The sequence below is a fragment of the Humulus lupulus genome, chromosome 9, assembly GCF_963169125.1.
Source record: "Humulus lupulus chromosome 9, drHumLupu1.1, whole genome shotgun sequence".
In the NCBI taxonomy this organism is placed as follows: Eukaryota; Viridiplantae; Streptophyta; class Magnoliopsida; order Rosales; family Cannabaceae; genus Humulus; species Humulus lupulus.
In genome coordinates this window covers 3,896,880-3,968,968 of record NC_084801.1, presented here as the reverse complement: position 1 = coordinate 3,968,968, position 72,089 = coordinate 3,896,880, and the positions used below count along the sequence as shown (strand labels likewise).

Below are 72,089 nucleotides of genomic sequence, written 5' to 3'. Positions count from 1 at the left end.
CAACTAGACCATTTGGACAACAATCATCAATCTCAATAACTGAAGAACAACGGAATATGGTACATTGGTACATTGTGAATAATTGTCCTGAGTTGGAGCCATATTTAAAGTAAGTTTTCTGTTGATCATCTTAAGTATGGCCAATATGTTTTGTTTTCTTTTACATATAAAAGTTCTTATTTGAGAGTACTTTTTTTGAAATCAGAGAACATAGATTGTTTTTACAATCCAAAGGCGTTTCAGATATTGATCAAGCACAAAAGCAAGAATTTCCATCTTGGTTTGAAGATAAAGTACGTTAATATATTTATAATTCTTTCATATGGGATATGGTTCTTTATCTCATTTTAACTATGAAAACTATATTCTCAGGTTAAAAGAATGAATGAAATATCATATTCTAAAGCCCAAGATGATTTGTATGCCATTGCAATTCAGCCTAATTTTTCGATTTGCACATATGCTGGTTGTATGGTTAATGGAGTTAGATATCACACAAAAACTCGAGATGAAAGACGCATTACTCAAAATTGTGGAATTCGAGTTGAGGCAGAATATGATGGGAACCTTTATGATTTTTATGGTGTCATCAATGAAATATGGGAAGTACATTATATCTATTTTAATAGGGTGATATTATTCAAATGTTCTTGGTATAACACCAATGAGAGTGACCATAGAATTTATACTGAGTATAACATTACTAGTATAAATGTTGCCTCACAATGGTTTGAAGATGAACCATTTGTCCTTGCAAACCAAGTTAATTCAGTATTCTATTTAGACGACGTAAAAAGAGGTGAAAATTGGAAAGTGGTGCAAAAGGTAAACCATCGTCATATTTGGGAAATACCATCAAAGCCACAAGATAGTAATTCTGATGATGTTGGACCCGTTACTACTAATCGTGAAGCATATCAAGAAGAATTCTCAAGCGACATTGATATTACATTTGATTCAACAAATGTTGATGATATTCTTATTCGGCAAGATATTGACGAAATTGAAATCGATGATATTGATTACAATGAATGTCAAAACGAATTAGACAATGAGGATATTGATGAAGAAGCATTACTTAGTGATTCAGAAGATGTAACCGATAGTGATGAAAGTGATTAAAAATCAATGGTGTGTAAGTATTTTTTTAATATATGAATTTAATATTGTTTATTATATGCAAATAATAATTTATTATTTCAGGTTTTTATTATGTCAAGCATGAAGTCTCTGGATCAACCAATGAATAGTAGAAGACTCTTTGGCTCTAAAAAGACACCCACTAATACTCCACCATTAATACAATCTCCACAACCTTTAACACATTCTATTGATTGTTCGTCAACAATACCATTACCTGATAAACCACAAAAATCTTCACAAGGTACAAAGTATTATTGTTTGTCTTATACCAATATAAATATATAATACAATTATATGAAAGTGTGATATAGTTCTTACTAATATTATACAATTTTTTTTATAGAATCAAAAAAGAGAACTCGTGGGCCTACTCGGGGAGATCGCACAAGTCGTGGGTTGAAGGATGGAGCACCTAAGATAAAAATTTCATATGAAGTGGGGGAGCTTCGAGTTTATGGCACAGATGCTGCTAAGTTCGCAAACACTGTTGGTGTAAATGTACGACATCATGCTCCGCTACAATACAGTGGTTGGAGTAAAATTCCACCTATGGAAAAGAAAGTTGTATATGCTCGTATACAGGTATGTTTATTTTAATATATTCACTTAATAACTTTTTTTATATAGATAATTTTCTTTATATCTATTCCCTAATTTTTGCAGGATGTATTCGACTTGGACTTTGGGAAACATCCATATCTTGAAATAATTTGTGATCATTACTGCTCAGAGCGATTTAAGGATTATCGCAATCGATGTCACAAGCATTTTAACAAAATGATCGAAGAAGGAAAAGATCCGCTACAACATCAACCTAAAAAATTGGTGATAAGAGATTCAGATTGGAAATGGATGTGCACCAATTGTTTCTCTAATGATGAGTGGAAGGTGTCATAATGTCTATCTAGTTCATATAAATTTTATTTTATTTTTATTTTTTAAGAAAATATTAATGTTAATTTATTTTTTTTTGCAGAAAAAGTCTATGGCAGGCTCACAAAATAGATCAAAAGTGTCTTATATGCATGCAGGTGGAAGTAAATCATTTACTCAATACTTACACGAGGAGGTAAATATTTTTTAGTGTTGCCAATATTAATTTACTATACTTAACTTTTAATTTTTTTTCTAATAATTATTACAGAAATCAAAACATACAATGGATATAGATGAAGGACAACCAGGTTCTATTAAAGCTGGAGAGATTGAAACATTTAAAAAAACCCACCAGACAAAAAATAACAAATGGATCCACAAAGAAGCAGAGCAAAAATATGTATGTATCATATTTCCTATAAGTTACCAATATTTTATCGACTATTTACATTTTATCTAAACATATAACATAGTTCTTTTATCTTTATAGAAAGAGATGATTGAGTTACGACAAGATCAACTTAATCAACTTGAAGATGGAACATTAATAATGGTGGACGAAGCTGCTATTTATAGACAGGTTCTAGGTGAAGATAAATATGGATGGTTAAGAGGTTTTGGACCTGTCCTTGGAAAAAAGTTATCAACCGAGTTATCATCTAAATCTAAAGAGCATGAAGATCGACGCTTTGAGAAATTAGAAAAAATCATCAAAGATTTTACCAGTGATAAAGATGACGTTATTGAAAAATATATTCAAGAAAAAGTGGACAAGCGGTTTGAATTATTACAAAGAAAACTCTTGGAAGAATGTGAATTGCAATCATCTTCAAATAAAGAGACAAATCAACAAATTGATTCAAATCCAGCACAACAATTGACGACACCACCATCAATGGTTTTATTAATTTTTAAATATATAATAATAATAATAGTACTATAATTTTTATATTTATTTGAATATTTTTTTTGTAGGACAAAAAGTATAGATTAAAATTGGAAGATGGTGATGTGGTTGCTATTGGTCAAATTGTAGCTGGCACAGAAGTACATGGAAGAAAATTGGCAAAAGACAATGTACGAGTACATGTACTTGAATGTTTTAATGAAAAAGCTCATCTCCCTATCTGCGTTCGTGATGATTTAATCTTTGTAAAAGATGCTGTCGAAAGTTTTGTTCCATGGCCGAAACACTTAATCATTTTTGCCGATTATGAGGTAATAAAAACATTATTTAGTTCAATTTTTTAGAATTATTGTTTTCTATTACTTATAAGTAATTATTGTTTAATGAATAATGTTTTTAGGTAGTCAACAATGTGGAAAAAAATGAACACTCATCTTCACACATGCCATCTAAAAAAGGTACAGCAAGTTCAAAGAATGTGCAAAAGTCTCCAATTAAGTTTGATATGCCGAAGAACATTCCCAAGAGCATAAAAGCTATATTGCTAAGTGTTCAATTCCGTGATCCTTTAAACAACATTTGTATTAAAATGGAGCGCAAAATTTTTGGCCATGATGAAGATTTGTATATTGCACCTGAAGATGTAATTCATTTCGGCACAATGGTGGAAATTGAAGCTCCCTGTATATCCTTTTATATTAGGTAAGAAAATTTTCTTATAGCTTTTACATCATGCTCTTGATAACATTATTTTAATTGGTAACATTATAATATTTAGGATCTTACATCAAATGCTGGAAAAGTCAAATCGAGGACAATATTTTCGTTTTTTCGATCCAACTTGGGCTTCTCCTGCGGGTTCCAATATACTAAAAAATGCAGAATTAGTAGCAGACCGATTAGTAGAATCAGAGACAATGCAACTTTCCTTGCTCCCTATTAATATAGGGTAAGATTAATTTAAATGACTATTTTTGCTATAAAATATATGTATACATATATATAATAATAATCTATTTATGTGATCAATAGCTATCATTGGGTGCTAGTAATAGCTGATCCATTGCATGATACATGCTTCTGGCTCGATCCAATTAGAAAACCTCCATGCAATGATGTTACAAACTTTATTATGATGTAAGTTAATAATATTATATATTCATTTTGTAAAACCATCAAATTAAATTTTATTTAGTAGTTTTGATGATAACTTATTTATTGTTTAGGGTTTTTTACTACTACAATGCTTCAAAAAATAGGATTCCAAGAGAAGGTGGTATTATATGGAAATCCATAGAGGTAAGTAGCTATATAGATACATCATAATATATAATAAGTTTCTAAGTTGTATTTTACAATTATTTTAAAAATTGAAGGGTTTTTACACGTCTATATAAATATGCAGTGTCCTAAACAACCATCGAATGTCGAATGCGGATATTATATAATGAGATACATGCGAGATTTCTGCATGGATCCGAGGCCTATCAATTGGTTAAATACTAATGTAAGATATATACATATATATCCTTATTTGAAATACATTATATTCAATATATTATTTAAATTCACTAATAATTATCATTGTTTTTTTTTTCTAGTGCAACCATAGAACGAAAAGTTACACAAAAGAAGAAATTGATCAAATTCGAGTGGAGTGGGCCGACACATTCATAGAATTGATTTAATATTTTACCAAACTTTTTTTAGAGTAACAAATGAGCTATAATGTAATTACCTAGTTTTTTTATTTATATTAATAATTTTTATTATTATGTAAAGCGTTGTACTCTTTTTCCTCTTCTGAGCTTTTTCCCCTAGGGTTTTGCTCAGTTGAGGTTTTAACGAGGCAATTGCTATAGGTTCCTATTTGAGAAGTTTGTAACTGTACTCTTCGCAAACCTTTTAATTTCAATGGCGTTAGACTCAAATGTGGGGTTTTTTTTTTGGTTTTAGTTGCCAACTTTTCATAGTGACACTTGCCTAATCTTACTCTTTCCAACTCATTTATTTTTCTTGGTATATTAAATTTGTCTTGATCAACTTAAATATGCGTAATCAAGTTTTTTTTCCTCAAATTCATAACACACACACACATATATATATATGAGAGAAGTTATAAGAGACAATAATTCAAATTATACTTTATTTGCTACAATTCAAATATTTAGTGTAAAAAAATTTAGAAAATATTAAGTATGTTTTACTATAAAAAATGAGTCGCAAACAAATATTATTTTGCTATTAAATATTGAAGTTAAAAGTTGGTGCTAAAAACATAGTTTCCAACTAAATAAAGTGGTAGCCAAACAAATTATTTTGCTACTAAAGACAAATGGAAGCTAAATATATAGTTAAAAAAATAATATTTTGCTACTAAATAAATATGATAACAAAATTGGTAGCTAAAAAAACAAATTTGCAACAAAAAAAAAATAGTAGCTAAAAATTGGTTGCTAAAAAACATAATTTTGCTACGAAAGAAAAATGGTAGCTAAATTGGTAGCAAAAAAATTAATATTTCGCTACCAAAAATTATTGGTTGCTAAAAGAGAAAACTAACTACTAAATATTTTGGTAGTAGAAATATTTGGTCTTATTTGTTTAGAATTTACTACTAAGACATTTAACTACTAAAATTTGGTAGCAAAATAATATTTTTTACTACCAATAATATTTGGTAGCTAATAACTTGGTAGCTAAAAATCAATTTTCTTGTAGTGTGTCTTGGGAACTTTGTTGAACTTAGAGGGAAAATCTAAAGACACTGACAAGGCAAGACTTGATCTAGCAGACATGAAAATTAGGGAAAAACTCCACCTCCGCAAAGAGGGAAACAAGTGGAAGAATGTAGAGTCCAAGAACTTTACTTAGCTAAGATAGATAATAGTATGATAGTATGTTTAGTATTATCATTGTTACTGTGGATTTTTGGTTCAGACCGGGAATTATTTGGACACTCATAGTAGTACTTATAGATTTTCTAAGTTTAATCTATAGTTTAAGAATATTAAGTTAACCTAAGGTTTGATTAATGTGACTGATATTAAGGATTATATATTTTATACTATAAGGTTTAGATATCAACCAATAGGATTTTAAGCACATGTTATGAATGGTGATTAAGGATTAAAGATTTTTGAGGATTAAATATAATAAGGAGTAAAGTTTGAATGTTATAGGGTCAGTCAGCAGCTTTGAGTACGTTGAGGGCTTAGTCAAGGCTGTTTACTCCATTCAAACTTAGCTAAAAATGTGTAATTTCGTGTTTAAATATTCAGCGTGTGCCGATATATCGCAGCTATAGGGGGCGATATGTCGCAGCACGTAGATACGGAAAACACGAAACGATGCACGGTCGCCTCGGGCATACTGGCCCAGGCGATATATCGCCTACAGGGGGCGATATATCGCCTCCACCAGCATGAATTCAAATACTTTTGAATTCCTTTCCCTTCAGCCATTCAAACTCCTTCAACAGTCCAGCATCTTCTGAACGAGTCTTCAGCCTCTGCTGAACGATTATTCAAATGATTTTCACCTAAAAAGCCATTATTTTTATTCAAGTAAAATCAAGATATTTTCATTCCCAAACTCTATAAATAGGACCTAGTACCCAGCCATTATTCACCATTTTCTCTAAGTTCAGAAGCTGCTAGTGTTAAGTGAGTGTGAGAGTGTAAACACTTGGTTGGGGAAAAAACTATAAGCTTAAACATCATAAGCTTATCAAACACTTTGGGAAGTGAGTTCTATAGTATTTCGGTGGAGGTTAGATTGATCTTGCAATCTTTGAGGTAAACCCAAAACTCTAGTTCCTTTCTGTATTTTATGTTATTTCCTTTCTCAAAACCTTCTACTCAGTCCCCTAACCTTATTCTTATTTTGGTTAGGGAATCCAAGCTCTTAAGCATATAAGTTGGTAAGTATGTTTTTATGGTTTAGTCTTTCCATCTCTTTCATTTCATCTCCTTTCTTTAGACTCACTCTTTCTTATGGTTTTAGGAGTGTTCCAAAAGTCCCAACTCAGTCCATAATCCTTGTAACTTTGGTAAGGAAAATAGGCTAGAATTAATATGTTATGTGCTTATGTTATCTATATGTTTATGTTATTAAAAGTGTTATGATATGTATATGTGTATGTAGGCTTGGGCATATGACCCATATGACTAACAAGACCCCAAATGGGTTATGGGCATATGACCTACTTAGCTAGTAGGACCCCATTAACCCCATGGGCATATGCTTGTTTAGTCTATGGGACCCCAAGTATAATGGCCATTATAATAAGTGTATTATGTGTTATGATATGTCTTTACGTTATTATGACATTATGTTTATGTTTATGACTATGTGTTAGATTTTCCTTGCTGGGCATTAGGCTCATTCCTTTCTGTTTATGTGCAGGAAATAAGCTTTAGAGGCGGAAAGATTCGTGACGCTTAGAGGATGTGTATCGATGGTGAATGGAGTCAAGGGGCCGAGCGTTATTCGATTCGAGGATGTAGTCTTGTTTATGTTTTTTATGGTTTTAAATGTATTTTCCGCATTTTCTATGTAACCCTTTTTAGTTTTTAAGTTATTTTTGTTTTAAAGACAATGGGTACCCATATCCTACTTATTTTATGAAAGTAACCTTTGTTTCCACAAGTTTCAATAAAATTATGGTATTTCCGCAAAAATGTAAGTGTTATGTATAGATTCGTTAATGGTCCAAATAGTCTAGATTAGTGGGTCGTTACAGTTGGTATCAGAGAAAACGGTTCCTTCGCATGAAGTTCTCCTCGATACACATGCTCAAAGCTCCGAATCGGACCGCCAAGTAAGTGTTTAAGTTACAAGTTACTTTGTCTATGTGTATAGCTAACGACTTTAGTGTTTATGTTTCAGTTAAGAATGAATGGAGCTTTAAGCAATGAGGATATCCGAGCCATTAAGGCTTTAAAAAGAATAAGGGAGCCAAGAAACACCGTAGGAGCACTAGAAAAGATCACTCGAAGATTGATCTTGTTCCACAAAGAGATAGGTCACCTTCAAGAGTCTAAGCAAATCATGATGAGAGCTGCAGAACAATATGTCCTAGTAATTAGGCTTTTAAAAGATTTTCCTTCAGCAATTTTAACTTTAGAAGAAATATGGGAGAATATAAATAATGATGATGACTTACAAGCAGCCCTAAGATATTATTCTCTCATACTTAAGTTCACCTATGATTTAGAGTTTCAATTCACTAATGAGCAACAACATAGGATCTTCTTAAATCTTCCCCGAGGAAATTTTGAGGCTCAAGACAATGATGATTATAAGGAGATAGATAATGATATGCTAGATGAAGGATCGGATGTAGAAGATCCCGATTTTTAGAATAGCTAGTTTTTCATTGTTTGTTTTGTTTATTTCTTTATTTATGATTGTAATAAGTGAAAATCTTTTTCCAAATTAATTTCATGTATGAGTTTGATTTTATTTTCGCAATCATAATAAGTAATAAATAAAATGAATAATGACCAAATTCAGTGAGGGTGGATACAAATCAATGAACCAAGTTTCCTTATTGAGAGTTAGGGGGCCTTAGTAGTGGGAACGATTTTACTGATCCCAGCCCTCCCTCAATATGGTTAACTTTGGAACAAAGATAAGTTTCGAGCCTGAGAATTAAGTCATATAGGATGATTAGAAACACACCTAGAAAATAAAGATGACTTGTTTTTCTAAGTATAGAAACCCACTCTAATAATAAATAAAGACCTATATAACTTTTCATAAGAAGTCATAATAAATAGGTCCGAGATATGTTTGTTTTAGAATAAGTTTTTGCCTTAGAGCCTATTAGGGTAAGTTCTAACAAGTTCTCGACTGTTAGAACTTTTGGTGAAGATGTCGCTCCGAAGATCTGCAACGCACCAACGGACACGCCTCCAACGCCGTCCCAGCAACAAATGAAGCCCCTCCAGTTCGCAGAAGGGGAGTGCATACTACTACTAGCCGCAACGCGCCGACACCACAAGCTGACAACACTGTGGAGATCGCCAGACTGCAACAACCAGTCGAGGAATTTTGCAGCAACAACGTCAATAGGCGCAGACTCAGCCTCAGCCTCCGCCGCAACCGCAGCCGCAGCTACAACAAATGGCCCTAGCACCCCAACAAGTTGGTTCATATGGGGGATGGCCAGTGACGAACTACGCACCACATCCAGTACCGAATATGGAGTCAGTGTATGAAAGGTTCCGCAAGCAGCACGCTCCAAACTTCGAAGGGACTATAGACCCCTTTGAGGCAGAAGAGTGGCTAAGGAATGTGAAGCCAATTCTTACGCGCATGAACCTCAGTAATACGGACCGCATATCCTGCGTCTCGTCATTACTAAGGAAGGATGCCAGAATATGGTGGGACTTAGTTCAGCAGACTAACGATGTCACCACCATAATATGGACAAGATTTGTGGAGCCGTTCCACAAGAAGTATTACACCTCGGCAGTCATCGCTAATGGTAGAAGAATATGCTCGTCAGTTCAACAGATTAGTCAAGTTTGCACCAGAGTTGGTCCCAACCGACTTTACGAGATTGACCAAGTTCGTCAGAGGAATTAGACCAAAGATGGAATTAGGGGTTAAGCTAGCAGACCTGGGAACTACAACAAAAAGGATTCAGAGGAATGCTAAGAGGGATTAAACGATGGTTCCAGACCAAAGTCTTTGCATTGACCCAAGGAGGAACCCATGCTAGTAACAAGCATTTATAGGTCAGATCCTATCCTCGATAGTATATGTTCTAGAATCACTTGATTGGTAGCTGTATACTCGTAGATCTCGTTAGGAATGATAGAAAAAGTAGACAAACCTAGTGAAAGATTTAGAACTAGGTTTGTGACCGAGTTGCCTTCGGGCAAAGTAGTTCTATCATCACGAATAGTACGAGGCGTACCGATCAAGATTGAGGACATAGAACTAGAAGGAGACCTGATAGAGCTAGTAATCAAGGACTTCGATGTAATATTAGGCATGGATCGGCTAGCACGGCATGGCGCAACGATCGACAGCAAACGCAAGAAGGTGATGTTCGAGACTCCTGACGGCCAGAGACGATGCTTCATGGGACAAGCTTCAGGACTACGCACACCGTTAGTGTCATCTCTCAAAGCTCAGAGAATGATGGAGAAAGGATGCCAAGCATTCTTAGCCAGCATCACGAATGTGGAGAAGGAGACATCACTCAAAGTTGGAGATGTTCGGGTTATACAAGAATTTCCAGAAGTTTTCCCCGATGACTTGCCAGGATTGCCGCCAAATCGAGAAATAGACTTCACGATAGAATTAGTACCCGGCACCGAGCCTATCTCTAAGGCACCATACCGGATGGCACCTACGGAACTCAAGGAGTTAAAGACACAGCTATAAGAACTCCTAGACTTGGGTTTCATTAGGCCAAGCCATTCACCATGGGGAGCTCCGGTACTATTCGTGAAGAAGAAGGACGGAAGTATGCGCATGTGCATAGACTACCGTGAGCTGAATAAAGTGAACAAATACCCGCTACTTCGGATTGATGATTTGTTTGATCAACTCCGAGGCGCGACTGTATTCAATTTACGGTCCGGGTATCATCAGCTCAAGGTAAAGGGAGAAGATATTCCTAAGACAACCTTTAGGACTCGTTATGGACGTTACGAGTTCTTGGTTATGTCTTTGGGTCTTACTAACGCACCAGCCGCGTTTATGGACTTAATGAATAGGGTCTTCAAAGACTATTTGGATAAATTCGTCGTTGTGTTCATCAACAATATCTTAGTATACTCCAAGGATGAAGTAGAGCACGAGGAACATTGAGGATGATTTTGACGCGATCGAACGAGCATCAACTTTGCGCCAAGTTCAAAGAAATGCGAATTTTGGCTTTCGCAAGTGGCGTTCCTCGGGCACATCATATCAAAAGACGGAGTTGCAGTAGATCCATCGAAGGTAGAGGCCATGAAGGATTGGCCTAGACCAAAGAACGCGTCAGAAGTAAGAAGCTTCTTAGGGCTAGCAGGTTACTATAGAAAGTTGTAGAGGGCTTTTTCTAAGATAGCCACTCCACTCACCAACCTGACCCGGAAGCAACAAAAGTTTAACTGGAACGATAAGTGTGAAGAAAGCTTCCAGTTGCTTAAAAGATAAGCCTTGCTCAACACTAGTACTTAGTGTACAGACACCCGACGATAAGTTCGTTGTCTAATGCGATGCATCAAAGCTAGGATTGGGAAGCGTGTTGATGCAAAAACGACAAAGTGATAGCCTACGCCTCACGTCAGTTGAAGGAGTATAAGCAACACTATCCACTTCACGATATGGAGTTGGCAGCGGTGGTCTTTGCGTTAAAAATCTGGCGCCATTATCTTTATGGAGAACGGTGCGAGATTTACACGGACCACAAAAGTTTAAAATACTTCTTTACGCAGAAGGAGCTCAACATGAGGCAGCGCAGGTGGTTAGAGTTAGTAAAGGATTACAACTGTGAAATCCTATACCACCCAGGGAAAGTGAATGTAGTTGCCGATGCACTCAGCCGGAAAAACTATGGGAATTTAGCAGCCTTATCCGGGATAGAAAAGCCACTATAGCAGGAGCTTATCAGTGCTGGAATAGAAATGGTTGTAGGCAAGCTGGCTAACTTGTCTATCCAATCAAATCTGCTAGAGGACATACGGATTGGTCAGAGACATGAGGAATCGCTAGCACCACATATGGAAGCAGTCAGAGAAGGCAAGAATACAGATTTCTCAATATCTAGCCAAGGTTTATTGAGATATAAGGATCGGGTATGCGTGCCAGACAATCAAAGTATTAAGAAGACAATCCTAGAAGAAGCGCATAATGCCCCGTACTCAGTTCATCCAGGGTCTACCAAGATGACTTATGACATCAAGGCAGTCTATTGGTGGCCAGGGATGAAGAAGGACATAGCTGAGTATGTATCTAAGTGTCTGGTATGCCAGCAAGTGAAAGCAAAGCATCAGCGGCCTGCAGGTTTATTGCAACCGCTTAGCATACCAGAATGGAAGTGGGACGATATAGCCATGAACTTCGTGACGGATCTGCCAAAGACGAACAAGCAGCATGATTCCGCTTGGATAGTAATAAATAGACTAACCAAGTAGGCTCATTTCCTGCCTGTTAAAACTTCATGCACGGCAGACCAATATGCAGACATCTACATCCAAGAGATTGTACGATTGCATGGAATCCCCAAGACGATAGTGTCAGATAGAGGATCAGTATTTACGTCAAGATTTTGGAGAAGCTTATAGCAAGCCATGGGTACTGAGTTAAGCCTTAGTACAGCTTTCCATCCTCAGACAGATGGGCAGCTGAGCGTACGATTCAGATCTTAGAGGATATGCTATGCGCGTGTATACTTGATTTTGGAGGATCGTGGAATAAGTACTTACCACTGATCGAGTTCTCGTACAACAACAGCTACCAGTCAACGATCGGAATGGCACCTTATGTGTTGCTATATGGAAGAAGGTACCGATCACCGTTGCACTGGGACGAGGTAGGAGAAAGGCAGCTTAAGGCTCGAAGCTGTTAGACAAGCTTAAGAAGCAGTAACGCTTATTAGACAGCGTATGCTGGCTGCTCAAAGCCGTCAGAAAAGCTATGCGGATACCAAGCGACGTGATGTGGAATTCCAAGTTGGAGATCAAGTCTTCTTGAAGATATCTCCTATGAAAGGTGTCAAGCAGTTCGGGAAGAAAGGCAAGCTTCATCCCCGATTCATAGGTCCTTTTAGATATTGGACAAAGTGGGAACAGTTGCGTATAGACTAGCCCTACCGCCAGCACTAGCCGATAGTCACAACGTCTTCCACATCTCAATGTTACGCAAATATGTGTCAGACCCATCTCACGTCCTCAAGTACGATACGATAGCGCTCCAGAAAGACTTAAGTTACGAGGAATGACCGATTAGCATCCTAGATAGATGGATGAAGTAGTTACGGTCTAAGAGCTTTCCTATAGTCAAAGTCCTATGGAGCAATAGTTCTAAATGCGAGGCAATGTGGGAGTTGGAGGAGGACATGCAAGGCCGGTATCCGGAGTTATGTGATAAGTAAATTTCGAGGACGAAATTCTTTTTAGTAGGGGAGAATTGTAGAGTCCAAGAACTTTACTTAGCTAAGATAGATAATAGTATGATAGTATGTTTAGTATTATCATTGTTACTGTGGATTTTTGGTTCAGACCGGGAATTATTTGGACACTCATAGTAGTACTTATAGATTTTCTAAGTTTAATCTATAGTTTAAGAATATTAAGTTAACCTAAGGTTTGATTAATGTGACTGATATTAAGGATTATATATTTTATACTATAAGGTTTAGATATCAACCAATAGGATTTTAAGCACATGTTATGAATGGTGATTAAGGATTAAAGATTTTTGAGGATTAAATATAATAAGGAGTAAAGTTTGAATGTTATAGGGTCAGTCAGCAGCTTTGAGTACGTTGAGGGCTTAGTCAAGGCTGTTTACTCCATTCAAACTTAGCTAAAAATGTGTAATTTCGTGTTTAAATATTCAGCGTGTGCCGATATATCGCAGCTATAGGGGGCGATATGTCGCAGCACGTAGATACGGAAAACACGAAACGATGCACGGTCGCCTCGGGCATACTGGCCCAGGCGATATATCGCCTACAGGGGGCGATATATCGCCTCCACCAGCATGAATTCAAATACTTTTGAATTCCTTTCCCTTCAGCCATTCAAACTCCTTCAACAGTCCAGCATCTTCTGAACGAGTCTTCAGCCTCTGCTGAACGATTATTCAAATGATTTTCACCTAAAAAGCCATTATTTTTATTCAAGTAAAATCAAGATATTTTCATTCCCAAACTCTATAAATAGGACCTAGTACCCAGCCATTATTCACCATTTTCTCTAAGTTCAGAAGCTGCTAGTGTTAAGTGAGTGTGAGAGTGTAAACACTTGGTTGGGGAAAAAACTATAAGCTTAAACATCATAAGCTTATCAAACACTTTGGGAAGTGAGTTCTATAGTATTTCGGTGGAGGTTAGATTGATCTTGCAATCTTTGAGGTAAACCCAAAACTCTAGTTCCTTTCTGTATTTTATGTTATTTCCTTTCTCAAAACCTTCTACTCAGTCCCCTAACCTTATTCTTATTTTGGTTAGGGAATCCAAGCTCTTAAGCATATAAGTTGGTAAGTATGTTTTTATGGTTTAGTCTTTCCATCTCTTTCATTTCATCTCCTTTCTTTAGACTCACTCTTTCTTATGGTTTTAGGAGTGTTCCAAAAGTCCCAACTCAGTCCATAATCCTTGTAACTTTGGTAAGGAAAATAGGCTAGAATTAATATGTTATGTGCTTATGTTATCTATATGTTTATGTTATTAAAAGTGTTATGATATGTATATGTGTATGTAGGCTTGGGCATATGACCCATATGACTAACAAGACCCCAAATGGGTTATGGGCATATGACCTACTTAGCTAGTAGGACCCCATTAACCCCATGGGCATATGCTTGTTTAGTCTATGGGACCCCAAGTATAATGGCCATTATAATAAGTGTATTATGTGTTATGATATGTCTTTACGTTATTATGACATTATGTTTATGTTTATGACTATGTGTTAGATTTTCCTTGCTGGGCATTAGGCTCATTCCTTTCTGTTTATGTGCAGGAAATAAGCTTTAGAGGCGGAAAGATTCGTGACGCTTAGAGGATGTGTATCGATGGTGAATGGAGTCAAGGGGCCGAGCGTTATTCGATTCGAGGATGTAGTCTTGTTTATGTTTTTTATGGTTTTAAATGTATTTTCCGCATTTTCTATGTAACCCTTTTTAGTTTTTAAGTTATTTTTGTTTTAAAGACAATGGGTACCCATATCCTACTTATTTTATGAAAGTAACCTTTGTTTCCACAAGTTTCAATAAAATTATGGTATTTCCGCAAAAATGTAAGTGTTATGTATAGATTCGTTAATGGTCCAAATAGTCTAGATTAGTGGGTCGTTACAAAGAAAGCGCACGCCAGTTACACCCTCAGTGTCCCGGAGCGTCGAGTTTTCTGTGAATTTGTGAAGTCAGTTGAATTCCCAGACGGTTTTGCTGCAAACCTTTCGAAGAATGTCAATGTCAATGATGGCAAGATAACTGGGTTGAAATCACACGATTGCCACGTGTTGTTTCAGCAGTTGTTGCCCGCCGCAATTAGGTCGTTTTTGGTTCCGGAAGTTCGGAAGCCAATTATTGAGTTGTGCGGTTTTTTTCAAAAAACTTTGTGCACGGACTTTGAATGTGAAAGACCTTGAGAAGATGGAGACAGACATTATCACCATTTTATGCAAGTTGAAAATGATATTTCCTCCAGCATTTTTCGACATTATGGTGCATTTGGTTTTGCATCTTCTGAAAGAGGCAATTCTTGGCGGTCCCGTGCACTTTAGGTGGATGTATCCCATTGAACATTCGATGGGAGTTTATAAACAGTATGTAAGAAATCGTCCACGTCCGGAAGGTTCAATCGCAGAAGCTTACGTGGTGAACGAGGCTTTAACCTTTTGCTCAATGTACCTGCGGGGGGTTGAGACTCGATTCAATCGACCTGAGAGGAAAGACGATCGCGTTGAATCCCAACCAAATCAGGAATATTCTATTTATAAGGCTGTTGGTCGTCCATTTGGTAAGAAATCAAGTATGCTCCTCAATCCGCAGTTAAAGCAAAAGGCTGAGTGGTATATCTTGAACAATTGTGCCGAAATTAAGGAGTACCTTAGGTGTGTTTTCTAGTATTTTTTCAATAATGATGTTTGGTTTATATACCGAGTAAATGCCAAAATCATAATTTTTTGTTCATTTGTAGTGAGTATATGGATGAATTAAGAAGACGGGGGGGCTCGAATCTTGAAGTTCAACAAGAAACTGATTTTCCTCAGTGGTTCAAAGAAAGAGTATGTATATTAGTCAATTCTTTTCTGAAACCCCACTTAATCAATCCAAAACTAAATTTCAATGTTAATGTTGATAGGTGAACGGTTTGCATGAGTCAACACCTACTGAAGTGAATAATGAATTGTATGCTCTCGCAAACAAATCAAGCAGCACCGTGTATTCATATCCAGGGATGATAGTGAATGGTGTAAAATTTGTGACTCGTGGTCGTGATATGGAGCTTAAAACACAAAATTGCGGTGTAATGGTGCCAAGTGAGGAAGGAGTGAACTACTATGGAGTTTTGGAAGAAGTAATTGAATTGTCCTACTTGATGGGTTACAGTGTTGTCCTATTCAAGTGTAGATGGTTCAATACAAGTAGAATTAAAGTGGAATCCAATTTTACGAGCGTATATGTGAAAGAAGAATGTTATAAAGATGATCCTTTCGTTCTCGCATCTCAAGCGAAGTTGGTGTATTATCTTCAAGATGTAAAAAATGGGGATGATTGGAGTCTTGTTAATGAATACATTCCAAGGAATGTATGGGATTTCTCAAATTCCGATGTTGATGATACTGAGACCACAAATGATATACCAATATTGCAAGAAGTTAATTCTTCTTCATTTCAGTTGTGGGTAGAACTTCCAATTTTTGATAATCTTCAGTATGATCGGGTTGATGTCAATGCCACTGAAGTGCACAACGTTGATGATTTGGTTGGCGAAGGTTCAGATGAATTTGTTGTCGATGATGAAGTTGAATTTGAAGACGACTTGGCCGAGTATGAAGACGATGAGGATGACGATAATGTTCTAGTTGATAGTGATAGTGATGTTCGTAATGATGTTGTAGTTAGTGATGATGATGACAGTGATATGTAATTTAAACAAGTGTATGTAACTTTTTATTTAATTCAATGAAAACTTTATTTATTTTCATTAATTAATGATAGTATCAGATATAGGTACACACGCACCTATTGGATGCTTTGGGGATAGTCAATGTATTCATGTACTGGTACTCATTTTTTCAATATATTTGATGAAATATGTTGAAAAAATGGGTAGTCGCACATGTCTGCTTACTATCTCCAAGGGATCTATTAGGTCGGAATAGGGTAGGTTGGGAAAGACAATGAGTAATAAAATGTTAATTCAATAACAAAAAACAATAGTGATGCACCTAGTGGATGCCTTGGGGATAGTCAATGTATTCATGTCCTGGTACTCATTTTTTCAAGATATTTGATTAAATATCTTGAAAAAATGAGTATTAGCACATGTCTACTTACTATCTCCAATGGATCCACTAGGTCGGAATATGGTAGGTTGGGAAAGACAATAAGTAATAAAATGTTAATTTAATAACAAAAAACAATAGTGATGCACCTAGTGGATGCCTTGGGGATAGCCAATGTATTCATGTACTGCTCCTCATTTTTTCAAGATGTTTGAGAAACATCTTAAAAAAATGAGGAGAAATACATGACTCCTTACTATCTCTAAGGGATCCACTATGTCGGAATAAGGTAGGTTTGGAAATACCATAATGAATAAATGTTAATTTTATAACAAAAAACAACAGACATACATAATTTGAATTAGTTAATTAATGAATATTTTAATGTAGAATGGCCGAAACAAGTAATGACACAGGTGGTGGCTCCAAGAGAGGCAGGGGAGCTTATTACGGTGCCAATATCGAGAAGGAGCTGGCCATCAAAAAAGTTAGTCATTTGAAAGTAGAGTTTGATAAAGAAACTGGAAAAGCTATTCAAAAGTACGGCAAGTGGTTCAACAATTCAATGGCTCGTTATTTGCGTAGCACCGTACCTCCAACTACACTAGCTTGGGAACAAGTAAAACCAGCTGATATCGAAGTTATTTGAAAGAGACTATCTGTAAGCATTCTTTAAACCTTTAATAACTCATTATTAAATATTTTGTCTATCTTCATAATATTTTAACAAATTCCAATTTTAATTGTGATTTTAGGAAAAATTCATTTATCCAGAAGACAATCCAGTAATCAACGATCCCATGGTAAGACAAATGCAAAAACATCTGACTGATTGGTGCCACACGATGAAGAAACACTGGGTAGATGTTGGAGAAGAGGTGGACAATGAGAGAGCGAAGTCAAAACCTTTTGTGTCGATTACTTCTTCTGATTGGGCAATTCTGTGTGATTTTTGGGCTTCTGATTCTCACCAGGTATGCCGTAGATTTTACATTAATTTTTAATTATAAAATTACAATTTAGATTAATGAGTACTGTTTTCTTTTTGAAGCGTATATCGAAGAAGTTTTCTTTTTGAAGCGTATATCGAAGAAAAATAAAGAAGCTCGAGCTAAAATGACCATACCAGGAGGACACGGTTCCAAATCCATCGTTGCCCATGTTTATGATCACGTAAATTATAATAACTTATATCCTTACATTTACAAAAATATTATAAATGTCACAATGTTTAAATAATTTGCTTTTTTAGATGGACCCATCTACTGGCCAGCTCCCGAGCATGATCGACACATTCGAGCACCTCCACAAGAAGAAGGATAAGTGGATTAGTGATGCAGTGGCGACAAAACATGTAAGTTGCATAACCTTAACTAATTTATGATAATTTAACTTTAAAAAAGTTTAGTAAATAATTAATAAATATTAATTATTAATTGGTTGTTGTCAATTAGTAATTATTAATTAAATTTTTAACAATGAAATCTTTATAATCTATGTGCCAATATTTTTATGATTAATGATTGTGGAATAAGATAAAAAAAGAATGTAACTAATGTTGTCCCCGTATCAGGGAGCTTGCGGGCTAAAGTAAATTTGGTCATGAAAATCCATTTCTGAATGAAAAACATGCAAATGTAGTTGAAGTATATGTTTGGAGACGTAAATTCCCCATTAATGGAATTAACTGCACCTACCGTATATATCAATAATATCTTCATGATTTTCAATCAGAAATGGATTTTCATGACCAAATTTACTTTAGCCCACTTGCTCCCTGATATGGGAACAAAATTAATTACATTCTTTTTCAATCACTGGTCTGCAGTCATTAATGATAGGATGTTGGCAGATAGATAATAAAGTTATATTTTATATGTTGTTATATTAAAAATTTATAAGTTAGGTTTTCAAATAATGTTATATTGGAATTCGAAATACGTGCTTTTTATTGTGCAAAATGAGATGACCGAATGTCGAGCATCGCAGAGTACGGCCCACTACTACAAAAAAGGTTTTTTAGGACTAGCATTGCGAGTCCTAAAAAATTTTTTAGGACTCGCAGGGCGCGAGTCCTCTATTTAAGAGCCTTAAAAATCTGTGCGAATCCTAAAAAATCTGGTTGAGTGCCTTTAATTAAGTTTTTAGGACTCGCCACCAGATTTTTTAGGACTCGCGGATAATTTTTTAGGACTCGCTTTGCATGCCCTTAAAAGTAATTTTTTTTTTAAAAAAAATTCAGCTACAATTTTAATTTTGATTTAAAAATATATATCCATTTGAGTGTCGAATATGTATTAAAAGAATTTTGAAAAGAAAATACTAAAAAAATGGCAATTTTTTTTACAAAAAAGACTTTTTAGGACTAGCAGACAACAATTATAATTCAAACTTATAAATAAATAGACACACACAACAATTATAAATATATATAATAGAAGGTATAGATAGTACTATTTCATAAAATGTTATTCATCCAGTACATAGAGGTATTTCAAAACAGTAGCAAACTACACCAAAATCAGCAACAAAATAGACCATAAATCTACCATATTAATCCATTAAAGAAGCATCAAAATAAACCATAAACACACCAAAATCCAGTCACAAAATACAACAAAATCAAGTCACAAAATACACCAAAAACCAATAGTGAAACACAAGTATAAAGCCATTAAAGCATAAGCAAAATACACTAAAGATGATATTCATTATTAGTCTAGGCTCAAAATCAGATCTGAACATATCCAACACAATCAAATGAAACATATTTTAACATAAAAAAATCAAGAAATAAAATAAATACTTGCTGCCGCCGTGAGCTATAGTGTCGCCGCCGTGAAGTTGAGAACCCCACCAGCCAACCCCGAGCCCAGCCCAGCCACCGTCCCTACCGAGCCCCAAATTCTTGACATTGACTTCTTCAGCATCATCAAGAACCAAATTCATGTATTCATCAAAACCCTATAAAACCATAAATGAAAGCCATTAAGATCACGATTTAAGAGTTTGCGCAAAGGTACTACAGATATTTACAAGAGGTGTTAAAAAAGGCATGAGATATACATGAGCCAAATTATACTTGAGTTGAGACCTACTGAGTTAGTCACTTATTTAGACATCTATAGGAGTCTGATCAGAAAAAGTAAGGTACAAGATGTATGACTAGGGAAAAAAACATTTTAATTCTTGCTAGATGATCCACCTTGTCATGATTTCAAAAATAATTACTAGAGGAATATTACGCATATGTTGGTAAATAATGAAAATGCATTATTTCAATTTCAATATTAGTTACAGTCTTGCAGAATATGAAGCATATGATGTCTTCAAAGAATAAAAAAAAAAAAAGAATAAAATACAGAATAAAAAAAAGAATAATATAGGTAAATAACATACACATATATTTATCTTATATAAATAAGATAAAGTATTTATTTATCAAAGAAATAAAAAAAAAAAAAAACCTGCTATGTCGTGAACCCACAAACCTCTCTGCCGTGAAATTCATAAAGCCAAATAACCAAAGCAAACTCTTAATATCAACATAAATAACCAAAGAAAGAAATAGACCATTCCAACTTCATAAATAAAATTAAAAAAAACAAATGTACTGACATAATGATCCCTCTTAAGCATGATATTTATGTTTCCTTAACCTATAAGCTTTCAAAGCCATGCAGCATAAATTAAAAAAATCTTAGTATTGAAGGGTAATAAGTCAGGATACAAGCTTACGAAGAGAAAGCTCCTCAACATATAACTTGTGAAAAACAAGCACAACTTTTAAATACTACTCAGGCACTTATACTACTCTAATATTGTAGGAGGCTAGCAGTTGTGGTTTTATCAATTAGCTTGTGTAAAATATGCATTATAACCGAATATATATTGGTTTTGTCAAGAATGAAAGAATGACAAGATAAAAAGAAAAAGACTTTAACTCAGAACTTCTATCAAACAGATGGTGTGCCAAAGAATTATAAATATGCACAAACCGAATTAAACATCTCATTTTAATAACATGCATATATGATCATGAATCAAGGCACATAAAATAAATATGATAATTCTTGTGAACAATCAAGCAAGTGGGAAACAATGAATAAAAAGCAATTTGCTCCATCAATGCTGACAAATTTAGTTATTTTCCAAAAGCCTAAATGGCCATTCTGTTTCATTTTCATGCAGTTCAATCACAATCATATAATTTGTGGAAATCATATAATAATGTACTTGAAGATGTAATGAAGGCTGGACCTGCCATTCAACACTATAGATCTTATAGAAACAGTCACAAGTAACAATTACTACTCATAAAGGTAAAAGGCTCAACCTTCAATTTTCTAGAATGAATTGGAAAATGTGTCTGTTATATATATATATATATATAGATATATATATATATATTATCATCACTATCTGCTAACGACAATCGCAAAAACAAATATGGAAACAGAGGATAAACCACTCTCTAAATTGTCACAACTTACAAAGACAGCAGTTATTGCAAGGTTGATGCGTATATCTTGCATAGAAGACTTGGTGAATCTGGAAAGAAATCATATTACAATTAGAATGTATATCAATATCACGGTCCTACACAGAAATCTTAAAACAGGCTGCTGTGCCAGACATGGGAAAGTAACAAAGCTTGAGCTCTAACATTTAAAAGAACCACGAGTTGTCCAACACAAAGGAAAAAACAAAGGAAAAAATGTGATGAAGCAGTCCATGAAAATCCACATGCTAGAAAACTTGCTAAATAAAAGTCTTCTGATTATATTTGGCAACTAAACTACTTAGTAATTTTCACACTTAGGTTTATTATTGCAGAAACTTGGTTCAAATTGGTCTGACAAGAATATATCTACATACAAGTTCAATTGAGATAATCTACAATGATCAAGAATGTTTTCAGAAAGATAAAATGACCTGTCAATCCTTTTTTTGTGTATGTGTAGTAGTGGAAAATCCACATGCTAGAAAACTTGCTAAATAAAAGTCTTCTGATTATATTTGGCAACTAAACTACTTGGTAATTTTCACACTCATGTCAGAATATATCTACATACAAGTAAGTTCAATTGAGATAATCTACAATGATCAAGCCTGGAATAAGCCATACATATTATTTATACTTTGTATATTTCAGATGAGTAAAACTAATTGAGTTAAAAAAAAAACCATACATATATATATATATATATCATGAATGGGCTGTTAGATTTAATGACCCAAAAGATAAAACAATTGCAAAAACACAAGAGATGGTATTATACCATTGGTTTTACATTTATTGGTTGGTTCCTAAAACTATAATCACAACAAAGTTAAACATTAAGTAGAGTCTAATGAGAAAAAAAATATATATGATACTTCTTCTATCAACGAGCCAATTTTATATATAACAAGATATATTATTATAAAGAAACATTGCCCACAAGACGAAATTGAATTGGCCATTAAAAGTAGCCTTTTTATTCTTAAACGTTAAAAAAAAAAAAACAAGTCATACACAAAGAAGAAATTTTACCATGGAATCACAGAGCAAAATTAATTATTTTCTAAATTAAAAATCATCAACACTTACAAAAACCATGATGAATAATAGAGTGAAGCAAAACTAAATAAAGTTTCAACAGCCAATGCCAATGAGAAACCCCAATTAAATAAAGTTTACTCATCACAACTCAGTTAACAATTCTTGTATCTTGGATACAGGAAAAAAAACTAGAATCACATGATCAGTAGTAGAGTTTAGATATCTTTTTTGTTTTTAATAACTGGTGCCAAACATAGCAACCAAATAGATTAATAACACAACAGAGATATCTGAACCAGCCAACAAGAACTAGAACAGACAAAATACACCAGGACCTACACCTGGGAATTACACTGAAAAGAAAGTGAACTAACAGAATACAAAGACTAACGGAACAGAGAAATAAACAGCAATACAAAGACTTAACACCCTACCACACCAGACATAGTTACAGCTCCTTGAAATGTACTGAACTTCCACCATAGTATATGCCATAAGTTCATAACAATACATTTCATAGTAAATTTTGTAGAAATTTACAGAAAAAAAGTAGGCTTCCAATGACAATTAATCTCCATGACCATCAATCTACATCACTCAGTTAATGGAGGGAAAAAATGGTTCAAGAATCATAATAAATGCAAGTTGATACAGTACCTTAATTCAGGGATTACCTGTGTAATTGTGTGTACTAAGCTTATAAAACTGCTACTGCTGATCAAAGCCAAATGAACGTACAACAATCAATATATATAAATATATATTCTATGATCCCTCTTATATGATGTAACAACTAATTATGTTGGTTAGCCAATTGTAGATGTGACTGGTGGGTCATTTCTTGTACTACATACAACCAAGATTAAATGGTTATAGGGTGTGCCTATAATTAAAGGTCTTGGGTTGATAGGGTGAAGCTTTGGGTGTGCTTAGTAGTAATCTTAGATGGTTCAAATTTATCTGAATAGAACACATGCCTATATATATTTATATATATGTATATATGAGAGAACGCTTTTCAAAAGGAGATCTTTCCTAATAATCAAAACACATTCACAAATAAAAGTCATAATAAGAGCAGGCACAACAATGATGGCTGCAAAAAGAATCATACCACCCTCAGTAACTCGAGTCCTTCTAAATCTTGATTGGTCAACTGTCGTTAATTATATGGAACCATAAGTAATTGGTTTCATAGATCCACTAGCCTCATTTGAATGGAACTGTCAAAAGGGAAAACAAATAGAAGATAACTAACATGTAAGATAAACAAAATAGATAAGCAGAAAATAAATTAACCCAAAAAATAGACAGTGAATTGGAAGGAGCTTTCAATTCCCCAAATTTTGAGACTAGACTGGAAGGTCACTCACATATATAGGGTGGAAATCAACTATACCCCTCTCATGTGGATGAACATGACATTTAGAACTTGGTCTGCAACAGGGAGTAATAAGGTAATGAGAATGAATCTTTTGTTATTTTTGATGAAGAGAATGAATCTAGTATAGAGTATATTCCTTACTAATTTTGAATGATTATATATACCCCAATTGTGTAAGGAAACACACATAACTGAATAAGTGAAAGAAAAAAAACCGAAACCCCTTTGTTTTCTTTCTTTTTATTAAGCATGAATTAGAAGTAATTATTTTATAGAACTAATAGATATTGGTTATAACAAGTACTGCAATAGTTTTATTCTTACTCTATATTTATTTGAACCGGGAAACATCTAACCCTACAATAATTGAGTACTCAGAACTATAGCAATTGGTACCCAAGATAGATTTGAACAGACTTTGTAGTAGCAAATTACAGACCTAATTATTTGAGCTATTCCCATTGAGTACACTCCTCGTATTTTCAGCTCTTCAAAATGTTCACATATGGAAAGAGTCCTAAATCATAAACCCACCATAAAATCAATAAGAAAAGGCAATGTTAGAGACAAACAAGAACTCACCTCGAGAAGAAGACTACAAGCAGCAAATGGAGAGCTGATTCCGTCTCCTTCGGTCACTTAAAAGCCCGATCCTTGGATGGGCTTTGTTCGTCTTGATACCCTGAGTTCACCCATGGTACCCTTCGCCTGAGACGATGTCAGAGGAGGCCAGAAATTGGCCTTGAAGCCACGGCGGTGACGTACGAGCCTGGAGGCTTCTGCTCGCGGCGGAGAACGGCAACGAAGGGCTCGTGAGGCTGGAGTTTCGGCGGTGTCTGGTACTCTTGATCCGGTGCCTACACGGCGGCGACCATCGGAGGGCAGCCATTCGGGCTAGCAGAGAGCATGCGAGAGAGAGAGGGAGAAAGGAAAGTGGATCGGGTAGGGAGGGAGGAAGAAAATGATTTTTCACTTATATATATATATATTTTTATTTTATAAATAAAAATCTGATTATATTATTCAAATAAAAAAAATATGATTATAAAACTCTAATTTTATACTACTAATAAATAAAATATTTAAGGGCTTGTTTTGGGAGTCCTTAATACTTTTTTAGGAGTCCTAAAAAAGTATTAAGGACTCCCAAAGAAAGACCTTAAATTTATTAAGCAAGACATTATTTTTAGCCCAGATTTTTTAGGACTCGCAGATTCTTTTAGGACACTCATTGCGAGTCCTAAAAGAGTATTAAGGACTCACAAAGCAAGTCCTTAAAAACATTAAGTAAAACACTTATTTTTATAGTCCAGATTTTTTTAGGACTCGCATTTTCTTTTAGGACACTCATTGCGAGTCCTAAATTGCGTTTTTTTAGGACTCTCAATGAGTGTCCTAAAAACTTCATAAATATTTTTTAGGACTTGCATTTATGTGCATGTCCTAAAAAAGTGTCCCGTAAAGGGTATTTTGTAGTAGTGGCCCCTGCATCATCTGCTGCTTCTTGTGTCGGCGATAATGTCGACGGTCATTTCCTGCCTGATATGGATATTGTCACGGATGTCCTTGGACCCCGCTCGAGTTATAAGAAAGGGTTTGGGGGGTTGCCTAGGTTGAAGGCAATTGACGCAAAGAGGGCAGCATCTTCGTCAACTTCTCAAATGTCCGGGCAATTGCCACCTGAAGTGGACACCATTTTGCAGCAAAATCAGGACATTATGCTAGAAAATCAGAACATAAAGAAGCATACGACTAAACTTGAGAGTCGTCAACGGCGTCAAGATCTCCTGCTCAGTGTTTTGTTGAAGTAGGTTGGTGAATTGGCTCCTGGTTTTACTGTTGACTTACCAGACCAGGATTCGGAAGAGGACGATGATGCTGACGGGGGCGGGAATGATGAGGCGGGCAGTGCTCATTTGTAGAACTTTTTTTCTATTTATTTAAAATTTAATTTATGAGACATTTATTTTACTAAATTACTTTTATATTTTCATGTTTGGTGGAGACAATAAATATTAATAGTTGTAATTTTTTATTTATTTATTTATAAAATTTTAATTTTATTTCTAATTAAATAATATTACTAAAAAATTAAATAATTATTAATATATTCAAATTGAAAATTATTAATTAATATTAATATATTGAAAATAATATTAGTAATTTAATCAAAATTATTATTTTAAAAATACTTTTACCAGCGCAAAATTACGTCGGCAAAAAGTTTCAATCTTAACTTCACATATACACCTTTACCGGCGCAAAAATGGGCCACTAAAAAAGTAAACTATTGCCGGCGCATTATTGCGCCGCTAAAAGTGTTTTACACAATATCGTGACAGATTTTTTTACCGGCATATCCATATTTTTACTGGTGTATTTTTTCGTCGCCAAAAAAGGCCATTGCCGCCGGCGCATTATATTTGCGTTGGAAAAAGTGAAATTAGCGACGGAGATACGACGCGATTTGCGTCGGCAAAAACTCTATGGGTTTTGTCGGCGCAAATTTGCGCCGGCAAAAGTCCCCTTTTTTGTAGTGAGTGCTCATCTCTCACACCAAACCCTCAATATATCTTTTTAATTGCACAGATTCCTCTTTAAAGTCTGATTTTCACTACGAATAGTAAATTATTTTAATTTTTGTTACTTAATACTATGTTTTATCAGAGATATGTAGAATCCAAGTACAATATTAATTATTTTATTATTTATATTGCTCTCTACTAATATCAATTACCAAAATTCTACATTTATTAGTATGAACTTATATTTCACTTAGTTAGTTATGACTTAATTTTATTTAATTGTAAAATTCTTCCTAATTTTCAACATTAATTAGTAAAAAAAATTATGTATTGCCATATAATTTAATACTTAATTTATAAATGAATAATTAAATTAATTATTTTTCTATACTAAGTGATAATATTATTATCATTAATTGTAATTTCTTACTAATTAAACATTACATATTTAATTAATTATTTATTATTTACCCTATACTATACTACCTAATTTATAAGTATATGACTAATTAATTAATTATTTACCCTATAATATACTACTTAATTATTCGTACATGATTAATTAATTTATTTACTTAACTCATAATCCTTAATCTTTATTTTTATTTTCTTGCTAATAATTATATTGTTAGTATTTCAAATCATTACAAATTTTATGCATTCTATCCTTATTTTATTAAAAATAAACTAATAAACCATAATGCTATTTTCACATATTCTAAACAAAATATATAATAATAAATACATACATTTTCACAAATTAAAAATTTGTGAGTTCTCCTAATCTAAAAAAAAAAAAAAACCTTCGAAATTAGTAAAAGAAATCAACAGCATAACGCCACAAGGAGGTGTCATACCAAGGAGGCATATTATACGTGCAGAATATTATCGGCCACATGCTGTAAGATAGACTCATGTTAGCAAATGAATTTGAACCATCAACAGCCAAACCTAATCGAACGATTCTGGGTTCTTTGGAAAAATCAGGATATCTTGAATCAAATTGTTTCCAAGCACCCCCATCAACAAGATGGTGCATCACACCATCTTCTTTCGATTGTCTCCTTTGTGTCTTTGTCAACCCATCGGCTCTCACCCCATACAGGACAACTCTGTTTTTGGGAATTCTCCTTCCAGAATAAACAACAGTCGTACTTGCAAGCATGAATTAATTGATAACCTAACCCTAACTTCCTCATTTTTTTCTTAGACTCATATAATGAAGCCGGAATCTTATTCTCCTTCGAGAATACAAATTTAATAAACTTCAAGAGTTCATCAATTGAACTATTTGCCCATTTATTCATAACCTTCATGTGCATCATATTCTGCAAGAATTTCAAGGAAGACAACCAAGTACAACTAGGGTATAACTCAGCTTCGACCTCTTGAAATAGGTCATCAAATTGATTCTCTGCACTACTGCCACATCCATCTGAAATTCATTCATTTACGCCATCTTCGTTAGTGTCTTGTTCACCAATAACTGATGAGATGATTGACATCATCAATGGTGTTATTGGTGAACAAGACACTAACGAAGAAGGTGTAAATGATGTTAACCAAATTTGTGTGCGTACATTGGTTGTTAAGGACATTGAGAAAGTAGAAGATCAAGTGATACAAATTTTGTAAAAATTGGAGTTGATTTTTCCTCCAACCTTTTTTGACATAATGATTCATTTAATTCTTCATTTGCCGCAAGATGCTATCCTCAGAGGACTAGTTTACACGAGGTGGATGTATCCGTTTGAGCGATATATGAAGAAGTTAAAAAATTATGTCAGGAATAAGGCGTGTCCTGAAGGTTCTATAGCAGAGGGTTATGTTGCCGATGAAGCTTTGACTTTTTATTCCCAATACCTTCAGAGCGTATAGACTAAATTTAATCTTCCAGAAAGAAATGTGGATGTTGTTATTCCTAAAAGACAGTTGTCAGATTTTTGAATCACAATGTCGTAAAAGTAGCAAAAATAAAATCATATCCCCTGACTAGTATCATGATTAATTTTGAGTGGTACAAGAACGATCATTTTATTCTTGCCACTCAAGCAAAACAAGTTTTCTACTTGGCAGATCCTTCAAGAAACAAAAATGTGAAGGTATTAGAAAAAGTCAATCATCGAAAGATATGAGATCATCTAAGTATTGATGATGATAATGAGGTTGATGTCATGCATGATAGCACTTCATCAAATTTTGTACTCACTGTGGAATTAGGAGAGTTGGAGATTATGCATTTGGATCGACCTAGTCACACCAGCATAATTGGGGAAACATCTAGATCTATTCCGGATGTGGATGATGATTTCATCAATGACATTGATGATGACGAAATTAGTAAAGATGATTTAGAAAGTACAGATGATTATGTAGGAATTGACATTGATGGGGAATAATATTTTCTTATGCATATTCATATTTGTATGTTTAATGTGTATTACCATGGCAGAATAATGTTTGTTTTCAATAGTTTCAAGTGCATTATCAAAATTATTTAAGTTATGTAGTTAACCTCCAACTATAACTGATTTTAAGTTAACAATTATTTAAACTGCAAAGATATGTCTGCTACTATTGCTCGTTCTCATGGCAGTGATGGAGCGGCTCCTCCTCCTCCAGATCCCACCCGAGTTCCTACTTCTTGTGAGACAGGTAATATATTATAATTAGCCTATCTTCTATCAATAAATGACAAATTGCTATTATTTTATTCAATTTAATTGTATTGTTTAATTAACATATGAAGCGGCTGCCGCAAAAAGAATAGGTCGGTCTCGATCCAAAAATTTGGAACAGCTCCTCAACGACAATAAAGGTCCTTTGCTCTACAATTTGATCTAAATGAGGGAACCTATAAAGCAGTTCGTGATTTTGGGTTATTGTTCACGAGACTTAATAACCTTATAGGTCACCATGTCTCGTTATATTATGGCTCATGGCAGAGTGAATAGGATGAGCACAAGAGTGGATTGATGGAAAAGCTTGAGGTAAATTTATCTACTTATTCACATGTAATGTTTTTTTTTGTATAATTTAAAAAATCTCACCAGTTTTTTTAAGGAACTTTTCATTCTTCCCCGAGCTCTCCCTGAGTGGTGACTGATAGAGAATGGGATTGAGCGAGAGTTTCAGGATCGCTACAAGGATAGAAAATGTCACAAGAAAAGACACTTCGATGAACATGGAGTGTATGATGATATCGAGACAGCCAGAAAGAATCCACTGGAGGACATGGACAACAAGAGTTGGCAGAAGTTGGTTCACCTTTTCACCACTCCATAGGTCATGGCATGCTCAAAGGCAAATGCTGCCAACAGAGCAAAACAGAAGAATCCAAGTCTCCATGGATCGACTTCTTATGCTTCTGATCGATTTAAGAAGGTAAATAAAAATATATAGATAATTTGAAATATTTTAAGTTATCTCAATAATAATTTCAATATTTAATTGAGATTTTGTTAAATTTTGTTTTCTAAAGATGAATCTTCAGACTAAGGAACTGCCTAGCGTTATCGATACATTCCATGACATGCACAATTATCCGACATATAAATCAACACACTCTTCAGCGATGACATATTGTCGCTGTAGATAATGCAACGATTACTTTCTCTCGGTATTCGCAAGTTTATCCCAAAATATATATCGACCACCATTACAGAATTGTGCAATTTCTTCAGGCAAATATGTTCGAGGACTTGAAATGTTAAAAATATGAAGGAAACAAAAAATGACCTTATTCAAATATTGTGCAAGATGAAGTTGACTTTTCCTCTAGCATTTTTTGACATAATGATTCATTTGGTCTTACATTTGCCAGAAGAAGCAATATTGGGTGGCCCGCTATTTATTTGGTGGATGTATCCTTTTGAAAGGTACATGAAAAAATTGAAGAATTACCTGGGAAATAAAGCTAGCCCTGAAGGGTCGATCGCCGAAGGCTATGTTGCAGATGAGGCTTTGACCTTTTGTTTAATGTATTTCAAAGACATTGAAACAAGATTTAACTGTCTTGATCGAAATGAAGTTGCAACTTATATCCTACGAAACCTTACATTTTTCCAATCTCAATGTCGTCCACTCACAAATGGAACTTTGAAGCCTCTCAATCATAACAGTCGTGAAATAGCTGAGTGGTTCATACTTGAGAATTCTCCTAAACTTCAGGCTTATTTAGAGTAAGTTTATTCCCTTTTAAATGAGAACATGTGTGGTTATTATAAGTTTTTTATTATCAAGAATCGTAACACTATTCTAATTAACAACGAACACCTATAAGAGATTAGACAAAAATACCCGGATGGTGATCATGATTGTTTGCATAGGAAAAAATTTCGTTCGTGGTTTCATAAGAAGGTAGCTTTCAACTTTGAACTTTCATTTTATTAATGATATATTTTTCTGAATCTAATACAGTTTTATGTATTTAGATATATGACTTGCACAAGCTTGAGTCTTTGGAAAATGGTGATGAATTGCTAGCATTAGCATCTGAGTCAGATCATTTGGCAACCTACTACCAAGGTTGTATAGTCAATGGTGTTCAATTTATTGCATACGACCGCGATAAAAAATGCACCACACAAAATAGTGGAGTGTCTATTGGCAGAACAGAATGTTTTAATTATTATGGCACACCAGAAGAAGTAGTGAAACTATCTTTCACGGGTGCATATTCAGTGGCATTATTTCGGTGCAAATGGTTTAATACAAATTCAAGAAGGAAGAACACAATCATTGAAAATAATATGACCAGTATAAATGTCAGAGGTGAATGGTACAATGATGAGCCGTATATACTTGCTAGCCAAGCCACGCAAGTTTTCTATCTCGATCATCTACTTAGAGGTCGTGATTGGAAAGTTGTAGAAGATATGAATCATCGACGAATTTGGGACATTAAGTACAATTATGATGAGGTTAATGATGCTATTGATGTTGTACATGAAACATGCTCATCAAATTGTGTTGATTGTGGACATCAGAAAGTTGATTATGCAATATTATCAACCTGTTGCATATGTTGGGGCTAATGAAGAGGGTGACAACGAAGGTGATATGCAAGGACATAAGGAAGTCGCAGATCCAGAGGATGAATTGCTACTTGAGCTATGTGAAGATGAAAATGTGTCTCTGATAACTGATGCAAATGATAGTGATTACTCAGTTTAGTTTTTCTATTTGTGTAACAGAATTATATATTGAAATATAATAAAGTTTTTTTTGTAATTACTATGTCTACGAATTGAATGTGATATGAACTAGTACACCTCTAATTTAATTTGATGCTAATTACTAACTAGTATACCTGCTGTTCAATCGATCGAAGAGACGATCTGGGTGAGAGAGGCTCAGGGAACAGCTCACACAATGCAGGTGACTGTTTCACCAGATCAGAGTCATCGATGTGTTCTTCCTCAGCATCTGAAAATGAAATTGGATCCACCCCCAGTACAGCATCCATGGATTTCGTCATTTGAATATCTGAGATTGAATTAGGGCCTTTCTTCTTCTTCTTCTTGTTCGAATTCAAATTCCCCTGCACTCTAGATCTTGTTTTCGCCATGGCTCCAGCTCAAGAGTTGCAAGAAATTCGCGTGGGAATATTATATATATATATATTTATTATACAATTCATCGTCAAGTGCTATAAATACAGTGTTAGTGTGTTATAGGAAGTGATAGAAGCTAGTAATAAGATCGAATCCTATATTACATATAATATATTACAAAAATTTAAAGTAATGACAATAACAATGTGCAAAAAAATAAAATAAAAATATAATTTGTTTTAAAAAAAATGAAATTAAAGCCACCATAATCAATCAAACTTGATTTTCAAGTTTTTATATACATATATAATTATTGATTTTCAACCAAAAGAACATGTAATGAGTGTAACCCTACTAATTACTAATTGAGTTTTAGATAGAATCCCATAATTCTTGTCATAGTATCATGAGTCATATTCTTAGCGAGCATTCGATCCACATATATCTAAATAGCTAAATTAAAAAAAATACATGAGATCCACATATTGCTACAAGCCACTTGAGATCCAAATAGTTTGTTAAGATGCACGAGATCTAAACATCATTTGGATTTTCTTTATTTCTTTTATTTTTATTTAACACAAATGGCATCGGATTGAAGATTTGAGTTCCATGTTTGCAAGTTCAGAATTTTATATTGTGCATGTGTTGTGTATAATAATATTGTATATTGTACAAAGGCACTCTAACTATTTGTGTTTTCTCTGTCCAGTGAGTTTACTTAGATGGGATCAACAACCAAAACCAATAATATACATGAATTGTAAGTTAGATAGGGTAGAACACTACAAGAAAAAATGCTTTTAATAACACAAAAAATGTGTTATCAAAACCTACGATAACACTTTCTGATGTGTTAAGACAGACTATGTTATCGTAGATCAGGGTACTTTACATAACACTTTAATAGTGTTATACAGATGTGTTATAGTACTGCAACGATAACACAATTTCTGTGTTATTTTAATATATAGATAAGTGTCGAATTATGTTATTTATAGTCGATACTATAACACTTTTTTTGTGTTATACTACACTTTAGTATAACGCTTTTTTTGTGTTATACTACACTTTACTATAACATTTTTTTTGTGTTATACTATACTTTACTATAACACATTTTTTGTGTTATACTACACTTTAGTATAACACATTATTTGTGTTATATAATGAAGTTTCCATAACATAATTCTTTGCATAAAAAGTGTTATTGTAATATATATTATAACTCAATTTTCGTATTATTGTTATATTTAGATATATTTAAATTCTCATTATATATTTTATTTATATTACACTAATTTATTCTATTATATTTTAATTTTTTTATATAATTAAAATTAGCTTTTTAATATATACTAGCATCATCAAATGAACTTGATTTCCAAATAACAAAAAGTAAGAACATTCTACATTGAATTAACAATCCACAATTTAGTTTAAAACATGCAACACTGTCATCAACAACAAAATATTCTTTAAGTATTCAAGGAGTCTAAAATTTACTACTTTCAACACAGAAATAACGCTTCGCTAGATTTTTCCTCTACTTCTGCATCATCCATTGACAGGTTCTTAGAATTGTAGCGGTTTGATGGTTCTTCAATAACCTCTTTTTCAAATCCATTTTCCTTACCATTCTCGAGCTTAACTGAAGGACGCGTTCTCTTCAAAGGTGACAACAATCTAGTAACAACGGCTTCAACATTGGCTCCACATATTGGCTCTTTTAAATAAGTAACAAAAGGGGTACCGATAAGCTTTCCCTGACAACCCTTAACACTGTCTGACGGGCACCTGAAAAATCCAACTATCTAAGTTAGGAAATCCAGCAGAAGTCTAACAAGCAGTCTGCGTAGATGATCCAAGACATAAAATGACTAGGATACAAAAAATTAAAACACATATTTCTCAAAAGCAGGTAATATAGCCAGTATTATCCAGTCAACACTTGACTTGGAGCGCTTGAACTTTATTCATACGGACTTCAGCTTCTTAATGAACAAGTAGCCAATAATTATTTTAATTGATACTATAATCCCCTTCTGAAATTACTTAGTTAAAGCTATTTTTCAATAGATGGATTGGCAACACCAGTTTGTACATCACATGTTTACCATTGCTATTTACCAATTACATAAGGATAGGGATGCAAGCTTACTTTTCATGTGGTCGATGAATTATTTCAACTCTGGATCTTCCCACGACGTTTTTAGAAAGTCTATAAGTGATCATCCTCCTTAATCGGAGCCAATAGCTCTGAGGGGTTTTCCAAATATCGAAAAAGCTTATGTTCATAAACCTGGCAATCGAAATTACAGTTACTCAACCACTAGAACTAAAATTAAGGGAATAAATAAAATAAATTGTAGCAGATATCAATGGAAACCAAATTTACCTCTGCAAGCAGAAGAATCTCATCAGCATTCAAGCAACAAGCAACAAACATTACTTAGTTGTTCACTAAGATCTTTACAGCAACCTTGCTTTAGCAAACTAACAGTGTATAGCATAGGAGGACCACTTCCATCGCCGTAAAACAAAGTCACGGTTATTTGCCGAGTTGCAGTTGAAGGTAGCGGCAACGACAAATACATGAAAGGATCAAAAGTGATTGAAATCTTTCCACATGCTGGGCAAACCAGTGTCGACTTATATTGACCCTGACCATTAACATATAAACATTGTAAGAGAAGAAAATACTTTTGTACCAGTACAGGAAAAATTATAGAGGTATGTTGACTTACAAGACCCAGTCTTGGACACTTGCCTAAAATATGCCAAAAGGTACCTAACATAGTGACATGGTGTGCTCAAAATATAATGATATATTATTATGGCCAATTTACCGTTAAAGAGGGTGACACAATTCAATATAAGCAATCACTTGTCACGGTTGTTTCAGACATTGTGAAAGGTAAAATCAGACTTGATGGCTATGAAGGAATGGAAATAATGGCCAAAAAAATTTCCAATAATGTAAACCAAAAAATAAGATGTAATACTCTGTTTTGTCTTTAGAAAACATAGCCCCCCAAAAAAACTCAGCAATGAAGGCTGGAAATAGACAAAAATCAGCAACAAAGACTTTGAAGAAACTAACCTAGATTAGAGCCAAGCTCTGACACATGACTCATTCAGATCTCTCTAAGTGTCTCTGTCTAATTGTAAATACATGATATGTGTGCATGCTATGCAGAAATGTAGATCATGTTAGGCTAATTCTAGTTAAAACCTCTAATTCTAGTTAAAACCTGGTTCATGTCAACAACAGCTGCATATCTTCCAACTAACAGTGAAAATATACTAATCAATTTAATTGATGAAGAACAGAGAAATAACAGTCTTTACAGCACAAAAACTACAAAAAATCATAATTAAAATGCAATGCAATATATCCAATATGTTAATAATACTCTGGAACTTTGACTCTTTTATCTATGAAAGAGAGCTAAGTAAAACATCCAATTATAGCACCTAGAATCTTAATCAACAAGAATGTGCAGATTTTTTTATAAAATAAACAGGGCTTATAATCAATAACCAAAACAGAGTGTTAGTGGCACCACACATATGAGAACATAATTTATAAGCAAGAAAGTTTCATGCACCTTTAAACAAAAATACAAATTTCAAGCCATGCTAAGTCAAGGTAATTTCAGCAGCAAAAAAAATTGTCAAGCTTGAGAATAAATTGAATCAATACCATAACATATCTATATGACTGTTCTGCAGATGTTGTAATCTTCAATAGGAACATAACATAGTAAACACATCACCATCTTTGTCCATCAATATATAATTTTATAAAACCATGAGCAAATACATGAATGTACAAGGAAATTGGAAACCAAAAAAAGAAAAAGAGGAAAAAGATTAGCATCACTGTCCATGACATGTCTATGAGATAATTTACCTATATGTGTTAATTTTGAATTAAGATTGAATATTAGAAGATACATAAAAAAAACTCCATACAAAAACAAACCATATAAAATGAAGTGGAAAAGGTACTGGGAAACTAAATCTTCAACATAGCATACCAAATTTCTGTTGTTAGCATAGTGTGAAAGCTTTCCATCACGAGCTGAATAAATTAGCTTCAAACTTCCTTGTCCAACTTCTATAGTGTTTTCTATACTTTCTTCTGACCTGTACACAGAAGAAATGGCTACACTAGAGCCTGTAAAGTAGATCAATAATTAGATTATCAGGTCTAACTTGGAGAGCTCTTATATGTAACACCTTAAACATTACAATATGGCCAACCTGTTTGTTTAGTGGTAGAAATTATGTAAGTGCTGAAACCAATTGGCGGTACTGACACTGTAAATGCAAGCCAATATTTAATTGTTTCTCTCGGAGATTCACCCAAATATGCTCTCACATAATAATTTCTAACACTAAAAGTGGCATTCAATATAGGAAGAAGCTGGACTTCAACTTTCTTCCCACTAGAATCCTGAACACTAATTCTGTCAGTGGAAACCTACATAAAATTTCAGTTGCAAAGCCATTAGTAAACATGAATAAGTTAATATATACAACCTTAAATTTTTTGCAGTTTTCTCCAAGTCAATGATGGTTACTTCTTAAATTAAGAAAGTGTTTGACACAGATAGACATAGCGTTCTGTCCTCAAGTGTTCAATATTGGAACTCTTTTTAGTTGAAAGTGTGTAATAGAAATCATCAGTTCAAGTAGACCTTTTTAAATTTATGTTGATCAGCATATGAAGTACAGTTTAGCTACTTACAGGAATTCGTATTACTTCTTCTCTCTTCCACCCCAGGGAATTGTAGATGACAACGACCTAGCAAGAAAATACATGATGATAAGATGACATAAAAAAGGGAATTCTCTGATATTCAATTGAGTTGGATATTACAACTTACAAGTAAAAATGTACTTACGAAACTTTTCCCATCAGACAGGATAGCTTCTGATGGAGGACAATAACTAATGTTAAGAAGAGGACACTGCCAAGAAAAGCCAAAACATAAAACTGAATTGATGTACACTTTGTTACTGAGAAAAGTGTAATAATAATGGTGCTGAAGATTGAAGTTAGAGGTGCTTAAATAAATGCATCAACATTATAAAAGCCTAAACCAATCCCTTTTGAAATAAAAGCTAATAAAGAAAAGTTCAATTTACTCCCTTTCATGCCTCAATGGCATGTAGGTTCCCAAATTTCAATTGACTAAGATGCCTCATGCAACATGGGAAATGAAATAAAACCATTTATGCCCTATTTGTATATGACCAAAAAACGGGTTCTAGTAGCAGGGTAAAAGAAAGAGTACATAAGGTCAAAACTCACAAGTGAGAAGGAAAATATTGTAAACCTAATGACAACTTGCCTGTTGAAAGTTTTCAACTCCAGAGCTTGAATATGGTTGTGTCAAGTATGCTAAAGAAGAAGCATAACACTAAGGAATGCAACAGCTACATTACAGGGCTATTTTCTATTCTTATAAGAAAGGAGAGGACCAAAATACTAGTTACAAATACCCGTTACCAATTAGAAATAATATGAGCATCCTATGCAAAAATTAGTAGATTCCTTATTTAGATGATTTGTAGCTGTCTTTGTGATTTGTTGTTTATTCTGTAATTAAGAAGATTAAGTGTGTAAACTGTATAAATATGCTTGTGTTTACCAATTGAAATATATAGAAAAGGAAAATACAATTTCTCTTACAATTTCTATTCTCACTTATAGGAAAAACACACATCAATGTGCAATTAAATACATATAAACTTTTATATTATAAAATCAACTTTTGGTTTATTGTACAAACAAAATTGGGGCATCATATACTTCTAAAATTAACTGTCAAAAGTGTTGAGATTATTCATGATTTGACTACAACAATGCATCATTAGAAAGAAGAAAATACACCTTTGAAATAAGAACTCCAAGACTCCGATGAATTCCAGAACATTGCATGCATATAAATATTCCAAGGTTCACACTAGCCCATCGTGGTGCCCTGAAGAAGTATACAACAACAATGTTTAGATTTGTAGGTTATAAAGTTTACATAAAGTTAAGAATAGAACAAGGGAAACTATGCAACACTTTCCAATATAGAAGTATTTTTCCAAAATTTGGAATGTTACGGTCAAGGTTTTAAAAAAGGGTATGATAGTAAGTATTTCTTTTTGTGTCAAGCTTACAAAATATTCCACTCATGTAATCAACGATAGTGATTGTTTACAAGAGGCATTCTTTGATAATTTCTTTAGCAAATTCCAACATAAATGCATCCATACTGATATCTGAGGAGCTGTTCTATTGGAATTTTCTTCAGTATTTCATTCTCTAAATGGGGAAGTTTGGCAATGAACCAACAAGAAAATTGAAAATTTTCCAATGGATCTCTAGTAACTCTGGAGCAAAATATTGTCTAATATAGCAAAACCTTCAAATGAAGAACCTAAATCACTAAATATGCAAAAGTATAAATTATTATGAGACGATGACTAAACTGTGCAATAAAACACTATTGGAAGATGAAAAGGTGAAGAACGTGCAACACAAGAGTTGGGTTATGAATGTACTTGTTTCGACAGTCAGCGCATTCTCGGTTTTCTGGCAACTTCAGAAGACCTTCAAGAATCTGCATACAGAAGAAGAAGAAGAAAAACAGAAAATGAAGCATTGAAATCCATTAAAGAAGATTGGATGATTGGTTAATAAGGAAAGAATGAGACCTTGGTGTGCTTGGCATTGAGTTCCTTTGTCCATTAAATCAAGTTTTGTTAGCACCCGAAATGTTCTTTCACCTGAAATATCAAATTACAATGAAGAAAAATTATTTCTTAGCCTCTACAAGAAAAACTGATGAATGTAAAAGAAGAGAGAGAGAGAGTTATAAGATTACCTGAAGGATCAACTTCTCTTGCAAGTTTGATTGCATCTGATGTGGCAATATCTTGATTTGCAGGAGATATAGCCAATATGATAGAGTTAGGCTACAAAATAGAGAAATGTATCACTAAGCATGAGGAAGAACAAAAGACTAATCTTGAAATTATGATTATGAAAACAACTTTTTCAATTCTTCTATAAATATGAACAACAAATTGTAATTTTGTTTTCTTCAGATAATAGATATACATATTTATACATTGTTAATGCATATCCTTCTATATAATGTAACACCAAAAACATGACACAGATCACTGATTTGGGAAAAGAACATATCAGTATAGTTTTATTTGTTTGGCCCAAAGAGAGAATCAATCCCTTATTACCTGCTCTTTACGCAGACCAATAAGCACAAGAGATATTATGTCTTCCATTATACAGTTTCAAATATTTTAAAAAGTACAATCCCAACGTCCTACAAAAACTATTATAAACACTAAAGAGAAAAAGCAGTTAGATTCTTCTGTTAATAGCTTGGTAAGGCATATTTAGTTAGAACTTAGAAAGACAGTTGTATAAGGTAAATGATATCCTTCCCCTTGAGGTAGAAATTGCAACTGACATAGGGGTAGAACTCCACAATTTTTACAATCTAAGAAATTGATAGGAACAACTGCATTGCATTTTTTTAAGACACAAACACATATTGGTGAATATAAAAATACTAGATAAAACTGACTGTTGGCCCTTCTTTATGAAAGCTTTTCAACCACTGAAGCAATGGCATGTAAGAAAGTAGCAATTTAATCCAAAGCCCAGATAGATGATTGCCCTATTCCCAAAATTGAGTTCTAGAAGAAAGAACATGAATATTTTCATCCTAAAATGTGAAATTCCATTGCTTCATTTAATAAATTGGTTTCTTAGATGATGAAATTAATAATAATAATAATAATTGCACTGGCCCAAACAGTTTGCAACTTAAGAGGGGAGGAATAAAAATAATAATAATATTAATTAGTTTCCCAGAAAAAAGAAGAAAAAAAATGAATCTTTTTGCATCAATATATAATTAATTTGGAGCTCATGACTTGGTAGATACTCTTGCAGTATCTAATATTTTGATGGTGGTGATACTGGATTTGGCAGATGTTTTTAGAGATGATGGGTAAAAAAATACCAACAATTTCTTGAGAAGCCACATGAAATACATTTTCACGGCTCACACCTCCATCTCTTAAAAACAAGAACACTTTTTTTTCCTTTTATAAGAATCTACAATAGGCAATGAACATCTATTTACTTTTCTAGATTTACAGTATCACCATTTATTTCTGTGTTTGGTTTATCAAGTGACTACATGAGCTAGGAAAACTGCCACCATTTATTTCGAATTCAAAAATAAAAATATAAAAAAAGAACAGAGAGAAATAAAAAAGAAATGTTTCATGTACTCACCTTCTCAACATAAGAGCGGACCATATTTTCAATATCTTCAACAATGGTTTCCGGTTGTCCCTCTGCAACAGCCAAAATTTGTTACTTGATATTATATATTCATTATATTTACCAAATAAAGAAAGGAAGTGCCATTTTCTTTGACTGAATTATATAGATTAGAGAAAATTATTACCTACAGCAACCTTTGTCAACCCAGGAAGATCTATGACTGTCAAGTTTACAACTGCCAGAGGAAACGTGATTTTAGTCATTATAGATTATACAATTAAAACCAACGTAGAATAGAAGTGTTTCATCAACAAGGCAATGTAATATGAATAATCATCCATAGAATCCAGGAAAACAAATAAAGCTCAAGATGAACACTTGTATGAAAAGCTAACAGTGATCTCCAATTTCATTTGCACAAATAAAGCATGCTTGTAACAATTTACGAGAAGAGTTTAAGTGTATATAACAGACAACAGAGTATGCTTTCCATAAGAATTTACAGTTTTCTAGTGGATTGGATTACCGTTCATTGTAGATGGACTAAAGAAATTATAAATTTCACAGCAGATCCATCAAGGAGTCGCCAGCAAAACAAGGTTACCATCGCAAAATAAAAACTTTAAGTATGACAAGTATAACAGAATTTTCAATGACATGGTAGAGAAGCTGAAAGTGGGTTGCCCCATAGTTGTTTGGTGTAATAGATTTTAAGGATGTATTACTTTTCTGATCTTCTAAGATATTGGAGCTTTCTGTTGCAATTTTACAGTATGGATAACTTATCTATGCTTAACTTGTACTATTTTCTTCATAATTAATACATGTTTTTTTCTTGTCCAAAAATTATAAAAAGAAAAGTTCAATAGTTCTTCAGACAAAGAGATTCATCAGCACACATCTTGGTTAATAGACAATTAAGGGGTATAAAGGACAATCACCACCAAGAAGTTGCAATATAAAGGAAAGATTAAAAATTAAGAAAGGATATGAAATTTGAGAAATTACTGATGATATTTTTTTTTTATTTCCACATATTGATTACACAAATTTATAAAACGATTAATATTTCTATATTATTAGCTCACTTAAAGCACTTCCATATGAAATGAAAGTACAAACCATTTGGAGAATATATGCTCAGATGAATTGGAATGTTAGATATTTGCTTAGATTTCCCAGTAATACGATCTGTCTCATCTTGGATCTCCTTACGCATAGCAGCTGCAGAAAAGAAAAAAATACAATAGAAAGATTATCTTTAAACAAATAGAATAAAAACCCTCAATAAATGATAAATGTCTTAATCGAGAAGAAATTCCCAGATAAGAAAATTAACTCACCAAAATCAGTATACTTCTTTCTAGGAGCATGAAGAAACTCCGCATACTCAGTCTGACCATCTTCTGTCTTATGAAGTTGCAACACCAGTGGCCTCCTCATAACAATACCTAGAAATCAGGGACCTTTAGTTAGACAAACTAAAGAACTGTTTGAGATATTGGATACAAAATTCTAAATGATTTTAACTCTTATGAGTGACTACACATCTTCTGATTATGAGATCAGATACACAATTCATGACACCAATCAGGCTGAATATAACAGTTAAAATACTCTGCTTGGCTGCTCGGAAAGATTGGGAAAACTTGAAAGAAATTCCCACAATTTGTGTCAGTTGGGATGCTTAAAATAGCAAAGCTTTTTTCAAATGAGTTCCATACAAGTGTATGCTCAATTAGATAAGCTCCCAATATTTTGCCAGCCAAAATAAACTAACAAAAAACCCTCCACACATTTTACAATTCCTTCACTTTCTAAGTAACCAAACACAAATCTTTATTGACAAATCATCCAAAAAAACGAAACCCAGAAAGAAGTACCAGATCCACGAGGCAAGAAATCTCTGCCCACCACGCTTTCCAACACCGAAGATTTACCAGAACTCTATTTACCAATTTTAAAAACAAAATGAAAAAGATTTAAAATCCCAGAACCTGAACAGAAAATAAAATGAAAACCATTATAAAAAAATTAAGAGGAAAAGAAGAAAAACCTGGCCCTTGAAGGTCTCGGGTCTCAGAACATTCATTCATTTCTTTCTTCCCCGTCGACCACGAAAAATACAAACTCGGAAAGGAGAAGGGCCGGTGGTAGACATTTGGGAAAGTCAGGCCGATCGGGTGTCTTCATTCAAGCGACGATACAAAAGAAGAACGAAACGAAGTGAGAGGCCGGGGGCAGGGAAAAGAGTCGAGTCGATCAGGCTCGACGACCGGGAGAAACAAAACGAAATTAGGATTTGGCCGAAGGGTCTCTGGGTCTCACAAATTTTCTGCTCTCAGGAATAAAAAAAATGCTAAGGGCGGGTCTCACAAATTTTCAATTCTCAGTACTGAAAAAAAAAAAAAAGACTAAGGGGCGGGATGGTGTATATTACCGCCCTTTTTTTCATGCACAGTATAATACCCTAGCATAACTCTTTTTTGTTAGTATTATATTAATGTGTTATGGAAATGGGTATTTGGTGTAGTGGAAGGAAATCTATAAGTGTACATGATTTGAATTTGAGCAATATAATGATTCTTATTCACCAAAAAAAAAAAAACTATTTGTGTTTTCTCTGTCCATTGAGTTTACTCAGATGGGATCAACAACCAAAACCAATAATATATATAATAATAATTTGTAATAATATATAATACCTTATAATTACGAAGCCCTTAATCCAATATCCACTTCATATTCACTAGCAAAAATAAATCATATCTAAATCAAATAAGCATAACAAATATATATATATATATAAATATATATAGAGAATTGTTGAGAAATATCATTGATGTACAACACCATAAGATAGTGTCATAAGAAAGTGCCATACTGTTATTAATATTAATACATGTGAACATGTAAAATCATTATGAGTATAATATTAATACATGTGCATGGAGTGTTGTGTATAATAATATTGTATATTGTGCAGGTCCATTGAGTTTACTCAGATGGAATCAACTAGCTAGTTATATATATATATATATATAGATTTATTATTTTTTTAATGTATACATATACGCATGGATTAATATTTAATGTATTAGTTAATATTTAATTAATGTAATAATTAAAATTAGGTAGCGAAGGATAAGACTTGAATATATAATTAATATCTTGTTTAGAAAAAATCATAATGAGCACCACAAATAATATATTAATACAATGTTATATAATTCATCATCAAGTGCTATAAATACAATGTTAGAGTGGTATAGGAAGTGACATTATTTATTAGTAACAACTTGTGTCTAATTAATTTTTTGTTGTAATTAATAGTGACATTTATAAAAAAAAAAAAAATAAAACAGTCTATCTGTTGTCACTAGAAAATTGTCAAACATATGTATCTATTTTTTTCTTCATATTGATGTTGGAAACTATTTTGTTTTGTGATAAAGAAAGGTAAAGTAGTACTATTAAGTGTGTGTACATAGGTTTGACTAATAAATAATAATTATTTAAAAATAATAAATAATTAAACAAATTAAAATATGATATTTTTAAGATATTTTACAATAATAATTATTTAAAAATAATAAAACTATAGATTTTATAACTTAAATAAAATTTAATTAAACTTAAACTCAAATAATATCATATTAAAAATAATTAATAAGTTTTATAAATAAAACTAAATAAACGTGCATATTGTACATTATTTGTATCTAGTATATATATAGATATAGATGGTCAAAAATAATTTATAAAAGCAAAATTGAAGATAAAATTTAAATTAAAAAAAAAAATAGGGCCACTGCCCCCTCTTCCGAGAGCCTTTGTTCATACGATAGCACAAAACATAAAACATAGGAGTGAACAAATCAATCACAATTCTAACGTATAATAATAGAAAGTTAGAGACTATTGTATCAAAGAATCTTGTAATGTGTCGGTGTGTCTGTTGTCAAACACTCCTAGTGTGCATTATTATTATTATTATTATTTAATACTACAAATACAAATTTAATTATGAGGAATGGACCCCTCGTAATAAAGAGGATAGGTATAGGCAAAAATCATGACCAGTGACCATGGATATATTATTTCAAGTGCTATAAATACAGTGTTAGGGTGTTAGGAACTGATACAACAAGTGAGATCGAATCCTATACATATTATATGATGAAAATGGAGAAGAGTACTAAGAATACTAGTGTGGTGATGATGGTGAGCTATGTTATAGTTATAGCTCTTGTGTTTCTTCCATCTATTAAAAATAAAACATCTATTTTTAAAACAGAAAAAAATAACAGTAATTTAGTGAAAAATCTAACTAAAAATCATAAAAATTTCATTTTTAATCAAAATGAATTTTTTATAATTTTAATTAGAATTTTCATTAAATTAATATTTTTTTAGTGTTAAAAATATTTGTGTTAATTTGTTGGAATTTAAAATATTTTATTTTTTTCTAAATTTTTAATCATTTTTAATATATTTAAAAATCAAAATTTTAGGAATTAATTTTTTTTTTCTGAATTTTTAATACTTTTAATTATTTTCAAAATATTTTGGACTAATTGGAGGCTACCAGGTGTTCCATAAAGTTAGTTTTAATAGTTGACTTAACAGTAGCGAGTTAACTGCAAAAAATTCCACTATTTAAGTAGTTTTGACGTCAAAATTTTTACATCGGTATTTACCTGTACGAATTGTAACTACTTGAGTAGTTTTACCGTTTTTACTTAGGTATTTAACTGCAAGATTTTGTATCTACTTGAGTAGTTTTGCCGCCATGATCTCATATTTATACATGTATTTAAATATAAATTACATTTTCTTTGGAAGAAATAATAAAAAAATTACATTAAATTAGATGCATCAAAATTACATTTATGGGCTTGTTTGTCAAACAAGATAATTGTCATTTATATTAATTGGTACATATCATTATTATGCTAAAGTGACAGGGAAGGAGACATCAATTTATTGGGATAGAAAATTTGGCACGACACTAATATTCTATTTATATTAAGGCTTTATCTTAATGAATAAAATGAGGTTGATATTGAAGGGTTCAACACATTTGATTTGAGACACACCTAAAAGATTTTTTCTTTTTTAAAAAAAAAGAAGGAAGAAACCGTTCACCACACATATACTTATATATAATTGATGATATATATTTTTCTAGACGATAAGATAATTGATGGGCAAAAAATGGCCACCATTTTGAGGAGGATATTGGAGTATGGTGTCACACATTGAACAAGTGTAAGAATATTGAATCATTAATAAAAACATGAGTACGTAGCTCCATTAATCACTAATTGAATTTTAGATGGAACCCTATAATTTTTGTCAATCCTCAATAAAATCTAATAACTTAAATGAGAAAAAAATCAAATAAAAAAGTAATGATCAACGATAGAAAGCAGCTGTATATTACATCATTTGGATTTTCTTTTCTTTAACAAAAATGGCATCGGATTGAGGATTTGAGTTCCAAAAAAATATTTGCGTTTTCAAAATTTTATAATGTGCATGTGTTTTGTGTAGAGTAATATTGTATATTGAGTTTTGCATATATACAATATGGGATCAACAACCAAAACAAAGATAATATATAAAATGTCTCTTCTCGTACTATAGTTATATATATATATAGATATATTTATTTATTATTTTATTAAGAAAAATATTTCTATAAAATTAGGTACATATGCACATGGATTAATATTTAATTAATGTAACAATTAAAATTAGGTAGGGAAGGATCAGACATGAATACATAATTAATATCTTGTTTAGAAAAAATAATCATCAACACCTCATCAAATAATGTATTAATTCATAAATGGATATATATATATATATAAAATATATTAATTCATCATAGATGAAGTGCTATAAATACAATGTTAGTGTGTTAGGAAGAGATACAAGCTTGTGAGATATAATTATATATATGATGAAAATGGAGAAGAGTACTAAGAATAGTGTGGTGATGATGATGAGCTATATTATAGTTGTTGTTCTTGTGTTTCTTCCATCTACTAGTTTTGCAGGTGGCGGGAGAGCTCTGAATAATCTTCAACTTTACTCCTCTGATGGACAGGTGCAGGTCACTCTCACTGTCAATCCTTCTCTTTCAGATATATTCATAGAAAGGCCACAAGAGAATCAATGCATTGGTAAATTTTGCGCGCCTTGGTCACCTTGCCAAGCTGGATGTATATGTGTTGGACCGACTGGTTTCGGAGCTTGTGTTGGTTTGTCTTCTCATGAATAATATGTATTGGACCGGCTGGTTTCGGATTATGCAATCTTGCCCATCTGGAAAAATATATATGTCTATGTTATAGTACTACTACTATAAATGAATAATTATGTTATACGTGCGCATGCATATATACGTACGTACGATGTATATGCATGTTATTAGTGTAACATTATGTATGTCTTTAATTCCTTAATCAAATGGAATACATGTTCTGTTGTGTTATGTTATATATGTTGTGTACAATTTTCTTATTACGTACTAGAATAAATACAGTTTTTGCCCCCGAACTATATTAATTACTACCTTCAAATCGCGCCTCCTGAACTTTTTCATCAATTAAAAACTCCTATTGAATTATGCACCTTATAGAAATATATATGTTATTATTATTATTATTGAACTAAATAAGATTTTTCTCCAAAACTTTTAACAATTTCATATCGTGTTTCTCGAATTTTTCTATCGGTTGAAAATCCAAGCTATGGAACAACAGAAGTTAAATGCTACCCTTTAACTTCAGTTATTACATAGTAACCGAAGTTAAAGGTATCTTTTTCCTAAAAAATAATTTTATTATTATTATAGTTTTTATAAAATATTTTCATAATTATTTTTTTAATTCTAATTTGTAATTATTTTAATATTAATAAATATATTTGAACATTCTAATAAACTCAAAATAAAATAAATTCACAAACTACATACTTAATGTACATATTTATACGCATTCATACCGAAATAAAAGTTAAGTACCACATAAACATCTAAAGTGTTCATACAACTAAACATGTGAAGTTCACCTAAGTAACTATTTGAAATATTGAAATTTCTTATGTATTAAATATTTTTAAAAAGAATTAGCAGAATTTTTCCTATAAATAGGACTACCCAAACCTGTAGTTCAAAGTAACTTTATCTAATCAAGAAGCATGATAATGTTACTTCAAACTAGGGACTTATTGTTATCGACGCAACACACAAATCCTTGATATCCTATTCAAAACCTACTGCCAAACCTAAAAAGTTTAAATTACAACTCTATGAATAAATATTACATATTTAAAAACATGTTCAATTAATAAATCCTAAAAACTTGGGCAGAGTTTCCTCAATCAACATGCATTATTCCATCCCTATACCACTGCAACACATGAATTTTCCAGAACATACTTCACTAGTTTTCAAACTTAATTTCTAGTAAATTCTATATAAATTAACTATAATTCTATAAATATGTGCAATAGTAATAAATAAAACTAAAATACTTACTCACCTTCAATTTAATCTTCAAGTTAGTAACCGCCAATTCAAAACAAATATACCGCAAAAATAATAACCGTCCTAAAACGTTTAAACAAAAATAAAGTATTAAATTATTGCGTTTATATATAACTAGTACCAAACATATTTAATATTTAATACAAACTAAACATTAAAACATATTTATACAAATGACTCTTTGAACAAAATATTAACTTGATTTTTTTTTTTATAACAACAACATATTAATTTGTTTTTTTTTTCAACAACAAAATATTAAATTGATTAATACACTAAATAATTATTATAAATAATAATCTTTTATAAAATAACAAAATATTATCAATTTATTAATATAATAGTATTAAATTCGGATTAATAAAGAAAATTATCATAATCACATAGTTGGAATATTCATACATTTTCTAATAGTCAAATGCAACTCCAAATCAAGATTATCAACCTTAAAAACCTATACATTATCACTATATTATAAAAAATACAATAAATTTTAAATAATAAGCAAAAAAATATATATAAAAAGTCATACGAACAAATATTTAACAATCCATACCTATTTCAAAGCTCAAAAACGTGTTTGGATGTTGGACTCGCTCCCTTCCAACTCCAGACTAATTCCTTTAGGGTTCTATCTTCCCTTGGGTCGCTCTACCACGAGATGAAGTGGAAAGGGCCTTCGCCAAAAGAGATTTTATATCTCTTTTGTCTCAAGAGCAACTCTTCTCGAGCTCGGGGAGGGGATGGCTTTTATTACGAGTCGAGCTATCCAAAGGAGAAGAAGCTTTTTGAGGACATGCCAAATCATCCTCTAAACTTTAAGCTCTCCTTCTTCTGGACGGATGGCCTCGGTCCTTCAAGATTTTACTCCTTCCAGCACATCCGTAAGTGCCTCCGCACTTATCTAATTTTTCCTTTCACTAAATAACAAAGCTCGGAATACTGATATGTAGTTGTTTCCACAACCAATTACCACTGTCCCACCCCCTCTGAATCGATGATGGAGCATAAGGCATCTTGCTCCAACTGCCTTATGGTCGGTGATCTCTATCTTATTTTCTCCACAGAGATCAGCTTCGAGCCTTCGGCTTCCTGGAGGAAGGCCAATCGACGGACGACTCGGCCTATCGCAATTATTATAAGTGGGAACACGCGCACTTCCCACTGACAGTCTTCCCCCAAGGAGGAGGTCTTCGAGCTCGTGGGCCCATCCCTCTATAGCTCGCCGACACGACCTTGGGGTGGAGACAATACATAACTCGATTTAGAGCTATGTTTATTAACTTTAATCATTATGAATACAGTTTTTTTTCGCTCGAATGTTTTTTTATGCATTCGATTTTATTCTAAGCTTTTTACCTTAATGTTATGCTTTACATTTCTAGGTCGATATATTTCGAGCATATTATATTAAAGGATTGCTTTTATATTTGTTTATTTGTACAAATACATCTGTTGGATTTACGCTCAAATTTCAATGCACTCATGCACAGTTTATCGATATATCCGTGTTCGACCTCGTTATTCTCAAGGTCGAACCTTACTTTTACCATGCACTCGAAAGTACTTAATAGGCATGTAATTTTAATAGTTTGGTTATATCTTGCTTTTTTAGTCCCTTTTTCTCACCCTTGAGTATATCCTCTAGGTTACGAAGTCGAGACATATTTGGCAAAACTTTCCAACCTTGGGATCGACTTTAATTCACAGCTGGTTTAAATTCCAACTTTTTTTATTGTCGCTTAGGTTGGTTTGTTCCAAACTAATTCAGCTCATGTTTGGTTAGTGATCCATACACTTAAAAATTTCATTTCGGGTTAATGATCCAGACACTTAAAAATTTTATCGTCGGGTTATGTCCAGACAGTTTTAGCTCGTGTGTGGTTAATAATCCATACACTTATAAAATTTCATGCCGGGTTGGTGATCCAACACTTAAAAAATTTATCGTCGGGTTAAGTCCAGACAGTTTTAGCTCGTGTGTGGTTAACAATCCATACACTTATATAATTTCATGTCGGGTTGGTGATCCAGACACTTAAAAATTTTATCGTCAGGTTAAGTCTAGACAGTTTCAGCTCGTGTGTGGTTAATATACCACTTATGCCCCCTTAATATCCTATGAGTGTGATAATAGGTTATTAAATTAAGAGGGTTTGCAAAAAATATAACATTAAAAGAGAATACAGCTTTTTGAAAAAAACTGAGAATTTTATTGCAGAAAAAATAAACATGCTTGGCTACAATGAAAACATCCTTCCTACATTATTGATAATAAGCTCATAGATGTTCGCCATTCCAAGCTCGTGGAATCAACTCTCCGTTCAACCTCGACAGTTTATACACCCAGGTCGAATGATAGACTCGATCTGGTAAGGTTCTTCCCAGTTAGGTCCGAGTACCCCGGCAGACAGGTCTTGTGTAGCTAAAAATACATGCCTTAGCACTAGGTCTCCCAATCCAAATTTTCTTTCTCGAACCCTCTTATTGAAGTATCTAGTAGCTCGTTGCTGGTGTGCAGTATTTTTCAATTGGGCTTCATCTCGTCTTTCTCCAATGTGGTCTAGACTTTCTTTGAGCAGAGATTTGTTTGAGGCCTGATTGTCTGCATGGCTCCGTATTGTAGGGACTTAGACCTCAATACACTACAACAAAATAGACATTTAATGGCTATATGGGGGAGACATTGTAGACATTTAATGTCTCCCCCTAGGGGAGACGTTGTTGCAGGAGCCATCTAAAGTGGCCCTATGACGTCTCCCATGGCAATACTAGTGTAGTGATGATGATGAGCTATTCTATAGTTATAGCTCTTGTGTTTCTTCCATCCACTAGTTTTGCAGGTGGCGGGAGAGCTCTGAATAATCTTCAACTTTACTCCTCAGATCATCCTGGACAGGCACAGGTCACTCTCACTGTCGAACCTTCTCTTTCAGATATATTATTGATAGAAAGTTCAGGAAAGAATGCTCAATGCTTTGGTAAATTTTGCGCGCCTTGGTCACCTTGCCAATCTGGGTGTGTGTGTGTTGGAGTCGTTGGTACCGGAGCTTGTGCTGGACTCTAATATGTATTCTATGTAATGTCGATTGACGCCTACATATATATGAAATAATGTCAATCATATATATATAATGCTATTAGTAATGAATAATGATGTTACACATGATATGACATGAGCAGGCATATTTACGTACGGTGTAAATATGCATGCATGTTATTAGTGTAACTTAATTTATGTATGCCTTTAATTCCTTGATAAAATGGAATACTATTATTAATTAGTCTTGTGTTGTGTTTTGTACGATTTACATATTATCCGAACTATTATCACTTTCAAATTTGTTTGTTTGTTTTTAGTCTTGTTCACTTGTGTAAATTTGTTAAGATTGAGTGAGTCTTAGTTTAAGGTGTTAGTCTAACGTGAATCTATTTTAAATTATCACTACAAGAAAATTAGGCTCTAGCGACGACTTTAAAATTTTCGTCACCAGAGGTACTTTCAGAGACAGGTGTGCATATCTCTCCTATTTCGCGCGAAACCAAATAAAAAACCCCAAAAACTTAATTTTCCCTCAGTAATTAATCTTTCCTCTTAGACCCCATACCCCAAACAACCCCAAACTCCAAACCTCTCTGACCCCAAACCCCACTCTCTCCTCTCAGACCCCAAACCTCAAACCCCAAACCCCAAACCTCTGTAAGTCTCTCTCTCTCCCCAAACCCCAAATGACTGAACCCCAAACTCGACTTTCATAGGCAGCGAAGGCATCCTCCAATCATCCTCTCGGGCAGCTCCATCGTAGGCGGCGTCCCTAAGCTCTCTGATCATCCTCTCGACATTCACAAGTATATATATATATATTTATCTATGTGTTTTGTTTGTTTTATTGTTAATATTGTTAACTTAATTTATATATATATATATTCTTTTGTGAGCCAATGTAGTCTCGGCTAAATGCAGTCTTCATTTGATTTACTCTTCATTTGAGATTTTGTCTATAAGAAGACTATCATTATGTAGTCTCAGCTATATGTTCAAATTGACAGGTATGTTGTTTGTTTATTTTGAGTCATGTTTTGTGCCTATTTTTATGGTTTAGTCTATGTTTTGTGTTTTGTGTCCTGTTTTGGGGCTATAATATATTTTCCTATTTCCTTTTTCTTTGGTGGGATTTGGGCTATGATGTTGGCTTGTTTTTGAATAATATGGTTAAAAATGAATAGCAGAATTTTTGATGAAAAGTCTTGCCATTGTGATATCATTTGGGAGAGGGTTAAGTTTTGGGTTGCTACTTGGGTGTATCGCACAAAGGATTTGAGGGGTTATCCTTCCTGGATCTCTCTAGAGAGTGAAGAATTTTTTTGTTTGTGTAGTTGGAGTTGTTTTGTTTATGTTTTTTTGTTTTGTACCACATGTAAGCCTCCAATTTGTCCATTTTTTTAATTTTTTAATTAATTAAAAATTTAGGAAAAAAAATTCATTCCTAAAAAAAAAAATAACATGATTTAAATTCATTAAAAATAAAACATGTATTTTTAAAACAGAAAAAAATAACAGTAATTTAGTGAAAAATCTAACTAAAAATCATAAAAATTTCATTTCTAATCAACACTAAATAAGATTGTATTTAGATCTTTAATAAAAATCAAAATGAATTTTTTATAATTTTAATTAGAAGTTTCATTAAATTAATATTTTTTTAGTGTTAAAAATATTTGTGTTAATTTGTTGGAATTTAAAATATCTTATTTTTTTCTAAATTTTTAATCATTTTTAATATATTTAAAAATCAAAATTTTAGGAATTAATTTTTTTTCTGAATTTTTTAATACTTTTAATTATTTTCAAAATATTTTGGACTAATTGGAGGCTATCACGTGTTCCATAAAGTTAGTTTTAATAGTTGACTTAACAATAGCGAGTTAACTGCAAGAAATCCCACTATTTAAGTAGTTTTGACGTCAAAATTTTTACATCGGTATTTACCTGCACGAATTGTAACTACTTGAGTAGTTTTGCCGTTTTTACTTAGGTATTTAGCTGCAAGATTTTGTATCTACTTGAGTAGTTTTGCCGCCATGATCTCATATTTATACATGTATTTAAATATAAATTACATTTTCTTTGGAAGAAATAATAAAAAAATTAAATTAAATTAGCTGCATCAAAATTACATTTATGGGCTTGTTTGTCAAACAAGATAATTGTCATTTATATTAATTGGTACATATCATTATTATGCTAAAGTGACAGGGAAGGAGACATCAATTTATTGGGATAGAAAATTTGGCACGACAATAATATTCTATTTATATTAAGGCTTTATCTTAATGAATAAAATGGGGTTGATATTGAAGGGTTCAACACATTTGATTTGAGACACACCTAAAAGATTTTTTCTTTTTAAAAAAAAAAGAAGGAAGAAACCGTTCACCACACATATACTTATATATAATTGATGATATATATTTTTCTAGACGATAAGATAATTGATTATTGGTCGAAATTCCATGTTCTCCTTCTCTCATGTCAATAATTATTACAAAGGGATCCGCCTTATCTTGTTCATACACAAACACATTAAACACATTCTAGTTGTGTAAATCTATTATTTAATGCAAAACATAGAAGTGAAAAGAATGTAAATTAATATGTTCAATTAAGAATTATAATGTTATATTTGGAAGCTTTTTATATTTAAGAGAAAAGAGTGTTGTTAATCACCTTAAATACTCAACACACTATGAAGTTTGTATTTAATATAATATTTGAGACCGATATTAAATTATACCTATTATTGTATGCCATATATATATATATTATGTGGTGTTGGACATTGTAATCATATATATATTTAGTTTTGCATATATACAATATGGGATCAACAACCAAAACAAAGATAATATATAAAATGTCTCTTCTCGTACTAGTTATATATATATATAGATATATTTATATATTATTTTATTAAGAAAAATATTTCTATAAAATTAGGTACATATTCTCATGGATTAATATTTAATGTATTTGTTCATATTTAATTAATGTAACAATTAAAATTAGGTAGGGAAGGATCAGACATGAATACATAATTAATATCTTGTTTAGAAAAAATAATCATCAACACCTCATCAAATAATGTATTAATTCATAAATGGATATATATATATTTATATATATATATGTGTGTGTGTGTTGGTCACCTTGCCAAGCTGGATGTATATGTGTTGGACCGACTGGTTTCGGAGCTTGTGTTTGATGACCGAGTGGTTATTGGACCGGCTGGTTTCGGATTATGCAACCTTGCCCATCTGGAAAAATATATATGTCTATGTTATAGTACTACTTCTATAAATGAATAATTATGTTATACATGCGCATGCATATATACGTACGCACGATGTATATGCATGTTATTAGTGTAACTTTATGTATGTCTTTAATTCCTTAATCAAATGGAATACATGTTATGTTGTGTTATGTTATATATGTTGTGTACAATTTTTTTATTACGTATTAGAATAAATACAATTTTTGCCTCCGAACTATATTAATTATCATGCTTCTTGATAATAGATAATTAATTAATTAAATAAATCAATAAATAATTAATTAATTAAGTATAGATTAAATAATTAGTTAACATTAGATAATAATAAGTTATTTAAATAAAGGAAAAATTAGATGACAGATAACTTATTAAATAAATAATTAATTAATTAATTTAGTATAAATTAAATAATTAATAAACATTAGATAATAATAAATAAATTAATAATGTTAGGATAAATTAGATAAAATAGCATAAAATATGATGAAAAAACATAAAATAGCATAAAATTATTAAATATGTTATAATATAATATAAAATTATTAAATGTTTTATAATATAATATAACAATTATATTATAAAAGCATTATAAAGTAGCATAAAACTATTAAATGTTTTATAATATAATATAACAATTATAATTGTTTATATTATAAAACATTTTAAAGTAGTTTAAAACTATTAAATGTTTATAATAGACTATTATAAACATTTTATAACACTTTAAAATATAAGACTATTCACATATTGTAAACTTATATACTTTTATAACACTTTAGATGGCGATTGACAAGACTTGGACGACATTGAGAAATCGTGCTTGTCGAGAATATTGGAACGGTCTACAAGCTTTTTTGACGATGGCGTCGGAATATAAGGATTCCTCTGGTAGAATTAGGTGTCCGTGTGTTAGATGCATAAACAATAGGCTTGAAACTTTACCTATGGTGAAAGCACACGTATTCGATTGGGGTTTTCATTGAGGTTACGAGAAGTGGATATATCACGGTGAAGCGGAAGCAGATGTTGCCAATGTGGTGGAAGCCAACGATGATGATGTTGATGAGATGATTCCAATGGTCGAAGACTTCCTTCTACCTACAACCGAAGAAGTTGAAAATAATCCTGCGGCGGGACAATTTTATGACGATCTGTTTGACGAGATAGAGGCTGAGTTATATCCTGGTTGTAATTGGATATCTTCTCTTAACTTTTTAGCAAAATTATTGCATTTGAAAGTTAGAGGCAAGATTCCAAATAAAATCTTCGATGAATTACTGAAATTACTAAAGCTTGCATTTCCGAAGGGAAATAAAATTCCATCAACCTACTACGAGGCTAAAAAAAGATTACAGAAATTAGGGTTAGGGTACGAGTCAATTCATGTATGTGAACATGATTGTTGTTTGTTTTACAAAGAGCATTCAACTAAAGAGACTTGTCCAATTTGCGGAAGTAGTAGATGGATTTCTCCTTAAAAAACTGATGGAAAAAAGGTACCACATAAGGTGATGCGTTACTTTCCATTAACTCCTCGATTAAAAGGACTGTACAGTTTAAGACTTACAACGAAGCATATGTTATGGCACTATACTGGGGAATCAAAAGACGATGGGATAATGAGACACCCAGTGGATGGGTTAGCGTGGAAGGATTTCGATGCCAAACATCCTGATTTTGCTAGTGAACCTCGGAATGTTCGTTTAGGTTTAGCTGCAGATGGTTTCAATCCGTTTGGCAACATGAGTCAAGCATATAGTATGTGGCCTGTGGTGTTGGCTAACTACAATCTTCCACCTTGGATGTGTATGAAAGATAATAATTTCATATTATCCATTCTTATTCCTGGACCAAAATTACCGGGAAAGGACATGGATATATTCTTGAGACCATTGGTGGATGAGTTAAAGGAGTTGTGGGTTAATGGTGTCGATACAAGAGATAGTATAACCAACACTATGTTCAAGTTGCGTGCAACCTTATTGTGGACAGTTAACGATTTTCCTGCTCGTAGCTATTTATCTGGATGGAGTGGTCAGGGATACAAAGCTTGTCCGACGTGTAATGAAGACACAACTTCTGTTCGAGTGATCGGTAAGACATCCTACATTGGTCACAGAAGATTCCTTCCAAGTAACCATCGAATGAGAAGAGATACTCAGTTTGACGGCAAATCGAGAGAAGACGTCCACCAAGACGTTTTACTTGTGACGAAATATTAGAACAAGTAAACAAACTTGTACCACAAGTTCCTGGAAAACACGAGATGTTTGGAGGTGTCAAACGTAGGCGTATTGCAGAAGATCAAAATTGGAGGAAGAAAAGCATATTTTATGAGCTTGATTATTGGTCTTCGAACACTTTAAAACACAACATTGATGTCATGCATGTGGAGAAGAATGTGTGTGATAGTTTGTTAGGCACAATCTTGGATAATGATAAATCCAAGGACACTACTAATGCAAGACATGATTTGAAAAAGTTTGGAGTAAGGGAATCGTTGTGGATATATGAAGATGACAGCGGAAAGTTAATGAAGCCTCATGCCCCTTATGTTCTCACATCTGATCAAAGAATGAAGTTTTGTAAATTTATTCGAGATGTGAAATTTCCAGATAATTTTTGTTCCAATTTAAAGAAGAAAGTAAATGCTGATTTAACAAATATCAGCGGTTTAAAGTCCCACGACAGTCATGTAATAATGCAACGATTACTATCAGTGGGTGTTCGCAAGTTTCTTTCAAAGAGTATATCGACTACCATTTCTGAGTTATGTAACTTTTTCAGGCAAATTTGTGCAAGAACTATAAAGGTTAGCGATATGGAGGAAGCACAAAATGATCTTATTCTAATATTATGTAAAATGGAACTCATATTTCCTCCAGCCTTTTTTGATATAATGGTGCATTTGATTTTACATTTGCCTGAAGAAGCAATTATGGGTGGACCGGTATTTATGCGTTGGATGTATCCTTTTGAAAGATACATGAAAAAATTAAAGAATTACGTTGGAAATAAAGCTCGTCCTGAAGGGTCGATAGCCAAGGGTTATGTTGCAGATGAGGCTTCGACATTTTGTTCGATGTATTTCAAAGGTGTTGAAACAAGATTTAATCGTCTTGATCGCAATGAAGATGAGGTGACACCAAGAAATCTTTTTGTATTTCAATCGCAATGTCGACCTATAACAAAAGAAACTCTAAAGCCTCTTGATCGTGCGACTCGTGAACAAGCAGAGTGGTACATATACAACAATTCACCTGAAATTCAGAAATATTTGGAGTAAGTTTCTTCCCAAAAGTTGCTTTTATTTCATTGAAAATGCTTTCAACTGATTCAAAATTTTTGTTCTTATTTATAGTGAACACTTAGAAGAAATCAAACACAAATATCAGGATGGAGATCATAACATTTTACATAAGAAATATTTTCAGCGATGGTTTCACAAGAAGGTGAAAAAAAAAACCTACCCTATATTCTTTCATCCTTTTAAGTATTTTTTCAATTCTATAATAATTTTATTTATTCTTTTAGATATACGACTTACAAAAGCTTGGATCGTTAGATAATGGTGACGAGTTGCTAGCTTTAGCATCTGGATCAGATCATTTAGGAGCTTATTACGAAGGTTGTATAGTGAATGGTGTTCGATTTATGTCAACCAAACGAGATTTAAAGAGGAGCACTCAAAACAGTGGAGTATTTGTTGCTGGAACAGAAGATTTTAACTATTATGGAATACTTGAAGAAGTATTAAAGTTAACATTTACTGGCACATATTCTGTGACATTGTTCAAGTGTAAGTGGTTTAATACAGATCCAAGAAGGAAGAAAATAATTATAGAGAATAATATTACTAGTATAAACACTAGCGGGGAATGGTACAAGGATGACCCATATATACTTGCAAATCAAGCAAAGCAAGTATTTTATCTCGATGATTTACTTAGAGGAAATCAGTGGAAAGTTGTTGAGGGTGTAAACCATCGACAAATTTGGGACGTCGAGAACTGTGAAGCTAATTCACACATTGATGTGGTACATGATATTAGCTCATCAAATTTTGTGTTGACTGTGGATCTCGGCGAGTTGGTTATGCTACCTACTCAAAATTCGATTGGCATTAGTACAGTACAAAATTTAAATGTTAGTCAAGAGGATCACGAGTTAGGCGATGAAGAAGCAGATGAAGAATTAGATGAAGAAGATGATTTATTAATTGATTTTTGTGAAGATGATGTTAATGCTAATTTAGTTAATGATGGAAGTGATAGTGATTATTAGTTTTATGTAATGATTACCTTTGTAACAAACACAAAAATTTGAATTTGATTTTTATTTTCCAATTTATGTTGATATTGATTTTGTTTAATGTTATTTCATTACTTAATTAAATTTGATGATATTAAATCTTAAATTTGATTTCTATTCTTATTATTAAATCTTAAATATTTATGAATACAAGAGAAATGTCAGCTGATATAGTATCACATCACAGTGGAGATGGTGGTGGTCAAGACCCCACAGATCCTAGTAGGATACCCTCAACTTGCGAGTCAGGTTAATATGTAAATTTTAGTTATGTGATATATTATAATCGCAATCTGTTTAAATGTTTAAGATTTACTAATATTTTTATTTTTATGTATTAAACAAATTAATAGATCGTCCTGCAAGAAGGAGGGGACGTGGCCCTGCCAGTAATGTTAATATTGAAAAACGAAGGTGGGATGCTGGCAAACCACTTGAATTGCAACTTGATCCGGCGATAGACAAAGTGGTTGGTACTAAGCACCAAGCTTTTGTTCGTCAATTGAGTACTGAAGTTACATTATTATTGCCGGGACATTATTTAGATTTTAAAGATGTTCCTCAGCAATATAAAGACCAGGTCGTTCAAAAGATGAAGGTAAAAAAAAATACCTAATTTTTTTATATTATCCATTTTAGTCTATAAAAATTTAAACTAACAATTTTTTTTTTAGTATTACTATAATATCGATGGGCATCCAGAACCTGAAAGAGTTATGGGAACTCTGTATACGGAGATGCGCAAAAGATATTCAGAGAGAAAGAATATTAGGCATTCTCATTTCCAAAAATATTATTCTGGAAATCCGAATGATTTGGATAGTGCTCTCAATGCTATTCCTGACTTGTGCTCGAAGGAGAGCTGGAAAGAAATCGTCGATTTGTTTCTGAGCCCAAAGTTTGTAGCGCGATCCACGTAGAACAAGAAAAATAGAAAGGAAATGAAGTATTTGTCGATGCAAGGCTCTAAATCAATTGCATCGATCCGTAACGAATATGTAAGTAAAATACTTAACTTTATTTGATATTATTATATTATTAATTAAACTAACACTATTATTTTGTAGGATGAACTTGATGAGCATGCTATTGATGCTTGGAGAGATACTCATATAAAAAAATCTACGAAGACTTGGGTTAGCGAAACTTGCAAAGAACTACATGTAAGTTAAAGTTTTTTCTTTCTTTATTGATCTTAAATTATAGTAATATTGGTTTTTTAACATTTTCTTTTGGCAGGAACAAATGACCCAAGAGATGGAGAGGCAAAATATTCAAAGTAGTCAGTCAGGTTCGGAATCTACTTCTAGTGAAGGTTCTACTGCTAAATCAATACAGTATCAGGTTATGGATAAAGTCCTTGGATCGAGGTCTGATTATCAAATAGGAGTGGGATACAGGCCTAGAGGCAAAGGGAAGAAATCAGCATCTAGCTCCACAAGTCAAAGTTCAAGCCAAACTCAGTCACAAGTTCCTACTAATGTGACTCCAGAGATGATGGGAGTTTTGGCTGAGATGTGGGTTAAGATGCGTGATAAAGTCGAGTCAGGAAATTTTCAGACTGATTCTTCCCTCCATGACCCACGCTATGAAAGTTTATTGCAGCAGTTCTTACCTTCTCAACAACAAGGTAGTACATCTAATCAAAGCCCGGGGACGTCGTCGATGCCACAGCAACCACAACAAAATTCTCCAAACATATCTGGTGGTTCCTCTCAGTTGCCACTTTTTAATTATATGTTTGGACTTTCTTCCCAGTTTCCTCAGACACAACCTATGGGAAATCAGTTTGGAGGATTACCGCAGCAGCAGCAACAACCTATGTATGGTCAATTTGGGCCGTTCATGCAGCAGCAGCCGGTATATCCTCATTATGGAGGATCGACACAGCAGCCCGTTTATAATCAGCAGTACTACACTTCTCCGAATCAACAACAGCAGCAGTCTCCTTTGATTCGCCCACAGCCTCGGCCATATTATCCTTCGCCGCCAGTACCACAGATTCATGAAGGTTTGAGTCGAAGCACGAATATTGAAGATTTTTTAAATGAAACTTTTGATGAAGACAATAATAATTAGTTTAGGTTTTATTATTTATTATTAAATTTAAGTGTATATTTTTTTATTTTGAAAAAACAATTTTAGTATTTTAAAGTTGTATTTTTAATTTGGATATTAATTTAAATAATATTGATTTTATTTCTAAATTTTGTTAATGTTTTTTTAATTATAAGTTTAGTTATTTAATATTAATTATATATAATTTATAAAAATTAATTATTTTTTTAAAATCTATTTTACCATTACCGGTGGATTAATGCCGGCGGAAACCGCCGGTAATAATTTGTCAGACGTGATTCTGACCAAATTATTACCGGCGGGCTCCGCCGGTAATTGTCCGCCGGTAAAAATATTATTTCTGGCGGGAGGCTAGTTCCGCCAGCAATAATGGCCTTTATCGATCGGTTTTTACCGGCGGATATTTGCCGGCGGATTCCGCTGGGAAAAGTATTACCGGCGGCTTTTTCCACTATTACCGGCGGTTTTCTCCGCCGGTAATAACTGTTTTTCCTGTAGTGTTATTGCTCAACAAATCCTATTACAACTCAAGAGCAAAGGCCTAAACATGGCTGGGATCTTGAGAGGCATTGATACATCGTGTGCGAAAAAGTATTCTGACTGGAAGTACGATATTAAAGAGAATTTAACGATTAATGGGCCACAAAATCGTTATGGTGGTTGCACAGATATGCAATGGCAAAAAGCCATTGAATTTTTCCAACGCCCTGAAATTACTGTAATAATTTCTTGCTAAACTTAACTATCTTAATTAAATATATAACTAACGATAGCTTTTTGCAGAAACGTTCTGTGGTCAACAAGGAAAATAGGAAGAAACTGAAAGAGCTTAGCTATAGAGGTTCTCAGTCAATCCCAGCGCTGCGCTATAAAAAAGTTAGTTAATTAATTATTTTTTAGTTTGTTTTTCTTATTTACGTTTAATTATTAATTTTATAAAAATATATGTACGTGACAGCGCAATTTAGAGACTGGGCAACTTGAGCCCATCCCGGATAGCTGGATGGATACTCACCATAAATCAGGCACAGGGTGGGTGACAGGGACAACCAAAAAAACTTGGGTACATTAAGTTTTTTTACACATTTTTCAAAATTTTAATTGTTTGTTTACAATACATAATTACATTATACATTGTATCATAGGAGGAATTGCGTGCATATCACGACACACAGCAGACACAGACAACTGATACTGAGAGTTCCACACCAGTTTCGAGTGCGTTTGAAGATGAAGACATATCTTTGGTACAAACTGTCTTCGAAAAATGACGGGGCCATCAGAAAGGATATGGATGTATCCTTAACATAAGGGACCGAACTCCATTTACTATTGATCCTCCACAAACTAGAGATGAAGAGATGTTTGAGATGAGAGAGCGTATTCGGCAATTAGAGGAGCACATTCAGACTCATTGTATCACCCCGGGATCTCAATGTGCCCCACCACCACCTGATGATCCCGATGTTGGAGCACCGAGTCAGTAGGACTTATGTGTGAATTTTATTACTATGGATTATTACATTTTCATGTTTAGGACAAGTCTTTATTTTGATTCAGTAAATGTACTCTTATGTTTTGATTTATATGTTAAATATAATTGTTTTAGTTTGATTCTATTGTTTTATATTTAATTCAAAATAAATAAATAAATAAATAAATAAGTAAATAAACATTACAAATATATAAAGAAAAATATTGGTTAATTCTATACCGAGGATATTGTCCTCGGTATAGCCCATCAATATAAAAAATTTGGGTTGGGTGTGCCGAGGACATTGGTCACTCTCTGCCGACGACATGTCCTCGATACAACTTATACCAAGAACATATTGTATGTCGTCGGTAGAAGTTTACCTCTACCGACGCGGATGTACCGAGGACTTATTGCCAAGAACATGTTCTCGATAGAAGCTATACCAAGAACATTCAGGCTTATGCCGACGACGTTTGTTCTCGGTATAAGCCTTATTTTTTGTAGTGCTAGCTAGAACAATCGTGGGCCATTAGTGGAGAAATATCGACGTCGCTGGAAAAATATGAAGATTGAGACTTCAACGCTTTGAGGGCCATCAGTGTAGGTGTGAGATCCAACTATGAAATCCATTCTCTGATGGGTTGCGAAGCTTTGATGGCGGCAACGAGGGGAAATTATGGAGGATCTTTGAGGGTGACATGGAGGGCAGTTTCGGCGAATAAGAATAATAGCCAGATTTTTTGCAATGGGATGACATTCTGGGTATGAAATTTTGGATTCTTTATTTCAATTTTTGAGTTTGTGTATAAATTTTTTACTTTTAGGTTTGATTTTTTGGTAATACGACATGACCCAACCAAAACTGTCAAATCAAATTTTGTTTGTTTTCTTTTGTTGTTATTGTGAATTTGCTGGTATTGTTAGACATTCTGGGTTCGATTTGCAGGTTGTGGTGTGGGTTTGATTTTTAACATTGAGAATACTTTAGGGGCACGATCATATAATAATCATAGTTTGGTGGGCGAAAATGCTATTTATTCATTTTTTTATTATGTTTTGTTTTATATAATAAAATTTTAAATTATTTTTTTATATTGAAATAAAATTACATATGATATGATGGAAATTTGGTCATATTTATAAATTTATTAACCAAATTTAAGTACCATTTTATTCTGATTATTAAATTATAGGGTACTCAATGAGTATTATTAGATTTAGAGAGTACGGAAGCTAAACTCGGTCAAAACATGGGTACCCATTACACATATTCTTTTATAATATATATAAATATATATATATATACTTCAATGTGAAACAACTACCCACGTACGCTTCAATAATTATCACACAAAAAAAAGCAAATGTGAGACATATGATCAGTCCTATACTAAAAAAAATGGTTTCAATCTCGATCTCCCAATTTGTAATAATAATTTATAATAATATATAATACCTTATGAGTATAATATTAATACATGTGTAAATTATTGTGAGTATAATATGTGCATGGAGTGTGGGCAAATAAACATTGTCCAATATCATTGACTAATCAATTATATTGTACATTTGTTGTGTAGAATAATATTGTATATTGTACAGGTCCATTGATTACTCAGATGGGATCAACAACCAAATCCTAGATAATAAGATGTCTTCTCAACTACTTATTTATTATTTTTTAAAGATAATTATTTAAAAATAAATCAGGTACATATATGGATACATTAATATTTATTAATTAATGTAATATTTAAAATTAGGTACCGAAGGATTAGACTTCAATATTTGATTAATATCCTGTTTAGAGAAAATCATGATGAGCACCTCAAATAATATATTAAATCATAAATGGATATATTAATTCAACTGCTATATAAATACATTGCTAGTGTGTTAGGCACTGATCAAGTGAGATCGAATCTTATATGATAATAATACAGATAATGATTATACATTATATAAATTATTACATTATTTTTTCTTTCAAACATTAAACAAAGTTAAATTAATTATAAATATCTTGAAACAACAATTAAAAAAAAAAATACAATTATAGATCGGCATCATCTTTTGTAGCTTCATCGTCCTCATATTATTAGCTTTTAGTTGGATAGATCCAGCATCATCAAACTCTAGTGGTAGTGGCATGTCCATAGTAAATCTTGACACGATAGTGCTCATCTCTCACACCAAACCCTCAATATATCTTTTTAATTGCACAGATTCCTCTTAAAAGTCTGATTTTCACTACGAATAGTAAATTATTTTAATTTTTGTTACTTAATACTATGTTTTATCAGAGATATGTAGAATCCAAATACAATATTAATTATTTTATTATTTATATTGCTCTCTACTAATATCAATTACCAAAATTCTACATTTATTAGTATGAACTTATATTTCACTTAGTTAGTTATGACTTAATTTTATTTAATTGTAAAATTCTTCCTAATTTTCAACATTAATTAGTAAAAAAAATTATGTATTGCCATATAATTTAATACTTAATTTATAAATGAATAATTAAATTAATTATTTTTCTATACTAAGTGATAATATTATTATCATTAATTGTAATTTCTTACTAATTAAACATTACATATTTAATTAATTATTTTTTATTTACCCTACACTATACTACTTAATTTATAAGTATATGACTAATTAATTAATTTTTTACCCTATAATATACTACTTAATTATTCGTACATGATTAATTAATTTATTTACTTAAGTCATAATCCTTAATCTTTATTTTTATTTTCTTGCTAATAATTATATTGTTAGTATTTCAAATCATTACAAATTTTATGCATTCTATCCCTATTTTATTAAAAATAAACTAATAAACCCTAATGCTATTTTCACATATTCTAAACAAAATATTTATTCATGACCTTCCTGTGCATCAATATTCTGCAAGAATTTCAAGGAAGACAACCAAGTACAACTAGGGTATAACTCAGCTTCGACCTCTTGAAATAGGTCATCAAATTGATTCTCTGCACTACTGGCACATCCATCTTAAATTCATTCATTTACGCCATCTTCGTTAGTGTCTTGTTCACCAATAACTGATGAGATGATTGACATCATCAATGGTGTTATTGGTGAACAAGACACTAACGAAGAAGGTGTAAATGATGTTAACCAAATTTGTGTGTGTACATTGGTTGTTATGGACATTGAGAAAGTAGAAGATCAAGTGATACAAATTTTGTGAAAATTGGAGTTGATTTTTCCTCCAACCTTTTTTGACATAATGATTCATTTAATTCTTCATTTGCCGCAAGATGCTATCCTCGGAGGACCAGTTTACATGAGGTGGATGTATCCGTTTGAGCGATATATGAAGAAGTTACAAAATTATGTCAGGAATACGGCGTGTCCTGAAGGTTCTATAGCAGAGGGTTATGTTGTTGTAGAGTCCAAGAACTTTACTTAGCTAATTGTTTAGTAGTATTATAGTATGTTTAAGTGTTATCTTTGTTACTATGGATTTTTGGTTCAGACCGAGAGTTATTTGGACACTCATAGTAGTACTTATAGATTTTCTAAGTTTAACCTATAGTTTAAGAATATCAAGTATAACCTAAGGTTTGATTAATGTGTCTGATATTAAGGATTATATTATTATATTATAAGGTTTAGACATCAACCAATAGGATTTTAAGCACATGTTTTGAATGGTAATTAAGGATTAAGTATTTTTGAGGATTAAATTAAATAAGGGTAAAAGTTTGAATGTATAGGGTCAGTCAGCAGCTTTGAGCACGTTGAGGGCTTAGTCAAGGCTGTTTACTCCATTCAAACTCAGCTAAAAATGTGTAAATTCGTGTTTAAATATTCAGCGTATGCCGATATATCGCAGCTATAGGGGGCGATATATCGCAGCACGTAGATACGGAAAACACGAATCGATGCACGGTCGCCTCGGGAACAAAGGTCCAGGCGATATATCGCCTATAGGGGGCGATATATCGCCTCCACCAGCATGTTTTCAAATACATTTGAATTCTTTTCCCTTCAGCCATTCAAACTCCTTCAACAGTCCAGCATCTTCTGAACGAGTCTTCAGCCTCTGCTGAACGATTATTCAAATGATTTTCACCTAAAAAGCCATTATTTTTATTCAAGTAAAATCAAGATATTTTCATTCCCAAACTCTATAAATAGGACCTAGTACCCAGCCATTATTCACCATTTGCTCTAAGTTCAGAGGCTGCTAGTGTTAAGTGAGTGTGAGAGTGTAAACACTTGGTTTGGGGAAAAACTATAAGCTTAAACATCATAAGCTTATCAAACACTTTGGGAAGTGAGTTCTATAGTATTTTGGTGGATGTTAGATTGGTCTTGCAATCTTTGAGGTAAACCCAAGACTCTAGTTCCTTTCTGTATTTTATGTTATTTCCTTTCTCAAAACCTTCTACTCAGTCCCCTAACCTTATTCTTATTTTGGTTAGGGAATCCAAGCTCTTAAGCATATAAGTCGGTAAGTATGTTTTTTTTATGGTTTAGTCTTTCCATCTCTTTCATTTCATCTCCTTTCTTAGACTCACTCTTTCTTATGATTTTAGGAGTGTTCCAAAAGTCCCAACTCAGTCCATAATCCCGGTAACTTTGGTAAGGAAATAGGCTAGAATCAACATGTTATGTGATTATGTTATCTATATGTTTTATGTTATTAAAAGTGTTATGATATATGTGTATGTTTGTAGGCTTGGGCATATGACCCATATGACTAACAAGACCCCAAATGGGTTATGGGCATATGACCTACTTAGCTAGTAGGACCCCACTAATCCCATGGGCATATGCTTGTTTAGTCTATGGGACCCCAAGTAATAATGGCCATTATAATAAGTGTATGTTATATGTGTTATGTTAAGTCTTTATGTTTTCTTATGAATTTATGTATATGATTTTGTGTTAGATTTTCCTTGCTGGGCATTAGGCTCACTCCTTTATGTTTATATGCAGGAAAATAAGTTTAGAGGCGGAAAGATTCGTGACGCTTGGAGAATGTGTATCGATGATGAATGGAGTCAAGGGGCCGAGCGTTATTCGATTCGAGGATATAGTCTCCCTTTTATGTTTTTATGGTTTTTATGTGTATTTTCCGCATTATTATGTAATATCTTTTATTTTAAATCTTGTTTTGTTTTAAAGACAATGGGATCCCAAAATCCTTCTTAGTATTCTGTTTATTTGTAAATAACTCTTATTTTCAAGTTACTCAATAAATTATGGTATTTTCGTAAAAATGTAAGTTTTATGTATAGTTTCGATAATGGTCCAATTAGTCTAGATTAGTGGGTCATTACAGTTGCCGATGAAGCTTTGACTTTTTATTCCCAATACCTTCAGAGCGTATAGACTAAATTTAATCTTCCAAAAAGAAATGTGGATATTGTTATTCCTAAAAGACAATTGTCAGATTTTTGAATCACAATGTCGTAAAAGTAGCAAAAATAAAATCATATCCCCTGACTAGTATCATGATTAATTTTGAGTGGTACAAGAACGATCATTTTATTCTCGCCACTCAAGCAAAACAAGTTTTCTACTTGGCAGATCCTTCAAGAAACAAAAATTGGAAGGTATTAGAAAAAGTCAATCATCGAAAGATATGAGATCATCTAAGTATTGATGATGATAATGAGGTTGATGTCATGCATGATAGCACTTCATCAAATTTTGTACTCACTGTGGAATTAGGAGAGTTGGAGATTATGCATTTGGATCGACCTGGTCACACCAGCATAATTGGGGAAACATCTAGATCTATTCCGGATGTGGATAATGATTTCATCAATGACATTGATGATGACGAAATTAGTAAAGATGATTTAGAAAGTACAGATGATTATGTAGTAATTGACATTGATGGGGAATAATATTTTCTTATGCATATTCATATTTGTATGTTTAATGTGTATTACCATGGCAGAATAATGTTTGTTTCAATAGTTTCAAGTCCATTATCAAAATTATTTAAGTTATGTAGTTTACCTCCAACTATAGCTGATTTTAAGTTAACAATTATTTAAACTGCAAAGATATGCTTGCTACTATTGCTCGTTCTCATGGCAGTGATGAAGCGGCTCCTCCTCCTCCAGATCCCACCCGAGTTCCTACTTCTTGTGAGACATGTAATATATTATAATTAGCCTATCTTCTATCAATAAATGACAAATTGCTATTATTTTATTCAATTTAATTGTATTGTTTAATTAACATATGAAGCGGCTGCCGCAAAAAGAATAGGTCGGTCTCGATCCAAAAATTTGCAGCAGCTCCTCAACGACAATAAAGGTCCTTTGCTCTACAATTTGATCTAAATGAGGGAACCTATAAAGCAGTTCGTGATTTTGGGTTATTGTTCACGAGACTTAATAACCTTATAGGTCACCATGTCTCGTTATATTATGGCTCATGGCAGAGTGAATAGGATGAGCACAAGAGTGGATTGATGGAAAAACTTGAGGTAAATTTATCTACTTATTCACATGTAATGTTTTTTTTTGTATAATTTAAAAAATCTCACCAGTTTTTTTAAGGAACTTTTCATTCTTCCCCGAGCTCTCCCTAAGTGGTGACTGATAGAGACTGGGATTGAGCGAGAGTTTCAGGATCGCTACAAGGATAGAAAATGTCACAAGAAAAGACACTTCGATGAACATGGAGTGTATGATGATATCGAGACAGCCAGAAAGAATCCACTGGAGGACATGGACAACAAGAGTTGGCAGAAGTTGGTTCACCTTTTCACCACTCCATAGGTCATGGCACGCTCAAAGGCAAATGCTGCCAACAGAGCAAAACAGAAGAATCCAAGTCTCCATGGATCGACTTCTTATGCTTTTGATCGATTTAAGAAGGTAAATAAAAATATATGGATAATTTGAAATATTTTAAGTTATCTCAATAATAATTTCAATATTTAATTGAGATTTTGTTAAATTTTGTTTTCTAAAGATGAATCTTCAGACTAAGGAACTGCCTAGCGTTATCGATACATTCCATGACATGCACAATTATCCGACATATAAATCAACACACTCTTCAGCGATGACATATTGTCGCTGTAGATAATGCAACGATTACTTTCTCTCGGTATTCGCAAGTTTATCCCAAAATCTATATCGACCACTGTTACAGAATTGTGCAATTTCTTCAGGCAAATATGTTCGAGGACTTGAAATGTTAAAGATATGAAGGAAACAAAAAATAACCTTATTCAAATATTGTGCAAGATGAAGTTGACTTTTCCTCTAGCATTTTTTGACATAATGATTCATTTGGTCTTACATTTGCCAGAAGAAGCAATATTGGGTGGCCCGCTATTTATGAGGTGGATGTATCCTTTTGAAAGGTACATGAAAAAATTGAAGAATTACCTGGGAAATAAAGCTAGCCCTGAAGGGTGGATCGTCGAAGGCTATGTTGCAGATGAGGCTTTGACCTTTTGTTTAATGTATTTCAAAGACATTGAAACAAGATTTAACTGTCTTGATCGAAATGAAGTTGCAACTTATATCCTACGAAACCTTACATTTTTCCAATCTCAATGTCGTCTACTCACAAATGGAACTTTGAAGCCTCTCAATCATAATAGTCGTGAAATAGCTGAGTGGTTCATACTTGAGAATTCTCCTGAAATTCAGGCTTATTTAGAGTAAGTTTATTCCTTTTTAAATGAGAACATGTGTGGTTATTATAAGTTTTTTATTATCAAGAATCGTAACACTATTCTAATTAACAACGAACACCTATAAGAGATTAGACAAAAATACCCGGATGGTGATCATGATTGTTTGCATAGGAAAAAATTTCGTTCATGGTTTCATAAGAAGGTAGCTTTCAACTTTGAACTTTCATTTTATTAATGATATATTTTTCTGAATCTAATACAGTTTTATGTATTTAGATATATGACTTGCACAAGCTTGAGTCTTTGGAAAATGGTGATGAATTGCTAGCATTAGCATCTGAGTCAGATCATTTGGCAACCTACTACCAAGGTTGTATAGTCAATGGTGTTCAATTTATTGCATACGACCGTGATAAAAAATGCACCACCCAAAATAGTGGAGTGTCTGTTGGCAGAACAGAATGTTTTAATTATTATGGCACGCCGGAAGAAGTAGTGAAACTATCTTTCACGGGTGCATATTCAGTGGCATTATTTCGGTGCAAATGGTTTAATAAAAATTCAAGAAGGAAGAAAACAATCATTGAAAATAATATGACCAATATAAATGTCAGTGGTGAATGGTACAATGATGAGCCGTATATACTTGCTAGCCAAGCCACGCAAGTTTTCTATCTCGATCATCTACTTAGAGGTCGTGATTGGAAAGTTGTAGAAGATATGAATCATCGACGAATTTGGGACATTAAGTACAATTATGATGAGGTTAATGATGCTATTGATGTTGTACATGAAACATGCTCATCAAATTTTGTGTTGATTGTGGACCTCAGAAAGTTGATTATGCAATATTATCAACCTGTTGCATATGTTGGGGCTAATGAAGAGGGTGACAACGAAGGTGATATGCAAGGACATAAGGAAGTCGCAGATCCAGAGGATGAATTGCTACTTGAGCTATGTGAAGATGAAAATGTGTCTCTGATAACTGATGCAAATGATAGTGATTACTAAGTTTAGTTTTTCTATTTGTGTAACAGAACTATATATTGAAATATAATAAAGTTTTTTTGTAATTACTATGTCTACGAATTGAATGCGATATGAACTAGTATACCTCTAATTTAATTTGATGCTAATTACTAACTAATAATTTTTAAACTGAAGTATAATGTTAGCTGATATAACAACCTATCACGGCGAAGATAGTGGTGGTTGAGACCCGCCAGATCCTTCTAGGGTACCGTCATCCTGCAAGTTAGGTTAAATATTTTATATCAAAATTATTTTTTGAAATTATATTGTTAGAGAAATATAACAACAATACTAATATTGGTCATTGTTAATAAATTTTAAATCCCCATCGACAAGAAGAAATGGTCGTGGCCTTGTTAGTAATAATGTTCTTGAAGAACGAAGGAAAAATCTGGTAAACCATTGGATCTAGAGCTTGATCCTGTGACAAACAAAGTGGACGGGCAGGAGGACCGAGCTTTTATTCACATGTTAGGCACTCAAGTTACATGTTGTGTCCGGGACATTACTAGGAATTTGTTGATTTACCTCAACAATTTATGGATCAAGTGCTTGATTGTATTAGGGTAAAAAATTACAAATCTTATGCTCTACATTTTTTAGAAAGTCATATATTTAAATATTAATTTTGATATTAATAATGATATTAGTTAGTTTGATAAATATTAACATTATATATTAATTTTAATGTTAGTTATGTTTAAATTAATTAATTGGTTATTTTGTAAAATTTTATTATGAATTATTTTTAAAAATATTTAAATTTAATAAATATTAATTTATTTAAAATATATAATAAAAATATTATTAGCGGCAGACCCTGCAACTAATAATGTCGCCTCTGACACAACTATTAGCGATGGACTCCGCCCCTATTTCCCGCTGGCAATAATAAATTATTAGCGGCGGGTGTGTCAGTCCGCTGCTAATAACTATTATTAGAGGACATTAATTAGCGGCATTAGAGTTCTTTATTTGAATTTAATAAGTATTATGGGGTATCGCTAACCAATCATAGGGTATCATCTCATGTAGTATTGGGCATCATAAGATGTCAAATATCAACACTCTATATATTACTAATTCTAATCTACCACCCATGTAGGCTTCGATAATTATTCTCACACAAAAGTAGCAAACGTGAAACATATGATCAGTCCTATGCTAAAAGAAAAATGGTTTCAATC

General features: G+C 32.9%; 3 protein-coding genes and 3 long non-coding RNA genes across 6 annotated transcripts in view; 2 read left to right on the top strand and 4 right to left on the bottom strand.

Moving 5' to 3' along the window:
- Window positions 1–1,122, top strand: part of LOC133802085 (uncharacterized) — a 3,741-nt gene extending 2,619 nt beyond the window's left edge. The window contains exons 2-4 of the mRNA XM_062240332.1: window positions 1–109; window positions 206–293; window positions 373–1,122. The exon at window positions 1–109 is cut by the window's left edge and continues 200 nt beyond it. Coding sequence (XP_062096316.1) covers window positions 1–109; window positions 206–293; window positions 373–1,122 — 947 coding nt within the window. The remainder of the gene's footprint in view (window positions 110–205; window positions 294–372) is intronic.
- Window positions 1,123–23,672: 22,550 nt separating this feature from the next.
- Window positions 23,673–24,997, bottom strand: LOC133801016 (uncharacterized). The gene is made up of 3 exons (XR_009876704.1): window positions 24,624–24,997; window positions 24,031–24,094; window positions 23,673–23,880 (listed from the first exon to the last, which is right to left on the bottom strand). It is a non-coding gene; the product is annotated as an uncharacterized LOC133801016 (long non-coding RNA).
- Window positions 24,998–33,510: 8,513 nt separating this feature from the next.
- LOC133801438 (ubiquitin carboxyl-terminal hydrolase 9-like) lies at window positions 33,511–34,434 on the bottom strand. The gene is made up of 2 exons (XM_062239644.1): window positions 34,283–34,434; window positions 33,511–33,918 (listed from the first exon to the last, which is right to left on the bottom strand). Exons 1-2 carry the CDS (start codon window positions 34,417–34,419, stop codon window positions 33,633–33,635), a joined length of 423 nt encoding a protein of 140 aa, XP_062095628.1. The 5' UTR covers window positions 34,420–34,434; the 3' UTR covers window positions 33,511–33,632.
- Window positions 34,435–36,076: 1,642 nt separating this feature from the next.
- Window positions 36,077–36,920, bottom strand: LOC133801766 (uncharacterized). The gene is made up of 3 exons (XR_009876958.1): window positions 36,878–36,920; window positions 36,391–36,610; window positions 36,077–36,304 (listed from the first exon to the last, which is right to left on the bottom strand). It is a non-coding gene; the product is annotated as an uncharacterized LOC133801766 (long non-coding RNA).
- A 1,109-nt stretch (window positions 36,921–38,029) lies between these two features.
- LOC133800884 (phragmoplastin DRP1C-like) lies at window positions 38,030–42,562 on the bottom strand. The gene is made up of 8 exons (XM_062238984.1): window positions 42,331–42,562; window positions 41,791–41,898; window positions 41,570–41,671; window positions 40,632–40,682; window positions 40,457–40,518; window positions 39,012–39,102; window positions 38,689–38,913; window positions 38,030–38,117 (listed from the first exon to the last, which is right to left on the bottom strand). Exons 2-7 carry the CDS (start codon window positions 41,888–41,890, stop codon window positions 38,729–38,731), a joined length of 591 nt encoding a protein of 196 aa, XP_062094968.1. The 5' UTR covers window positions 41,891–41,898; window positions 42,331–42,562; the 3' UTR covers window positions 38,030–38,117; window positions 38,689–38,728.
- A 3,753-nt stretch (window positions 42,563–46,315) lies between these two features.
- Window positions 46,316–51,289, top strand: LOC133800602 (uncharacterized). Its single transcript, XR_009876541.1, has 2 exons — window positions 46,316–46,512; window positions 50,849–51,289. It is a non-coding gene; the product is annotated as an uncharacterized LOC133800602 (long non-coding RNA).
- Window positions 51,290–72,089: the final 20,800 nt, after the last annotated feature.

What these genes read in the sequence shown, in the direction of transcription:
- LOC133801438 (XM_062239644.1), bottom strand. Translation starts at nt 34,419, where the DNA reads ATGAACATAAGCTTTTTCGATATTTGGAAAACCCCTCAGAGCTATTGG. An exon ending in ATTCATCGACCACATGAAAA is followed by an intron (nt 33,919 to 34,282) that starts GTAAGCTTGCAT and finishes TGGATTTTTCAG; the next exon opens with GTGCCCGTCAGACAGTGTTA.
- LOC133800884 (XM_062238984.1), bottom strand. Translation starts at nt 41,890, where the DNA reads ATGAGGAGGCCACTGGTGTTGCAACTTCATAAGACAGAAGATGGTCAG. An exon ending in GAGCATATATTCTCCAAATG is followed by an intron (nt 40,683 to 41,569) that starts GTTTGTACTTTC and finishes TTCCTCTGGCAG; the next exon opens with TTGTAAACTTGACAGTCATA. An exon ending in AAGAGAAGTTGATCCTTCAG is followed by an intron (nt 38,914 to 39,011) that starts GTAATCTTATAA and finishes TTGATATTTCAG; the next exon opens with GTGAAAGAACATTTCGGGTG.